Source organism: Nothobranchius furzeri, chromosome 10 (assembly GCF_043380555.1).
Source record: "Nothobranchius furzeri strain GRZ-AD chromosome 10, NfurGRZ-RIMD1, whole genome shotgun sequence".
NCBI classification, from domain to species: Eukaryota; Metazoa; Chordata; class Actinopteri; order Cyprinodontiformes; family Nothobranchiidae; genus Nothobranchius; species Nothobranchius furzeri.
In genome coordinates this window covers 53,410,468-53,475,976 of record NC_091750.1, presented here as the reverse complement: position 1 = coordinate 53,475,976, position 65,509 = coordinate 53,410,468, and the positions used below count along the sequence as shown (strand labels likewise).

Below are 65,509 nucleotides of genomic sequence, written 5' to 3'. Positions count from 1 at the left end.
ACAGACGATGCTGCTGATGGTGTTAAACCTCACCTTGGCGTTCCCTTTGCTCTGGGACACCAGGTTGGAGAAATAGGAAACCCTGGCTTCTCTGACTGCAGAGTTAAAGGATGACAGAAGATCCTTTAGGTGCAGCAGATGGACGTGGAGATGGGTTTTCTTCCACAAACGCTCAATTTTTCTGCATTGGCGCTTCAGGCTGCGAAGGCTGTCAGTAAACCAGGGAGTAGGGTTCACTGCAGGAACTGATCTGGTTCTGACAGGACAGATGTTGTCCAGAATGGAGAGGCAGTGCTCGTTGAACTGAGAAGTTAAGGAATCTGGGTCGTTATCAGAAGAACAGGGTGGATCAAAAGCAGCAGAAAAATTGTTAGCTGTGCTCTCATTAAGAAAATGAGAATTAACCATACGGCGAGCAGGAGGTGGGGATGCAGAAACTGACAAGTTAAAAGAAAATGCAATGGTGATCTGAAATATAAACGTCCTCAGGACAAACACTGTCAGCATTTAGACTCAGGGTAAAAACAAGGTCTAGAGTGTGCCCCCTGGTGTGTGTGTGGGGCCAGAAACATGCTGGGTAAAGCCGAAGGTGTCCATAAGGCTGGAGAAATTCATGGCAAAGTGGTCAGAGGGATCATCAACGTGGATGTTAAAGTCACCAACAATCACCAGTCTGGACAGCTTCACAGTGGAGGATAGAAAGTCACTAAACTCCTGAAGGAAAGAACTGTTTGGACCAGGTGGACGATAAACCACAGCACAGTAGAACGGGTCCTTACGCCCGACTTTAATCAGCTGCAGTTCAAAGGAAGCAAAGTGACCAGAGGTTGTAGAGCTACATGGAAGATGGTCTCTGAAAACAACAGCTAGGCCTCCCCCACGACCAGAACCCCGGGGCTGGCTAAGAGAAGAATAACCACTCGGGCAGAGTTCAATCAGACCAGAATAATCAGATGTTTGCTGCCAAACGTCAGTCAGAAACAGAAAATCCATGTTTTTAGAGAGAATTAAATCATTGAGCAGGAAGGTCTTATTGTTAACAGAGCGGGTGTTCAATAGAGCCATGCTGAGTGAGGTGGAGGAATCAGAAACTACAGAAACAGCTGGAGTCAGAGGACGTAAATTAGCAGGGTTAGATCCACGGTGTTTATAAAACACACTTATGGAGGGAACAGGAGGAGAAACCACTGAGGAATGAGGATAAACCGACCTTAAAAAACTTGGACAGATGAACCGCAACTCAACCGGTCTCAACACGGCCTGGCGGGAATACGGAAGTGGTGCTCAGGTCACCAAACAAAGGACAAGAAGCTAGAAGATCACGCCGATGTTTACTAGATAAACCACGCTTTAAGAGAAGTCTTATTCTCACCTGGATTCCTGCTCGTTTACCTCTTTTCCTCCGACGTTTTCCCGGGACCAGACAAACGTAGCCGGAGGCGGGCAGCTCGAGACTGTCGATTGGTTCTGGGCCGGTGCGCCACTCAGGTAAACAAACAGGACGGTATGTCCTCGGTGCATCTTGGGCGATCGTGAACGAACGGAAGGACAGAAGAGTCTGGCGATCATAGGAGATGGTAGCAGGGACATTACTGAAGAGGATCACAGACAGGAGCAAGGTGGAAAAGAGGAGGTTAGTGGAGAAAAGTTTGAAAAAGTGGCCGGTGACTGCGGCTAAGCCAAGCACAGGCGCCATCTTGTTGCCGACCGGAAGCAGAAGTGAGGGTCCGGTTCATTTGGGTCTGGACGTCCTGTGGTTTCTGCCGTGGTTGCGGGGGCTCTCCGGTTCGCCTAGGGCCTGGTCCGGTCCCTACTCTTCAGACTACGCTGTGTGGGAACACAGTGCTCATTTATCCTTTTTGAGATAGCGTCTCATGTGTTTTCTGACCAAGGTTCAATGAGGTTCAGTATTCAGCCAGCTCTCAAAATCCTCTGATGTTCATCATTGCTAAGTGGAGTATGGACCAGCCATCTGTACTTTTTACTTTTAAGTTGAGAACTGAATGAGTTTTATTAATTATTATCTAATTATTATCATGTGACTTGAAGTGTCCTCTTCCTGAGATGGAACAGCAGCAGATATGGTGATATGTTCTTGCAGACATCGTGTCTCCTTGGGTTAATCTGTGGATTTAGAAGTATTGTTAGACCCAGCTTGACCCAGCTGGGTAAATGTGACCTTTGCCACAAATTAGAGAACCTTCATCACGTTACAATATTAACTTCAAGGAATTACCAGTGACCAATTACAGTTGAAATTCTTCCCGTCATGGGGATATACAAATGATCTACAGGTGTTGACTTAATCAATTCTTCGAGACATATTCCGTGACAATCCACCAGGCTTGGGGAATGCTTCCTCACTCCTTCTGACTTCATCTGGGACATGACACCTGCCATTCCTCGACGGAGTCCTTCGGGCCTCTAGGATGTTACAATGCCAGATGGTTTCTGTCTGACCACTGTGTCCTTTTAAAAGGGGGCAGATGTAACATCACCAAATGGACTGATTTTGAGATCCCACAGTTCATGTGCACGGCCAGAGCAAATAACCCTGGCTACACACGTTCTGCTGTATTTTACCCTGACAGGAGATGGAATGTCTGCATGCAGGCTCTTTAATCAGATTACTTCATCAGCTAAACTGAAGCTTCATTAGATAATGAAAGATGACAGTAGCATTCTTTTCCAGGATCCTTCACAAGAGAACTGTATTAGAGAAACTTTTATTCCCAGAAGAAAAGAAGATTTCATAATTAAAAGTAATCATTTTATAATTCAAAATAATCATTGAAGAAAAGAAGATCTTATAACTAAGATTTTATAATTAATAATCACTAAATATTGCCATAGATCAGGGATTCCCAAAGTGTGGTGCGCGCACCCCTGGGAGTGCGCAAGCTGCCGCTAGGGGGTGTGCGAGGTGAAAAGTGTAATGGCTGCGGAGCTCAGAGAAGTCTGTCATGTGTCACCATTATTGTAGAAACTCATTTGTGGGTGGGCCAAAGAAAAAGTAAGTGGGCCCAATAAATGTAATTGAAAACAAGTATATTTTTGCGCGCGCGCGCGTGTCCTCCACATGTGCCCTAGCTTCATAATAACAATGCGCCGAGCTTCAGCACTCTGGCCTGCCCACGCCGATATGTTCCGTATTTGATCATTTTTAATGGTGTTGGAGGAATCTGAAGGTGGCGAGTCATTCTGGCAGATTGTAATTAACACCCTGTCTCATGCAGGTGTTCTGACATTGTAAACCTCACACACAGAACATTGTGGATGTAACAAAATAACAAGAAATGATTCCCATTCAGGCTATTAACAGCGCGCTGAAGATCTGAAGTTCAGAGTGCGTCTGTCAGAGGTCAGACGTGTTCCAGCGGAACCACGGCTCACGGGTGCACATGTGAGCACATCTGGGCTGGGCAGAAGTTTAACTAGCGCCAATAATGAGACGCGGTGACTTGAGCGGCTGTGCCGCGCGCCACACACACAGATTCAATAAGCACGCACGCTACTTTAACTCCGGCGCGCCGTCAGACTGAAGGCAGAAATGAACGCTGCCTCCACCGTGATAAAAACTTTTAAGAGGTTATTTTTCATTCAAGGTCAAATTAAGATATTAGCTTCTGGCATGAGTCGGGTCCGCTACAGCCAGTGACTCCTCATGAACCTGACCACAAGTCCTGTTACTGCAGCATTTGTTATTCCAGTCAGCGTGGCAGCGGATCGCAGATTCAGCCACACCATAAAACAGCAATAAGTCTGTCTGAGGTAAAAGTGAACATCATGGCTATATCTTGTCCCCTATTGACATTTGATTATGCACAAGTAGGTGATCAGCTCAGGTTTACGCAGAGCAGAAGGAAGGAGAGCGCTCTGGCCGCACAGGTTAAACGTTCCTACTTTAAGAAAACCGTTAAATTGCATTGTTTATGTGCTACCTGGGCACTCCAAATATTTATTTAAAATGAAATCAAAGGAAATTGTAATGGTATCGAATGTTTATTATTTACTATTTAAAAAAAGAAAGTGATGGGGAATTTTTTTAACCCTGTCTGTTTAGCTTGACATCTGATATATATATATATATATATATATATATATATATATATATATATATATATATATATATATATATAGAGAGAGAGAGAGAGAGAGAGAGAGAGAGAGAGAGAGAGAGACATGCCCCGATGGGGGGGGGGGGGGGGGGGGGGTGCGTCGACATGATCGGGACATAGAAGGGGGTGCGCGGCTAAATAAGTTTGGGAACCACTGCCATAGATAATTATAAATGATGAAACGTTTCATGCATCTGTTTCAATGATACTAAGTATGTTTACTGGATTAGGTCACCACACTTGCAGACAGAGTAAGACTAAGATAAAGACATGACACATAAGTAACCTTGTCCCACATTTCAGAGCTCAGAATCGGAGACTGTGTTCTGAGATGCTTGGCAACTTCTGAGATAACACCAGGCCTTAAAAAGAGCTTCACTCTCAGTCTCAGTAAGACAGACAGAGAGAGAGAGAGAAGCTCAGAGTATCGCGTCATACCCCTGTCAAAACCCGTGCACGCGCATTGGGTCCACAGCGCGCGTGTGAACGGGACTCGCGAGCGAAAATATACATGGCAGCGCGCGTGTGAACGGGACTCGCGAGCGGAAATATACATGGCGAGAGGTCATTTGTGCACTGAGAGGGAGCAAACTGTGTCTGTGAGCGCACAAGGATGTGCACAAGTGACAAACCTGCGTGCGCGCGTGGTCAACGAGCACACGGCAGAGGAAAACGTGCGCGCGCGGCAGCCTCTGTGCGCGCTCGGCAGCCTCTCTGCGCGCTCGGTTTCTGACTCCTGCTCGCTCGGCTGTAAGGGTTTTGGCACTCTGGAGGCGTGGCCTATGGCAGATCTTCTCTGTCCTCTGATTGGTTAGTGTACCCCGCACTTTACCCTCTACCTATCTATATAAAAAAGTCTGCTAGTCAAGTAGTCGCTGGCATAGCTCAGTTGGAAGAGCGGGTGACTCTCGCCCCGGAGGATCCAGGTTCGAGGCCGGGCAAGGAAAATGCAGTAGATGTCATGTTAATTTTTCTTAATTTCAGGTATTTTACAGTTGTGACCGTTCAACTGTCATTAAACGTCCGAATGTTTGCTGGGCAGTGTTTTAAAAAGTGCACATAAGCTAGATGGTTTTAACCATATAAAATTACATTTTTTGTGATACTGGAAAAATACATACTGAAATAAAACTACTGATTGAAAACTTTATGACTGTGGTTGTACAATATATGACTCACTAATACACTGCAAACTCCCTTAGAGTGGGGCTTCCAGAGAGAGAGAGAGAGAGAGAGAAGTTCTTGCCTCATTAATGAATTGTTTATTTTTTTCAGTATTTAATTGACAAATTATCCTTTCAAATAATTAATTGATGAGTTACATAATTGTCCATTTAGAATTGTTGAATGGACTGAGTCAAGTTTGGTGCACTTTATATATTTCAAAACATGTTTTTTTTTTTAATGATGCATATAAATAATTTAAATGTTAATTTAATGAAATATTTCTATTTTTTCATTACCTCACCCTTGTTTTGACAAAAACGGGACCTTGCTGGATAATATCATGGAGAAACTATTTGTTCACAGTACATGGCTCAGTGAGGATCTGTGTACCGAAGGAGGAGATACTCAGAAATCTGTCTGCAGATTGTTACAACCCAGACTGGAAGTGGCGGGCTGTAATAAGAAAGGAGACCAAACAGAGGAGTGGGGGTTCAACAACTGATTTATTTAACAAAAGTAAGGATTTACTAAAGCAAGTTAGTGAACAGAAAATGGCCATCTCAAGGTTTTACTCGGATGTCCCTCAGCAGGGTGCAGCACTGTTGAAGGTCATCTGAATGAAAGCTTGATATGCAGTTTCTTTATGAAAGTGTGTAAATATACAGTATGGTTGCCGTACATATGTTGAGGTTCTCAGACATCAGGCTTCTTTGCCCAGGCCTTCACTAGTGGGCTATTTTAAAAGTTGGTAAGGAGAAAAACCACAGCATATAGCTGATTGTTTACAAATGCAAGGAGGGGAATAACAATCAAAATGCTTGTGTTCTTGGACCAGATGAATGGAGCGCTCCACATGCACTCAGAGATGTTATGGCTTCTGTTTCTATAACTTTACATGCAGACATTTGAGGTTTGCCAGAAAGAAAAGCTGGCCTGTACACTTTGCAGGGCACAATGTCATCAATGCAGAAACCCCTGTCTACCAAGATGACCATCTCTAGTTGTAGCATTTTCAACACACCAGATTCCCAGGTTGGTCGCTGATAGTTCCAGCATACAGTGCTGAGACAAAGGTCACTGGCCTATGTGGCACAATCCAAATGAGCCTCTTCAGAGTGCAGTTGAACTTGAGGAAAATATATGACTCTGGAAGAGAGGGGAATATGGCCATTGACACCTCAGATCAGTGCAGTCAAGATTTACTGGTGTTTGGGTAGTCCTGAACGTGTTGTGATGCCCCCACCATCTCATTGGGTTTTCATTTGTGTTTAATTGTGTTTTTCTTCTGTTGTAGGCAGCTGGTTAAGCAGCCTTGGAGGCACCTGGGCTCAGGGTGTGGTGCTGCCTACAAAGCCTACTGTTTTTCTGCTTTCACTGGGTCTCTCCTGTGTGGTGGAGAGTCCTCACTGGCCATTTTCTGTTCACTAACTTGCTTTAGTAAATCCTTACTTTTGTTAAATAAATCAGTTGTTGAACCCCCACTCCTCTGTTTGGTCTCCTTTCTTATTACAGCCCACCACTTCCAGTCTGGGTTGTAACAATCTGCAGACAGATTTCTGAGTATCTCCTCCTTTGGTACACAGATCCTCACTGAGCCATGTACTGTGAACAAATAGTTTCTCCATGATATTATCCAGCAAGTTCCCGTTTTTGTCAAAACAAGGGTGAGGTAATGAAAAAATAGAAATATTTCATTAAATTAACATTTAAATTATTTATATGCATCATTAAAATAAAAAAAAAACATGTTTTGAAATATATAAAGTGCACCAAACTTGACTCAGTCCATTCAACAATTCTAAATGGACAATTATGTAACTCATCAATTAATTATTTGAAAGGATAATTTGTCAATTAAATACTGAAAAAAATAAACAATTCATTAATGAGGCAAGAACTTTTCTCTCTCTGTCTCTCTCTCTGTCTCTCTCTCTGTCTCTCTCTCTGTCTCTCTCTCTCTCTCTCTCTCTCTCTCTCTGGAAGCCCCACTCTAAGGGAGTTTGCAGTGTATTAGTGAGTCATATATTGTACAACCACAGTCATAAAGTTTTCAATCAGTAGTTTTATTTCAGTATGTATTTTTCCAGTATCACAAAAAATGTAATTTTATATGGTTAAAACCATCTAGCTTATGTGCACTTTTTAAAACACTGCCCAGCAAACATTCGGACGTTTAATGACAGTTGAACGGTCACAACTGTAAAATACCTGAAATTAAGAAAAATTAACATGACATCTACTGCATTTTCCTTGCCCGGCCTCGAACCTGGATCCTCCGGGGCGAGAGTCACCCGCTCTTCCAACTGAGCTATGCCAGCGACTACTTGACTAGCAGACTTTTTTTATATAGATAGGTAGAGGGTAAAGTGCGGGGTACACTAACCAATCAGAGGACAGAGAAGATCTGCCACAGGCCACGCCTCCAGAGTGCCAAAACCCTTACAGCCGAGCGAGCAGGAGTCAGAAACCGAGCGCGCAGAGAGGCTGCCGAGCGCGCACAGAGGCTGCCGCGCGCGCACGTTTTCCTCTGCCCTGTGCTCGTTGACCACGCGCGCACGCAGGTTTGTCACTTGTGCACATCCTTGTGCGCTCACAGACACAGTTTGCTCCCTCTCAGTGCACAAATGACCTCTCGCCATGTATATTTCCGCTCGCGAGTCCCGTTCACACGCGCGCTGTGGACCCAATGCGCGTGCACGGGTTGTGGCACGCTTTAAACGCCATATCAGAGCGGCCATCTGAGCAAGCCTCTTTCACCAGAAGGATTTTGACATGGTCAAAACCTTAAGCTTTTGCACCTGCGAAGCCAAACAACAAGACAGTCTTTTCCTGCAGAAAAGCTGGTTTGTTTAGACTCCTTAAGAGTCCAAGACGCGTGGTTTCCATCCATCTGGCGTGACTCGAGACACATCTCTAGGACTGAAAGGACAGTACCTCGGTACTCTACAGCCCTCCGGTACCAGCGGTCATCCGACCCCCTCTGACTTTCGGATCCATCAAGAGGGTGGCTCTGTGGTTAACGTAGACACGCAGATAGCGTCTGTATGCAGTTTGATAAATAACAGCTTGTAGCTTACTTGCAAACCAAATATCCTCCATCCAGGATTCAGCTTTCTCATGATACTGACTCTGAAATACTATATTCACACCTAGCTCCAGACACCCAACTCTTAGTTCGCATCCACTCACAGTAAATAATAGTTTAAACCATTTGTCAAGTCTTAAATTGTTTGTAAAATAAAGTATTATTTGCTTGCAAACCTGACTGGTTCTTGAATCCTAAAAGAAGTGATGACAGTCCCTGAATAAACAAAGAGTCTTATAATCTTCTGCCTAATCATCTTAAAGACCAAGCAGGTGATATTCTACAATTAATAGATTATCACAGCTATGGGTCACAAGTAATGACAATAAAAATAAATAGCTCTTAAGCAATTTATTTAATCCAATTTACCCTCTATTGATTCATTACAACATTAGCTCTTTTATTTTCGTATTTTTACTCATTTTAATCCAGTGTTTTCTCTGTAGGGGCCCTTTGCCCTGGCGGCGGTGGTTGCTTCCTGGGCGCTCTATAGGCAGTGTTTAAGTGGAGGTGGGGGTCTATGCTCCCGCTCCTCTGAGCGCCCTGACTTAGTGTGGAAGACCTGTTGCTGCCGGGGCAGACAGCTCCTCTGATGGCATTTCCTTGCCTTACCATACTTGGCTCATATGGACTCAGCCAAATATAAATTTTTACTGGTGTGTGTGTGTGTGTGTGTGTGTGTGTGTGTGTGTGTTTGCATATGTCTGTTAATGTTTTTAAACTGTTATGGGAATTTGAGGTATTTTTGTAAAGCACTTTGAGTAGCACTTTGCTTGAAAAGTGCTTTATAAATAAAATCTGATTGATTGTCAGCCTCCAATGTTTATTCTACTGTCACTCATGGCAGAAGTTCATTCCCAACCTGGAATTTGGAATTCCAAATCACCCTTTAGTTGAAGACTTATAGATGTTGAGCCTCCTATTGAAGGAAGATGCCCTGCCCACTCACCGATGTTCTTGTTTGTTTAGTTCCAGAATGAACACAGCTTCTCCACACGGTTTCAGAGCCTAGGCTGCATGAGCTTAACTATATGTAGTTCTTACCTCATAATCCTACACTCAAGCACTTCTTCCCCCCCCCAACAGTGAAGTCTGGGTCCAAGCAAGTTTCAGCAACCGGGGGTCAACCTGCCAAGAGTCCTGCCTCCAGCTGTGGCATATGGCATCTCCTGCAGATGGAGGTTCTAAAGAGAACTCACAAATAATCACAAATGCGTTATATTTGAGCTAATTGGCATTGGTAAAACGTAGCCATTCGCATAAAGTTTAAATTATTGTTAGCAGGAAAGTACATATAGGATACCTGGTGGGCTGTTTTAAAACAAACACATAATGCAAATGACAACTTTAAATTCAGTTTTATAACTTTAGAAATGTGTCAAAGGTGTCTGCTTTTTTGAACTTCAACATTTCTATTAATTTTTGTTCTCCATGTGCAATTGAAACAAATCTACATAGAAAAAGAACTGCTCTGTTCAATTTGACTTTAAATTAGTTAATTTATGTTCCATAATTGTTGTAAACAAACACCATGCCACTGTGATGTCTTATGTATGTAAGTGGAGTTTTTATGGCATAATGTCAACAAGCCAGTCTGTTTTAAAACACTCATTTTCTGTGGATGCATCATTGCTCAAATTGAATTGCAGTTATAAACACTTTTTTATTTTGTGGAGTCAAACCTTGCTGCTCACGAAGCTTATGAACAATATTTACTGTGATAAACATGGCAGACAGTAGTATAACAACCATAAACAGGTGCTTCATAGTCTGTTTTTAACAGAAAGCCAATAATTAAATGTTACTCTTGTCAGTAGTTAGTGAAATCGATTCACAATGTGACTCTGGATGCAGCATAATTAAGTTCATAAGATGGAGTTGCACTCAGATTAGCTGTTAGCCCATCAGTTCTGTAAAATGCATAAACTATTTCTCCAAACTGAGGTCATTCAGAAAGCTATTTTCAAAGGATGTGGTTGTAAGTGTCTGAAATTTTTACACAGAACAAACCAGAATCTTCCTTTAATATAAATGTGTGAGTGTGCGTGAATGTGCGTGTGTGTGTGTGTGTGTGTGTGTGTGTGTGTGTTTTCATCATCTTCTTCAGACTGCAATTATACCATCTAAACATCAAATAAGAGTCAATAGCAGTGTAAGCTGTTTGGCATTTGTAAAGAAGATTTGGCAAGTGCTTTACAAGCACAACACACACATTCATCTATGCTGCTCCACCCACAAGTGCATTTCACTTACAAATGTGGCACCATTTAAGGGGAAATAAGCAGATTTTCTGCCAAGAACAATGTTACAAAAATAAAACACTAATTTGTATATATTTATATATCTTTAAAACAACACTAGTTAGAGGGAGCTAAAGGAGGCTATAAAAACAACACTTATGCAGATATCTCTTCTGTGTAACTGAGTCATTGTGTTTACATTAAGCTAATGATTTTGTCATGGATTCACCTTGAAGGTCTACAAATGTCTCCATGCAACACCATTCAGTTCTGCTAGACTCTTCACCTCTGGAGCTGCACTGCTAGCAATGCAAACAGTACCACTGTCATTTAGATAACATTCATTTAGTTTTATCGGCGCATGATTGCCTGTTATGATTATGAGGTTCAGGCTAGAAGGGATAATTATGCCAAACCTTGGAGGGAAATAAAAGAGATTAGACTGAGAGAGGGAGAATAAAAATGCCCAGAACACCACAAAGAAGAGCAGCACAGCAGAGAAGCGAGTTCCTTCAGAGGAGTCGGTTAAATCTCACATACTGAGGCACAGGTTTAAAGGTTAGTAGAGTAACTTTTGGAAACTCATGAACAAGTCCTATTGTTTCAGTGGAACCTTCCTTTTGGGTCATGACTGCAGCTAAATGTTTAGGACAGGGATGTCAAACTCATTTTAGCTCAGGGGCCACATTGAGGGAAATCTAGTCCCAAGTGGGCCGGACCGGTAAAAAAAAAAACAAAAGAACTTCAGATTGTTTTCTTTGTTTTAATACAATCAATATGAAACAAGGCTGGAGTCTGAGGACAGTGTAGTACAAGTACAACACCTGAAGTGTACTTGAAAATTTGAGAAAAAATAAATAAATAAATAAAAATCAATACATAATAAAAAATTCCTTAGTGATTCAAAGAGCTTACAGATCACATGGCAAGATCAGTTCCATGCAGCACTTAAAGTATATTTGACTCATTTTACTTTACATCTTATAGCTTTCACCAGCACATCAATATCAGAAGTCACATCCTGAGTGGCGGCCAACTTAAGGATGGGATTCAAGTTCTTGTGTGAGCCTTGAGCGCAGCTTTGTTTTATTTATACTCGTTGCAGAGAAAACTTGCTCACAAAGATAAGTTTATTTTCACTCTACATTGTAAAGTATGAAAATAAAGGTTTCACAACCATCTCGCGGGCCAGATTTAACCCGCTTGCGGGCCGCATCCGGCCCGCGGGCCGCATATTTGACACCCCTGGTTTAGGATCAATAAATAGGTATCAAACACTGAGGCTGGTTTTACGGTTAGAAAGATACCATACCAAACCATTTATAAAGGCACTTTCCACATGGCATTACAACCAGCCAAAGCGCCGCACAGAATAAAACAACAAAAGCATAAAATAGTCAAGTCACAAAATCAATTAAAAATTAATACAACAAAAAAGGTTCCAAACAAAAACAATTAAAACAATAAAAAATGTTAAAAGTAGTCAGACCACAGATTTAAGATGGGTAAACCACAGTGGAAGGAGGTATGACGAATTGTTGATGCTAAGAATTGAAGGCCATGGAGAAGTAATGCGAGAAGTAATACAAAAAAATCTGTACATGATCCATTGGTTTGTTTGGAAATAAAAAAAAACATATATGTAAGATTCAATAAAAATCAGTATAAATGCTTTGGTAAATTTAGAAAATTTAGAAAAACAGGACTGCTTGTAATCAAGAGTTTTTTTCATGTCATTGATGATTTTCACAGTGGTTTTTAAGATGTGAATTTATTTTATAATAACCAGACTAAAATAGTGAGAGCATTGAACTGGTACTTACATATTTGTTGTCCTGATTATTGATCAGGGTTTCCTGGCTTAAATAGAATTTAAGAATAGGTCTACAGTTAGTTAAAATTCCTGGATTTTTTTTTCAGAAGAGGATTAACAAATTCTGACTTACATTTTTAGAAATTTCTTAGAAAAAAATCATTAATTAGAAAAGAGAATGAGAAAAAAGAGGAGCAGCATAGATTTCAGATTCCGGTTTTTAAATGTAGGCTTCACAATTATCTGGTCCATCAGGTTTTTTGTAGAATTTATTTATTAGTATAATTAAAATCTTCATCTTAACAAATGTCTGCTTGTCTTTTAAAATGTTAATGGTACTGTTGTTGTCAGTCCAATCACAGTGTAGGTGTTAGCAGATTCAATTCAATTCAATTCAAAGATACTTTATTAATCCCAGAGGAAAATTAGAGTTTCAGTACACACAATTCTAAGATTAGACATACATACATAAGCATAGACACATGACAAGAATTGGTGACTGTGGTCATTCGTAACCCGAGTCGTGCTACCTTAATAGAGATCAGAGGGTTTATATGAGGATTGAGTCAGGTGGAGGGGAAAAAGGCACTTCAGAGTTACCCTCCACAGGGAGGGCAGCTTTGCTATTCAAAAAACACCTCAGACAGAAATGCACAGACATCACACAACATAAGTGTCCACTAGGTGGGGAGGTAGGGTTGGGGACTCTCCTCACATCAGTGCATGCAGCCGCGATGAGCAGCGCTCGTCACCTCCGTTTGGACAGGGGAGGGAGGTATTTGGGTTAGAAAGCACAGTGACTCCTGGAAACGATTCAACGGCCTTCACTGGTCGCAGTCCCGCCCAGGCTGGGATAGGGAGATAGAGTTACCATGGTGACGGCAGCATTCCACATTTCTTCTTAGGGGGAGTAATCACTTCAGGCTAAAGGGCACCAGATAAGAACTTGTTTTGGGTTTAAGACGGAGATAATTTCATCTCTGTCTTAAAGTTCTGTTGATCTCCAACCCCTCTGAATCCAATAATGGTGTAAATTAATCTGTCCCAATCTGTGTTGATCTGTCAACTCTATCCTTGATGGCATCAACCTTCTGTGCCAGAGTCTGAATCTCAGCCAAAGTTCCAAGCTTATGACTCATCATGACAATTATATGAGTTTGTGCATTCACAGCGCGGTGTAATCCATCCCTAAGCTCCGGGATTGAGCCAATATTCCTCGACAGCTCATTAATTTTCCGGTAAGCCAGGTAACCACTCAGGCCAAACAGCTGGAATACCGACACCAACACCACGAATACCCAGACATCTTCCGAATCCTCTACAGACAGTTGAGAGAGGCAGCTCAGGTTCCACTCTTTCCAGGAGTCCATGATATGCCCAGCTGGCTCTGTCCCAGAGGGGCAACCGGGAGCCCCTTCTCCCGTTCTCATTGTTGAAAAAATGTTGTCAATCGCATTGAGAGACCAACTGACCAGGTACATTTTAATAATTTCCAGTTTCCAGAAAAAAATGCAGAAGCGCTGTACACCCAAAGACAGAGACAAAGAGCCTTGGGATAAGATTGGGAGGAGAGGAGGAAAAAAGCGTCTGAACTCTCCAAGAACCGGAAGAACAAGAAGATGGTGGTTTATGTGCCATTAGCTTTGGAGAGGAGGTGGTGTTCATACTAATCTGTGACTTTTGTGCAAATATTTCTAGTCCTTTCATCATTGAAAAGGCAAATGCTGTACTTATACATTCTTTAGCTGTTACAAACATCCTCAGTCAGCTTGAATAAAGTTTGTTCTGCCAAACTAAAAGTAAGGTTCAAAGGCTATGCATTAACATTGAAAGGTGGAATAGAATAGAATAGAATAGAATAGAATAGAATAGAATAGAAAATAGAATATAATTCAACTTTATTGTCATTGCACAAGACACAAGTGCAACACAACAAAATGCAGTTTGCATCTGTACCTAGCAAGGATAAAGATAAAAACAGGCCACAATTTTACTGTTTATGAGGGTACAGTTGACAGTTGGTTTTTGTCTCTGTCCGTTGTTTGTGTTCATTTTTGGATAGTTGTGAGTAATTGTGAGTGTGTGTAAACTCAGTCCACGAGTTTTAATGTAGCTGCTACAGCTGTAGGAAAGAAGCTGTTCTGGTACCTGGTGGTCCTGGTCCAGAGGCTCCTGTAGCGCCTCCTGGAGGGCAGGAGGGTGAAGAATCTATGTGCTGGGTGATTGAGGTCTTGATGATTTTCCCAGCCCTTTTCAGGCACTGTTTTCTGTAGATATCCTTTATGGCAGGAAGTGGTGCGTTGGGAGGCTTTCACCACCCTCTGCAGCTCTATTATGCAGTTGGTCAGGATGCTCTCAATGGTGCAATGATTGAATTTCACCAGGATATCTGAGGACAGATGGTTCTTCCTCAGATTCCTCTAAAAGAAAAGGTGCTGGTGTGCTTTTTGACCAGTTTGGAGCAATTGGTCATCCAGGCGAGACCCTTGTATAGGTGGACTCCCAAGTACTTGAAGTTGTTCACATGCTCCACAGCTGTCCCCTTGATGTAGATGGGTAGGCATGGGTCAGCCTTCCTCCTAAAGTCCACAGTGAGCTCTTTGGTCTGCTTGGTGTTGAGCAGCAGATTGTTGGTGTTGTATCACTCGGCCAGACGATCCACCTCCTCCCTGTAAGCGGCCTCGTAAGTGATAAGTAACAATATTACAGTGAAACAATCTAATGCCTCAAACATTTAGGAAGGAAGGTTCCATTGAAACTGATTTACTTCTCAGCCAGCTGGGTGGAGGTCTTTTAAAAAAGCTACTGAGAGATGCAGTCTTTGTTTACAATCTGTCCCGCATCTATACTTCCTGGTTCTAGAGCCAATACTTTTTGAGCCTGCAGGTTACCCAGCCTGTCTGCAAATGCAGATGTGACAGCATTTGTAATTTGATAATGGTCGGTAAAGACTAGTAGCGCTGTGCAAAGAATGTAAAAGGAGCCACCCAGAAGGTTTCTTGTAAATCTAAGATGCCATGGCATCGTTTTATTTTATTGTAGTTTTGGGTTAAAAAAGCAAGAAGCAAACTTTGAGCTAATAATGCTAACAGTGAATTAGATAAAACATATTCAGCTCTAATGTTTTATATGACCAACAACTCAATATTACAGTGTGAATGTTTGCATATACTCATCAACTTACTGTGTACAACTCGTCTTTACTTCATCTTCTAGAATCCTCTGGAGCTGATCCGTAACTGGCAACAGTTGCTCAGAGTGGACTCATTTGTGTTGATACATGGATTGCAGTACCCAACTTTGACTACAGGGTATCATTCTTACTTCATGCACCTTTATGTTTATGCAAAGAGTCAATATTTGCAATGTTGGTCCTTCATGTCAAGACCTCTGCTAATTACCCTCTCACTCTTGGTTTTGTGCTTTATTGAATGCATGCTCCGAAGCTTTCTTCACAAATTCAGTGGAAATCTTTTTTTTTGTTAAGTTAATTTTCACAAGACAGAGACACATTATTGTGTGTTATTCTCAGAGCCTTTGTTTTCATGTCTCACAAACCTACTAAACAGCTTCACCTCAGGACCAAAAACAAGACATGTTTGGTTTGTCAGCCTCTGTGAGTTCCCCCAAACATGCAGAAATATGTAAAACCAGGTGATGCATGCGGCAGGCCAACAACTGACATCAGGAAGTGAGTTGACTTGCCAGCAGTCAGTGCACTAGTCGTTCAGTCCACCAGGTCCACCTCACACAGGTGCTGCAGGCTGGGGTGACTGACTGGCCGATTCTGTGAATTAAAATATGAGGTATGGTAACAACATCGATAATAGATTAATAAATAAAATATGCTGGTTATTTAATAAATGAAGTTTTTTTCATATGATCAAAAATAATTATAAAGATCCTTTTTTGAAAAAGTAAAACAATAAAAAATATGTTGAAGCTCTTCAGAATTATGAAAACTGCATTCTGAAGCAACACAATTTTATCAGAGATTACAAAAGCAGCCTGTAAAGGGTTTGTTTTGTTGCTATGGCAACTGTTGCAGCGTAACCGTGGATGTTAAAGAGGTGTTTATGACTGTTGGTGATGCTGAGTTATTTTTTCACTCGTGTGTCTTTGTTCTAAATTAATGGATTAAAGGGACTGTGAAGTGGTTCAGTACTTAGTGCAGCCGCCTCAGTTCAGGCTCTGCTGCTTTCTAAATGCAGGTCCTATATGTATTTTCTTTTTGTTTGTTTTTTTGTGTTTGCATTGCGCAGTTTCACCCTGACGGAGCTAGAACAGAATTCAGTACCACAATACCTCCTCCTAACACCTAAATGAGTTATTATGTTTAAAAGTATCAACTCTTGTTCAGTTAGACTAGAGGAGCTTGTGTGTGTAACATACAATTGAATACACTCCCAGATTAAATATGCCCATTTTTGACACAAATGTTAGTTTTATTAAATGATGAACTTACTGGTATTACAGTAGTACATATAAATGTTGCACTCTAGTGACTCTGTGAAGCTCTACTGCATCCTTAACTGATTTATTCTTCTTCATGAAACATTGTCCCGCCAACCTCCAAATGACAAGCAGTCAAAACACATCTCCACTGAGGGAAAATGACCCAAATGAATGAGTTATCTCTCCAGTTTCCAGTCATTTCTGCCCTTGTCGGGGCATCCAGGTACAGGAGAGTTGTTTTAATTGGATGCTTTCAAACTCCATGTATAATACCTTGTAAATGCCTCAAATCAAACAGGTGCAGGAATTAAGCAAATGTACTATAGTGAGTCATTTGTAAGCTGAGCAGTTGTTAAAGCTTCTACTGTTCAAACGTTGCCATTTGTGGACAATCGTAAGCCTCCTGGTTTGAATGAAGTCAACATAAGCATGTGGTAATACATGTTCAGTAAACAAGTTAAATAACTACACGGCGAGTTGATTTTATAGTATATAGGGAGAAGAAGCAGAATATTTTTGGTTTTAGGCTGAATTATAACTAATCTCCATTATGAATGAGGATAGTTTCTGATCATAATCTGTCATTTTGAGTTTTTCATGCAGGCTGCACATGAAAATAGTCTCCTACACCTATCTCCTGCATTAGCTTCTGATAGAAAACACGCAGTGAAACTCTAGGATTTGAAAAGCCTGACAGATCTATGGACTCAACCTACTTGACTCAGCTTGAGGAAGGTTGTTGTGGGTTAAACACCCAGGAAACAGCAAAAAACATTCTGACTAGTAAAATCTTACCGTTAGCATTAGCAATGCTGCCACATAGAAAAAGTCCTTTAAACTTGCATTTTTGTGGACATAAAACATCCAAGTTGCAAGTAAGTGGTAGAGTTGCATTGCTGTAATCCAATCCAAAGCAGAATGTCAAACTATCAGGAAACATGATTCTGAATCCTGCCGTGTCATGCCATTCTCCGCAGCAGCAGACTTGTCCATGCTGATCCAATCAAGTCTGGGCTTTTTTTGCCCAGAGTACAACTTGCAAGGCATTCATTTCTACCAGAGACCTCTGCAAATGTATTAAACGAAGGAACTACATCGTTAACCCTCTGAGGCAGTCATTGCAGATTTGCAACGTTAAGACCTACCTACCTGGTTACTCCACATACGTATTTCATGAGCATTTTTTTAACTCAGAGGTACCCCTGAAGGACTTGGTTGTTCGTCATTTTATCAAAACTTAATTTGAGCCTGAGAAGGTTAAACTACCTTTTGGTTGCTTTTAAAACCCTTAATCTGTCCAGCTATCCAGTTCTTGATTCATCCCACCATCACCATACTTTCTGACTCTTCAAATATTATAGAACCTCTGATTTCCTCTGGACGATTTTCTCTGGTTCAGGAAAAAAAGATTTTAAGCTCAAATTAAAGCAGCAACACTTGCAGTTTGATTTGCTTTATAGTGATAAACACCAGACAGAATACCAAATAGAACAGATATAATGAGAAGGAAATCTCAGATAAGAACCCTAAAGGACAGAAACTGGACCCTCTGCACCTGTTTCAGTGATCTCTAGTGTATAAAAACTTGGATTTATGAGTTCTGAGTTGCTGACTCAAGATGGAGCCAAAGCCTTGTTTTAAATCTCTGAGCGTTTAACTTTACAGACATTTACTGCTGGAAAACACCTCCATCACTTCTTCTCACCTCACCGACCAAATGCTGACAGTAGGATTTATGATCACAACGCATCAGATGTTTATTAGAGAAGAGTTTAGGGGTCTTGTTACCCTGATGGCTCAAGATGAAGTCAAACTTTAAAAGTAATTAACTCTAAAATGAGTGTCTCAGCACTGTGGAATCCCTAAATGTTGACACCAAATTACACATCAGCCTCTGCATGGCTGTAAAACGCTCAACCAGACAATCCAACAACCCCCGCTTACTGGTCTCCCTGTAACCCAGTCAGCTTTATACACACTGTACTTACAAGTTTTTCTATAGGAAGCATTAATTAAATATGAAATGTTGCATTTTATTATAGGCTGAAATGACACTGCTCATGTAAAATCATGTACCACCTGTAACCTGTAGCTTCTCCACTAGAGGGCAGAATACACATATAGGACTAGATTCAATAGGTTTTTGAGATAAGTACTAATCCTGTTAAAGAGATAGAGCACTTAGAATATTAAATATGATTTTATTGGTGATGACAGGTTAAGGCAAACATTTGTCATGTAATTATTTAGATAATCAATGCTTTTATGTTTTCAAATACTTTGCTTTCACTTTAAGATTAATTACAGAAAATGTTGAAAATGTACCTTAGAGAAATAAAGTCTTACTATCATACGAGCTCCCTATATAAAGCTTAGCCCATTAGTTCTTTAGATAATGAAATAGCTAATTTGTGTTTTACTCTTTCTTTCTGTTTACTTCCTCTTCGGTCCTCCAAGCTGGTTTGTACGGCAGGTTTGCCTTGTCTACATAATAATAAATAATGTAAATTATGCACTGTAAACATCTTTTAAATGTATTTTTTGTATAAATAACTGATATTTTAATGCTTAGAGGTTTGTTTGTTTTTTTAATAGCAACAATCTGTTGTATAACTGGCTCCATTGTGGCTAGCTGCTTGCTCACTGGTCTGGTCAGAACTATTCTCCAAACTATGGCTAATAACTGTGCCCCTAAACACTACTAAAGGCCCACAAAACATGAACTTTTTGGTAAACAATAGTTTAATTTTAAATCGTGGTAAACAGAGAATTTCAGAGGAAAAGTGATTAAAACACTGGCTTTATTACAATAACTAATACTAAATAGTTATGTGTCTTGATATGTGAGGATTCTTTTTAAAGAAACTCCAATAAGACGACAAAAAAATAAAGATTAAAACGTGAAGGGAATTATAATGTAACTACAGTGGACAGCTATTTCACAGCTGTTTTATTGTGACGGTGATGATGGTGCACATAAACTTGTTCTTGTCCTAGAGGGCCACTGAAATCCAAGATGTTTAAGTCGGTTCTCTGCTCCGACACACCTGATTTCAATCAGCAGGTGATTAACAGGCTTCTGCATAGCTTGATGAGCTGCTGAAGAGGTAATTCAACTACTGTGCTTGAGCAAGGAAACACCTAAAATATCCTGGATGCCCTCTAGGACTAATGTTTGTCTAGGACTGGCCATGTAAGTAGCAAAGCTAATATAAACATAATATTATAAGTATAACGATTTAAAGGAGCCATTATGACTTTTAGAAACATTTTATAATAGTTCTATGGTTAATATTAAACATGTTTATTAAGTTCTTAGCATAAATCTCTCACCAGCAATTATTCTTGACCGTTTCTGTACGTTCCAGAAAGAGCTGTTTTAGTGCTCTGTCTAGAGCAGGTCTCGCCCACCCACCCCCTAACTCAGGCTGTTACAGGCTGAGAAGCTCTGATCTCCAGGAGGGTTTCAGGGTAGAGCTGCTGCTCCTCCAGCCTGGAAAGGTGAGGGAGGTTGTATACCAATTTCCCTGTTTGTGATGCCACAAACTGAGACTTTTCAAAATGCCATGTTTTAGGCAGAAAATGTATATATGTTTTTTTCACATTTGTAGTGTTTATAGAGACAGTAGAAATCCACATGCATGGCACAACAGGATGCGAAAGGGGAATTTTCATTATTTGTCCCCTGAATTGTTTCACATCAGCAAACACATTTCCATATCAGACAAAGATCATTTGAGCAAACACACCATTTAGTTTTCAAATGATTATTTTATTCATTAAGATGGAAAAGTCAAACCAACCTGATGTCATGTGAAACAGTGTTTACTCTCCTTGTTGATTGATGAATGGAATATGATGAGCTACATTATTTTAAAAAGAACAAGAATAAAAGAACCAAGAGCATCTAAAGCACTGCAGGAAAATTAAAGTCAGAGGTCATGATTCAACAAAAAGGATGAGATGGAACCAAAATTATATCATGACAGAAATCTAGCAACGTTGATGAACCAAAAGAACAAAAAGTTCCACTTCCTGCTTTCTTGTAGTTGTGCATCCTTTAAATCTAAACTAAAATCAGCAGTGCAGTTGAGAAAAGTAGAAAGCCAAACATGGTGGAGGTAGTGTGATGGTCTGGGGCTGCTTGATGCTTCAGGAGCTGGAACCATGAACTCTGCGCTTCGCCAGAAAATGCAAAGAAGATGTGACCTGTGACCCCAAACAGGCCTTTCATTTTGGAAAACACTCCATTGTGGCTGAATTCAGATGTTCTGCAAAGAACAGAAAACACATTTCCTCCACGGAGATGTTGGAGATTCAACAGGTATCAACAAACAAGGACGTAACAACCAGTTATTGGGTTTAAGACTCAGTAATTCACAATCAAAATCTCTAAGTTGAAATAAAAATAAAGGCTGATTCAAATTTATTGCCTAAAAATGAAAAAAAAAAACTAAATGAGGTAATAAATCAAAATGTTCAACTACATCCATTACTTTACATGTAATATTATTTAGACCCTAATGTTCAGCCAAGTGATAAAAAACAGAATTTCACTCCAGATGTGGCAGTTTTCACTGAACGGCTCCATTAACTTAAAATACAATTATTTATTGTAAGAATTAAGTAATGAAAAGTAGCGAATGCATTAGCTGCCCAATAATCGATAACAGGTGCTAGAATGGCAGGTAACTGAGAGCAACAGCCTATTAGACCGACGTTTAATGGAGTGATGGATGAATGAAGGCTCTGGGGGAAAAAAAGGAGTGATAGAGAGAAAGGCAGACATTTCCATCATGCCCTGCCCCCTCATCAGTCTGCGAGGACCAGAGGATTATGGAAATGTAAAAATGCATAAGAGAGAGAGAAAGACTGGCTGTCAGAGATGGGGAGAGAGAGAGAGGGAGGAGAGAGAGGGAGGGGGGCATGGTGCGATGCTATTGGTGGACGTTTAGAACATCAACCGTGGTGAAAACATTTCTCTCACAGTCTAAGAAATCCAAGCAGAGACAGACTCAGGAAACACTCCGCTAATCTCTGGAAGGGATTTAGGATCGAGGGGGTGCCAGATAGAGAGAGGAGAGGGGGGGCGATCGATAGCTGGTATCTAACTTGTGACTCCTGATGGTCGTAGGAGTCTCGCTGAACAACAGGAGAGCTTTTAATATAACTGCGTGTCAACATGTAGACAAGCTTTAGGGTTCTGGTTAAACAACCATCCCTCATCTTCTCTTTTTGCCGCCAGAATTGAATCTTTTAATCTGCATGTCAGAGAAATCCAAAGGTTTTTTTGTTGTTGATTTTGGAGAAATCTAAGGAATGCGTCTGAGAAACAGGTTCAGAGCAGACAACCCTGACATGGTGTCGACCCAAACTGACAGAGACCAGGACAGAGTGGACTGTTCAGACACGTCTCCGACCAGACACAGGTACTCTCTGCTCGATATTAAGGTCAGCTAAAGAAGAAGAAAAAAACGGTCTAATGAATTTCTCGGCAGTGTTGTTCTCTCGTCTTTAAAAACTAATTTGCTTTGTCAGAACGCAAGTGTCCTGTGAGCAAAGCAATACCTTTGACAACACTGTGAATAAAGCTAATTCACCAACTGTCCGTGTTTCTAAATGTGTTAAATGGAACATTTAGTCAACAGTGTTTTCGCCTCAGAGCAACAGATGAACTGTAAGCCATAAAACTACTCGAGTACTCAAAGCCATAACCGTCGTAGATCCTGTTTTTAACAATCTTATTGTCAGCGGGAAATCTGAGCTCCTGTTGTCAGCGTCTCCATTTACCTTGACAGACCAATGTACAGGTTCTGTCTGAAAATAAAGCACAGGGGGGAGGAGGGAGCCGTGGACAATTTTTGCCTGTGAGAGGCAGGAAAGAGGAGCATCAGGCCAACAGCAGGCGACGGTGGCAGCAAACAGATTTCTAAATGCTTCCTAAACCCCAGTGAGACCGACAGCAGCCGTCTTGCTGGCAGCTGCACAAAGGGAGACAGGCGGTGGGAGCAGCACAGCCACAACCTGTTATTGATTGTTTCTGTAAGTGAGAGTCCTACCTGCCTGGACGCCACAGACTCAGATCACATCTGAAGTGGAAGCAGACATCCAGCTCCACTTCAGAGGACAAAGAGGAAGAAGACACAGTTTCGAGGCGGGGAGTCGAGGGGAAACTTCCTCTCAGTTGGTCGTCAGGCTGGCCGACGCAGCCATGGCGTTCACCTTCGCGGCCTTTTGCTACATGCTCACCTTGGTGCTGTGTGCTGGCCTCATCTTCTTTGTGATATGGCAGGTGAGTGATGCCGTGCACACAGAAACCAGGGTCTGTGAACTCTCATGCCATCCCACACAGACAGGAAGACACACACTCTTTGTTTTGGACAGATGTTGCTCAGGCCCTTTAGTAAACCCATTCTACCAGTCCATCAATCACAGCTGACGTTGTTGTAAAACCAGTAGGATATTAGTCGCATCCTAATTTATTTTTATTTATTCCCACCTGGTTGCTTGGTCACTGGTGTAAATATCTGACCTCTTTACACTTCCAGCTGGGTCTGCCCCTCACATTTACGAGAAGCCACTGATTCCAGAGACGAGACAGTTCCTCAAACAATGCCCTTAGATAGGGGAAGGTAGCAGAGCACACTGATCATAAATCACCCATTTTGGGTGGAATTTGCACAAACATCACAGGAGGCCTGAGCACTTTGTTTGCAAGTTGCACTCTGCAAACACCAAAAGCTTTACTGCTCTCTGCTCACAGGCAGTGAAAACCTGAAATATGAAACGCATCATTAAGACTTGAAATGACTAACAGACTAATCGACCAAGTGGGTGAGACTAAATGTGAGTCACTCAGCATGTCTGTGTGTGAAAGAGACAGCGAGAAGCGTGCGTCTGGCTCGCCACCCGACCATGTGATTAAAACCCTCATCAAGCTGGGAATTCGTCGTCGTCCCCCCCCCCCCCCCCAGGTCCATCTCACCCCAAGGATGCTGCACTCGCTCTATATGCAGCTCGCAACCAATCATAGTGGTGTTTCAAGCTGAGGGTGACTATGGCGCCCACTGAGGGACTCACCATGTTGCCATGGAAACTGCATCTGTTTACAAGAGAGCTTAGTGTGAAAGAAGATGGGGGGAGCCATATGGACTCAAACAGGGAAATTACCGGGACTGCTTCTGTTAAAGACATGAAGGGGGGCCCTTTTCATGCAGTCAGTCATCACTGATGTTCCCAAAAATAACGCCACTTATTGATTTTCAACGAGCCATCAGTGTGACGGCTAGCTATTAAAAAAGTTGAACTGATTATTAGCGCACCAGGTTGCCACTATACTGAGGATCTGTGGTATTTTCATGAAGCTTTTAGTATGGGAGGCAGTGCACTGCAGTGAACTGTCAGAGTGCTTTTATTCCAGGATCTGAAAAAAGGATGTTGTTTCTACTTACTTAAATCATCAGATTCTGAGTCAATCATTCATTTTCTGCAACTTGCTGATGATGACGCAGCAATTTAACCAACAGTACCGCCACGCAGCCCTGCAGCTATGATTGACAGTTTAAATAGTCTACTTGATGACATTTTGAAAATGGGACTTTTTACCCTTTAAAGAGCAGGTGAGATGTCATTTTTACTTATTATTTTTTAAATTGATCAGAAAATTGTGTCCTACACCTAATTCCTGCATTAGATTCTGATTCAGACTCAGTTCAGAAAAGCTTGACAGATCTACATCACACTGTCACTGAGCATTAATGGACTCACCCAACTTGACTCACAACCAGTTGCAGAACCTGGATGTTGTTGGTTTAGCGTCCAAGAAACAGCAGAGAATGTCTCATCTAGTAGAAGTTAACTGTTAGGATTAGCAACACCACCACACAGCGGAACTCCTTCAGGCTTGTGTTTGTTGTGGAGATAAACATCCACGTTGCAAGTCAGTGGCAGAGTTGTGTTTCTGTGATCCAATCTGGAGTGAGATTTCCAAATATCAGGAAATAAGACTCCAAAAGCTGCCGCCTGAAGCTCAGCTGGAATGTGGCTCACTTCTAGTTCCTTGAAATGGCGCACCGGTGTTTTCTCCTCCATGAGATAATGATAATAACATTTATATGAATTTTATAATGCGTATTTCAAAAATGGCACCAAGCCTAAAGGTTTGGTATCCCAAAAGGTGAGAATCCGTTTATGAGCTCAATGTTGTTTCTCATCATTAAAGGAGCTGGAGATTCCCAAGAGTGCCACATGGATGCTCTCACTAATTGCATGTGCACATTCACCACCACATCACCACGTGTGTTCCCACAACATGAACACCAAAGCTGCAGCTGTGCAGGATGCACAAAGTGCTGCCATCGATAGTATTGACCCACATGCTGAGACAAAACCACTCTTATTACTGTCACAGTGGAGAGAGAGAGTGAGCTGTGAAGGAAAAATAACATATTTTTTTGTCTCACCCAAGTCTGCCTTTTTTTTCAGATCATCGCTTTTGATGAACTCCGCACAGACTTCAAAAACCCCATTGATCAGAGCAATCCCACCAGAGCGGTAAGAACCCTGCTGCTTCTGCTTTCAAGAAGGATCAAACCTTTCACGAGCACACAGAGGACTCCCTTCGCTTGACTTTCAGGATGAGCATTTTGTTTTCTACAAACAAAACTAGGCTCAGACCAAATGGAGGCTTTCACTGATTTTCAAATGAGGTCATTCAAATATTGACTTCAGCTACATTTGTAATATTTATATTTTTTCCAGCATGATATACGAGTTTACCTTTGCTATTGCTTCCTTTAACCTGAGTACCCAGGTGACATGCTCAGTTGTATCCAGACAGTGTTTTCTTGAGTGCTCATTTGCACGGAGATGGAAGGAATCAACAGATATGTTAACTTAATCAGTATAAGTGATCCATTCACACGAGAAACTGCTAATGTCAGTTTTAAAGGTCTCCATGTGTGTGAGAAAAAAACAAGATCTCAAGGTTTACTTTGAAATCTCAACCTGGCCTCTGAAACAAAAAAAAAAACATCTACAGAATAAATATTTCAGTTTAAATTTAAGCTAACAAAAAATAAAATAAAACATTTATTTAAATCATCTTGTCACAGTTGGTTTGTTAGCAGCAGGTGAGCAGCTGGACATTTGTGTAAACAAAGATGGCAGAATGAGGGCAAAACAAACAGGAAATTAATGACACATATAAGAAACGTAGGCCTCCTTTATTCATAATTATAACTCCACTTATGTTTTGGTGAAGAATTTGACAACACTGAAAAACACATTTTTACGTAAACTGCCTCTGTGCTTGGACATCTGGGTTTCCGTAGCAGCTCTTCTCTGCTTTTAGATTAGCACTTTCCATGGTCGTTTCTCAATACCCAAGAATGCTAGTACATTTCTAGCATACTTGTCAAGTACGTTTTTTGGCAAGTACAGCAAAATATCCGTTCTACCAATTACAGGAGGATGAGGACAGCATTTGGAACAGTGCTACTTTTTGCGACAGTTTAAAAAGTGGCTTGAAATAAAAATAAAAGTCTAGTTTGTCCCTAAATTAACAATATAACAATATAGCATTTTGAGGTATCGTGAAGAGCCAGAAAAAAAAATACCCAAACACACAGCAAAATATACAGGTTACACACAAACACCCAATACAACAGACAACTATATATATTTTATTTAGATTTAGTTATTTGTATTTTTGACATTATGAGCTTTTTCCTTTGCCATGTTCCATTTGGAGTACAACGGTTTGCGGTACAATGCATTATGAGAGCCCTTGCTGGCCCAAGTCCGCGGAAAGATGCACTGATGCATCCTCTATACAATGACTAGAACAAGGACACATCTGGGAACTTTGAACGTACTTTCCACATACGTATATTGAATTTGAACAGTACCTGGGCCAACTTTGATGATGGTTCACAAGTACTTAAGTACACAAAGTTAGACAAGTACAGTAAATCCTCTAATACAGGACCGGGCCTGTATTTGACTCAAGCTCATCAAGCTCCAGGCCTTTATTGGAAGGAGGGCCAGTATTAGAGACAGGCCTCTATTTCTATTTGAGCAAAATGAACTAATGGTTCGCTGGAGTTTTTGACAATTAAAATTGCGCCTACATTTTCAAAGTTAAACACATTTCTTTTAACAACGGTAGTTTCTGCTTCAGCCCTCTCCCCCCTCCCCCTGCGCAGCAGCCGCAAACTCACTGATGCGCCTGCAGCCTCTCGGAGTTCCTGCTGCTCTAAACATTAAAATAATTATTTCATTTTCTGTTCCTCACTTCTGATTACCTTCAATGGTGTCTGTTTGTTGCAACCAGCAGGTACAAAAACTAACTTGTTTTTATTTGACAATTTTTCTGTCCTGTCTGTTTATTATCTTCCTGCATCTCCTCTCAATCCTAAAGAGAAACTGCTGCCTGGGTTCATATATATTCACCTCATGAGTTACCTTTGAACTGCAGTTCTAAAAGATCTACCGACCGCAAAAACAGCGGAGCGCTTGCTGTTTGGCGGCCGTATCAGTGATCAGTGCATCGGAGGACAAGGTGATGCCCGCAGCGCCCCGCTCCACAGCATGCAGCGAAACGCATCAGGCGCAAATAAAAGACAGAAAACATTAAAGGAAATGAACTGACATGAACGATCGCGTGTTAAATTAGTTTTTGAGGTGGCGACACCTGATTGTTACTGTGGCCGTGCTCAGGAGGCAGATCTACCGACCGCGAAAACAGCTGAGCGCTCCCTGCTCGCCGGCCGCATCAGTGATCTGTGCGTCAGAGGACAAGTTGATGCGCCCGCTCCACAGCAACGATACACATCAGGCGCAAATAAAAGACAGAAAACATTAAAGGAAATGAACCGACATGAACGATCGCGTGTCAGTACCTACGGTCTGGCACTTGAGTTTTACCCCCAAAAAGAGAATGTGATCATACGATAATTCAATAGGGAGCGTGGTTTCACAGACGCGGAAGTGATAGCGTCGGTGAAACGCCGGCTGATCTAGGAAACCCCCAAGTGTTCGAGCGTCAACGAAGTGACACGGAAATGCCGGGCTTTTCAGAAGTAAGTAAGATAACTTACTATGAGCTGATAGTTCGTTGGATTGATCGGTAGGTTGGAAACTCTGATCATGAATCTGAAGAAACGATGACTGAGTGGTGAGCTGGAAAGGCGACTTCCATTTATAGCTGCGGTTTGTGACGTAGGTGCGACGTGGAGGGAATCCCCGCGAGGGGCATGCTGGGAGTCCCTACTTCGCGGATTTTCACCTATCGCGGCCAGGTCTGGAACGCATCTACCACGATAAACGAGGGATTACTGTAGTTCATACACCCCCTACTGCTGCTCCCCAGAGTGTTCTGAAGCATAATCAGCACGTTCTCTTTGAACTTGATAGTGTAATGACCTGGCTGGGGTTGTAAGCCAGGTGCATTCTGGGTATTATGTTATATGTGTTTCCTATCGTTCTGCTAGTTCCTATGTGCTGATTTGTGTGTTGTGTGAGTGTTATGTAAGCCACACGGAAGGTGATGTGTGTTCTGTGGAGCGGGTTGAATTAGCATGGTTAACTGACACCGTGACTCTGTGTGGTAGGAGCGTGATAGAGGATCGTGTCTGTAGCGTTACAAAATGTTGAAGGAAAAGACTAGTAAGGGTCTGCGTGAATCCCTACTGCCTCCTGCTGGTTGATTTGGTGACTATAACCCTGCCGCTGGAACGCTCGCACTTGCTTGTTACCACATTCCACCCGGCCACAATAAGAGGCCGGCCTTTATTTACCTCCGCTGACTCTGACCCCGGCCAAAATTGGAGGCCCGGCCAAAATTGGAGACCCGGCCTTAAATTGAATACCGGCCTGTGTTAGAGGGTTTACGGTATGCACATTGAGAAACAGTTCTGTTTTCTTCATATGAAGAAATTTTATAGAACATTAAGTTTAATTATGATTTGGTCATTCAATCAACCAGCCCTACTATGCGCAGCATACTTTCTTTATTAATATTTCATCAAATAGCCTCATCATGAGTCATTTAGCAAGCTAGCTAGCAGCTGTGAAATATCTCTTTCACAAGACAGTTAATGTTCTAGCAGTCATGTGAACCTTCATCTGAGCTGAAGGAGTGATGAGGAGTGGGAGAGGAAGCTGTGAAAACAGACCGTGGGTGTGTGGAGGCACGCCAGCTGCAGGAAGCAAACACAATAATGGCGCAACCTGTAAAATCTAGCATCAATGGGGTTTGAACATTACAAGCCCCTCGCTGGTGGGATTTGTGCTAAAGCATTGAATTTGAGCGTCTCAGAGACGTAAACACAATCTGCCAGGACGAGGTGATCCAGGTTTCTCCTAAATTCAATAAACTGGACAAACAGAACAGGAGCTACATGGAAAACAGGCGGTAAAAATAAACAGTTTGAATGTTCACTGAGAGAAACGCGTGTTCACTCAGAGGCTGCTATGGAAAAACAGAGCAAAGCGGTAAACATTACAGGGAGAACACTGAGAAATGTCATTACATTACACTTGGATCCGTTTTTTCAAACCAATAATCGGCCTCTGAGTGGGAAACTTTAATGGCTGAGTCAGAAATTATTCCTTTACTGAAAACAGCAGTTTCATTAAAAGTAACACCAATTTTGAGTTGATCATTAAAATACCATTTAAAGCTGCAGAAAAATTACAGGATTGACCGTTGGGTACATCAAAGACGTTAGTGTTTGATCAAGAATCCATGTATTCGATTTCCATTCCTTCTACGGAAGTCTGGCAAATTCTTATTATGTGAAGTGCCTTGAGACGACTCTTGTCGTGATTTGGCGCTATATAAATAAACTTGAATTGAATTGAATTTGCTGTTTCATTTGTGTTAGATGTTGTGAAATGTCTACAGCCTTTGATGAACGTCCTGAGTTGCGCTTCTTTATTGGAACTGCTCACATTAAAATGGATGACCTAACACAGATAAAGACACCTCAGGGAAGCTGCAGACCATAAAACCCAAGCTGCGCAGCAATTTACAGGCCCAATAACCAACCAGATCATGTACAGCGGTGGCGGGTCAAGCTCTGGGCTTTTTCAAATCAAAGCTTTGTGGTACAGGATTTTCTTTTCGGGGGGGGGGGGGGGGGGGGGTCTCTCTCAATTACCAGACAAACCGAAAAAATACTTTGTAAAAGTATGAAGTGTATGACATCTAATAAATACAGACTAATTTTACACATGCTGGGAAAAAATACATCAACACTCTCCAGCTACATAGAAAAGTATAATAAAAAAAACTATTAATGACTTATCCAGGTGTGCAGGATAATTACTAGTCGGCGGGGGTATAATGGTGAAATCCATTATAGTTATTCTGCAACATTAACATAGACAACTTCATACGTGTGCTGGTTAAAGGGATATCTTTTTGTTTTTTGAGAGGATATTTCTAACTTTGACTGAATGATTTTACAAACAGTATCTATAATCTATCTTTGTTCAGTTATGAGAAAATTTTCTAAATCTCAAATGAATGTTCTTTAGCAAACATATATTTTGCTAAATGCCCCATTTGGCTTTTATCCAACTAAATCTAAACATTGACATCTTTAAAAAGTAAACATGAGATTGTAACATAGTTAAAGCTTGAAGGAACCAAAGCGCCCTTTGGTGGCTGGCTGCAGTACAAGTCTTAAGCCCCGCCCCCTCCATGTAGAGAAATGGGACAGTTTCCAATGAAAAGGTAAAAATACACATATAATGTAAGTAGTTCTTCTCTTGCTGCTAATAATTTTACTTTTGCACAATTGGCAGATAATGTGTTATTTGATGCCTAAACAACATCCTGACTGTGTGCAAGTAATAATATTTATATATTTGGGACTTTCTTCTGGAAACTAGGGGCCATGCTTTTGATAGTATAGTTAATATTATATGTACAGTAAGTCAGTAATCTATGTTTAATTGCTCTCATCTGTGAATATGAGCATTACAGAAACAACTAAAGGAACCAAAATTCCCAAATGTTCAGATTTCAGCATGTATCCACGCTCTTATGATGCATCAATATCTTCACTAACAGTGAAACAGTGTACTTGAATATCTGCTGCAATTTTATATCTAACGATTCAATTCAATTCAATTCAATTTTATTTATATAGCGCCAAATCACGACAAGAGTCATCTCAAGGCACTTCACATAATAAACATTCCAATCCAGGTCAGTTCATTAAGCCAATCAGAAAAAATGTTTCCTATATAAGGAACCCAGCAAATTGCATCAAGTCACTGACACTAGTCAGTGACTTTACAGCAATCCTCATACTAAGCAAGCATATAGCGACAGTGGAGAGGAAAACTCCCTTTTAACAGGAAGAAACCTCCAGTATAAGCAGCCATCCACCACGACTCACTGGGGATCGAGAAGACAGAGCAGACACACACACACACACACACACACACACACACACACACACACACACACACACACACACACACACACACACACACACAAAGCAATGTGTCCATGTTTACACCATGATTGCTTAGTAAATATTCTATTTGGCGAGAGATAAACTTTATTGTATTTATCCCAGTGAATCTATTGTTAAACGGGTAAACTAGCAGTAGCACATCCAACGTCAAGGAATCAAAAAGTTATTACCAGGAGAGGGAGAAAGTTTAAGTGGTTAGCAGCAGTGTGCTAGATGATGGCCCCCTCCATGAGGCCACCACAGCTCAGCAGAACATCATTGTAGCTTCTTCTGGGGAGAAAAACACTTAGAGAAAAAATAAAGTTAACAGCTGAAATTGCAGAAAATAATACAGTTAAAGAGCAGATTGTAGAAGAAAGTAGTACAGTGTGAAAAGTGGTCAGTGTATCCTCCAGCAGTCTAAGCCTATAGCAGCATAACTACAGAGATAACTCTGGACAACCTAGCCTTTTTAGATGGAGGCATGTTGGAGGCAGGGCAAGGGACAGCGGTCTTTTCCAACTGTACACTCCACCTCCCTCTACTCCCCCACTTGTCCAGATCTAAGCTAACATCATATTTTAACCATAAGTCCTATCAAATAAAAATGTTTTGAGCCTATTCTTAAAAGTAGACAAGGTGTCTGCCTCACGGACTAAAGCTGGGAGCTGGTTCCACAGGAGAGGAGCCTGATAACTAAAGATCTGCCTCCCATCCTAATTTTAGATATTCTGGGAACCACCAGTAAACCTGCAGTCTGGGAGCGAAGTGCTCGGTTAGGAACGTATGGACCAATCAGATCACTGATGTATGATGGAGCTTGATTATTAAGAGCTTTATATGTGAGAAGAAGGATATTAAAATCTATTCTGAATTTAACAGGTAGCCAATGTAGGGAAGCTAAGACAGGAGAGATGTGATCTCTCTTTTTAATTCTCATCAGAACTCTAGCTGCATTATTTTGGACAAGCTGAAGACTTTTAACTACATTCTGTGGACTTCCTGAGAGTAATGAATTACAGTAATCCAGTCTTGATGTAATAAATGCATGAACTAGTTTTTCAGCATCACTCCTAGAAAGGATGCTTCTAATCTTAGCAATATTCCGAAGGTGGAAAAAGGAAATCCTGCAAACCTGTTTAACCTGGAATTTGAATGACATGTCCTGGTCAAAAATAACACCAAGGTTCCTTACTTTGTTCTCGGAGACTAATTTAATGCCATTCAGGTCAGGTGATTGACTAAGCAATTTCCTTTTCTGGATTTCTGGTCCAAAGATGAGAACTTCCATCTTGTCTTGATTTAAAAGCAAGAAGTTTAGAGTCATCCAATTTTTTATGTCCTCAAGACAAGCCTGTAATCTACCCAACCGATTAGGTTCATCAGGGTTAATGGATAAATATAACTGAGTATCATCAGCATAACAGTGAAAGTTTATCCCATGATGTCTAATGATTTTACCAATTGGGAACATATATATAGTAAAAAGAATTGGTCCAAGTACTGAACCCTGTGGTACTCCACAAGTAACCCTGAAGAAAATTTGTCATGTATATTTACAAAATGAAATCTGTCAGACAGGTAGGATTTAAACCAGCTTAGCACTGTTCCTTTGATCCCTACAACATGTTCAAGCCTTTCTACAAGAACATTGTGATCAACTGTGTCAAAAGCAGCACTGAGATCTAACAAGACTAGAACAGACACAAGATTCTTATCTGAGGCCATGATAATATCATTTGTAACTCTCACTAACGCAGTTTCAGTGCTGTGATACTCTCTAAAACCAGACTGAAAATCCTCAAACAGAGCATTAGTGTTTAAATGCTCACACACTTGGATGGCCACTATTTTCTCCAGGACTTTGGATAAAAATGGAAGGTTAGTATTGGTCTATAATTCATTGGGTCATCTGGATCCAGAGAAGGCTTCTTAAGTTAAGGTTTGATTACAGCAACCTTAAAATCCTGTGGTACATATCCATTTACTAAGGATAGATTGATTATATCTAGAATGGGGGCAGTAACCAAGGAAATGCTTCTTTAAATAATTTGGTTGGGATTGGATCTAAAATGCAAGTTGAAGGTTTAGATGAAGCCAATATTTTTGATAACTCTGAAAGCTCAACTGGATCAAAACGGTTCAAACACAGATGAGGTTCTACAGTCACCTCTGATGCTGCCTCACTTACTGAGGAAGAAGAAATTGCATTAGGAAGGATGCTAAAGATTTTGTTTCTAATAGAATTAATTTTACTTGTGAAAAATCCCATAAAGTCATTACTGCTGAGGGCTAAGGGAATAGGTGGCTCAGAGCTATGATTCTGTGTAAGTTTGGCAACTGCACTGAAAAGAAATTTAGGATTATTCTTATTCTCCTCAATTAATGCTGAGAAATAAGTAGTTCTAGTTTGTCGAAGCTTATTTTTTATAAAGCACAAGACTATTTTTCCAAGTGACTCATTACTTAATGAAGTACATATCCTGAGGTTTTGCACTTAAAACTGAAATTGTTTTAAAAGCAGAGCATGCCCCAATGGCTAGAAATCAACTTCAAGAGGAAAGGACTTCATATTTGACAGGGTGACACATCTGTATGTTACATCCCCCAATCCCACTTCCTGTCTGATAGATATATCTGTTCAATAATGAGCCGATGGTGCTTTAGTTTTCCTGCTCTATTAGCCTGCTGACAGAAACAGATCAGTCTAAGTTAATGAACTCAAACAAAACACATTTCTTTCCCATGCAGGCTTACAACAGCAGCATAACAAGCTTCTGCCTGCAGGTTGACCAATGCGTAGCTGAATATGGATGGCTTTCATTTCTGAGTTCATAATTAGCCCTGCTGTCATCGCTCAGTAGGCTCCTAGTTAGCTTTAGCAGATAGAACATCTGCATCAAATGTGTCAGTCTTTAAAATGGAGCTGCTGGGCTGTGGCGTTATGCTAATAGATGATTAAATACATTTATATTCTATTTAAAGAAATTAGTTTTTTATTGTATAAAACTACTTATTTATTTTAGTTCTCACATTTTATGAAAGTCGTTCATTCCTTCAAAGCAGGGTTCCCTTAAACACAGAGCATGCACTGTTTATTCCCTCGATGTAGCGTTTATTGTTAGACACGGCAAATAAAACACGGATTATTGACCAGACTTTCTTTATATCCGCTCCACAGAGGGAGAGGATTCTCAACATTGAGCGGATCTGCAACCTGCTTCGCAGAGTGAGTAATATTTGTTCTTCACCTTCTGGTGGCAGATGACTAAAGCAGGGGGGCTTCAGACAACCATGACCGTTTGTCAATTTAGCTATTGTGAGGTCTGTGACGCACACTGATTCACATGGACATTATTCACCTCAGCCCATCATTTCAGCACTGCAGACATGCAGTGATAGAGATGCCACCAAGATTTGGAACCTCCATCCACCCATTCATCCATTTTCTGAACCCGCTTGTCCATGTAGGGTCGCAGGGGGGGCTGGTGCCTATCTCCAGCGGTCAATGGGCAATCAGGCAGGGTACACCCTGGACAGAGAGCCAGACCATTGCAGGGCAACACAGAGACATACAAGACAAACAGTCATGCACACACACACACACACACACACACACACACACACACACACACACACACACACACACACACACACACACACACACACACACTCACACCTAAGGACAATTTAGACAGACCAATCAACCTAACAGTCATGTTTTTGGACTGTGGGAGGAAGCCGGAGTACCCGGAGAGAACCCACGCATGCACAGGGAGAACATGCAAACTCCATGCAGAAAGATCCCAGGCCGGGAAGCAAACCCAGGACCTTAGGCAACAGCTCTAACCACTGCGCCACTGGAACCTATTTATTATTATTTATTTTAGATAAATGAACCTAAGATATCCCTGAAAGCTCACATTGCAACCAATGCTGTTGTTGAACTTACTTTTTCTGGAAGAGGATCCAAAGCAATACATACCTAAAAAGGCCAAAGATCCTAAAATAATGAAATGATTTAGAAAATAATTCAAACAAAAGACTGTGATGTTTGAGTGTTATTGATCTGCATGATATATCATGTTTCAATATTTTTCTCCATAAACATGCTCAACAATTCTTGACATTTATTAATTAATTTAAGAAGTATAAATTGCGATTAGTCTGCAGGATGGAAACATGACACACCCAGCAATGGACCAGCTGTCTTTTCCAAGCAGGGAGCAGGGGCAGTTCTAGACAATATTAGAGGGGGGCCAGGCTGATCTGTATAGCCAAACTGTGCGTTCTTCAGCTGCCTGCAAAGGACTGCTTCATATAGCACTGTACTGTCCAAGATTTCAGTGAGTCAAACTGCACAATGTTTCACTCTAGCAGGACACGCTAATGTCATGAGCGTACTTGTCGAAAAACATACGTAACTAAGAGCCGACATCCATGACAACAACGAGGAAATGAGAAAACAGCGCTACCGTTAACACCTTTCATTGGACTCCAAACCAAACTCAACATCTGTGTGGTCCATATGTTCTCACACGTAACCTCCATTGTTGCTAATGCTACTCTCGCTTTGTCCTCTTGTCACTAGTTTTTCACGTCACTCGCATGGTGTATTTTCACTGGTCGATTGCAGATCAGGTGTAGATTTTGTGATATGCTTGAAGACTATTGGAGGCTGAATTCGGTAAATGCCCCATTTGGCTTTTATCCAACTAAATCTAAACATTGACATCTTTAAAAAGTAAACATGAGATTGTAACGTAGTTAAAGCTTGAAGGAACCAAAGCACCCTCTGGTGGCTGGCTGCAGTACAAGTCTTAAGCCCCGCCCCCTCCATGTAGAGAAATGGGACAGACACGATTCTGTTCACAACAAAAGATTAGTCTAGGATGGCTGAAAAACGTGCAGCGTGGCCTGGGTTTTAGAGAGGCACATTTGTAAGAAAACATTGAACACTACCATTGAGTTTCTTAAAAAACAAAATACTAATGGGAGTTCAGTCAGCTGCTTTATATACAGTACACAACTTTTCGGCAAGTTTCCAAATTTAACAAATTTGCAAAAAATATTTTGATATATTAATGGTTTATCAACATAAAAATATTTGCCTCAGTGTCCCTTTTCAACTTCAGATAAATGCATTCCCATGATTTTGTATTAGACTAAATTATCACAAAAAAATGCACAATTCTAAGGCTCCGCCCTCAGCCACGGGGGGGACCAAACTTGCTGTCAGAGTGAGCCAGCGCCACCCTTAACCTCCCTAGAACCATCCCTGGCAGGGAGGATTATGCTTGCTACATTAACTAGCATCCGTTTTTTGAGGGTTATCACAGAGAAGATGTTAAATTGGACTTATGTTTTATTTGCCCACTTATAACCATTGGTTACAGTAACAAAATTTATTTGAAAAGCAAGTGGCGACTAAAAATGATTGAAAAAAATTTCCAGGACAACTGTAAGCTAAAGGTTTGCCAACTTTTAACAAAAGTAACCTTTAAAATTGCTAACAATTGATTGCAAAACTAAACTTGGCAGCCAGATGTCACTAAATCACTGATATCACAACATTAAAAGATGATGATTTTCATATCTTGTTTTTTATTTATTTTTCATTTAAATTGATAACAAATATAGTTTATAATTTTTTAATTAATTACTTAATTATATAAACAAACATGACCACAAGAGGGAGAAAAACAGCATTTGTTTGAATAATTTAATCTGCGAGCTCGACTGGGCTTCACGTCTGGAGGAAAGTTACCAAAGTTTTAAGGAATTCCTAAAAGTGCACAAGAACCAGTCTACATATGTTTAAAGCCTTTGTGTTGCACTCACAATGGCACAAGTAATGCTAATACCCTCTGCATCAAGGTGGTTGCATGGATGTGTGATTTTTGTTTCCCAGACTGTACTCCTGGCATCTTATATAACAAAGCTTGCTTTCCACCAAAAAAAGTCTAATTTATGTTTTTAATGAAATGCATTAAACAATCTGTGTGTGTGTTCTGATCAGTTGGTGGTCCCGGAGTACTCTATCCACGGGCTGTTCTGCCTGATGTTCATGTGCGCTGGAGAGTGGGTCACTCTTGGCCTGAACATCCCTCTGCTCTTCTACCATCTGTGGAGGTACCGTCTCATAACAGATGCATGACTAGCACATCCTGGGCGGACTGGGTGAGCGAGCCAACTGTCTTGCTTTTTTTTAGGTTTTTCCATCGGCCAGCCGATGGATCAGAGGTGATGTATGATCCTGTCAGCGTGATGAACGCAGACATCCTTAACTACTGCCAGAAGGAGTCTTGGTGTAAGATGGGCTTTTATTTGCTCTCCTTCTTCTATTACCTGTACAGGTAAGGAGTGTACCATCGTAGCAATGGGCCCTCCATCTCATCTTTCTGGTGATGTTATTTTTCATTATTTCTCTCTGTAGTATGGTCTACGCCTTGGTAAGTTTCTGAAGATAAAGCAGAAAGAACCCAACGGAGACAACCGTCTCTCCTCGTTTCCTGCCTTTGCTTTTTTTAGGTGGTCTGGTTTTTTAACTAAAGAAGACCTATCTGAGTGAGTGTGAAAGTTTTAGTGTTGCCTAGGTTTTAATTTAGCACTTCATCCCAGATACAGCTATCAGATGGTTGCAAAAAGCCATCAAAGAAACAAAGAGGAAATGGATGGAAGTGTTGGTAATGCCTTTGACCCATTATATGATTTATCAATATTCCTAAAGGGCTGGATTCCCACGCTGCTCTTACTGATCCAGTCACAAAACTCACTGTGAATCTCCACACTCAGAGGCTGGAAAGGAAAAGAAAATGTCTGTATTCTTTGTATTTTGAAAAGAAAAAAAAAACACATAAAAGCAAGACTGTTTTGGTATTACTCGATGTATTTCAGGCACAAGCTTTGTGAAATCATTGCTTTGATTGTGTTTCAGGTACTTTTGACTGTAAAACAGTTCTAAGTTGTACAAGAGCCCTTGAGATGATATGGTTTATTAGATGCAGAAGGACTGGCGAGGAGACAAAAAATGTCATAAGCAACATTCAATTTAGCCCGGTCTCACAGAAAAACACAAAACAGACAAAAATCTAGACTGTTGTGGGTTAGGAAGTCTGTTTGCTCAACCTCTTTTGTGTGTTCTCTCGAGTTGGTGAAATTATCCCATTACAGAGTTGGTTATAACTGAAGCCAACTCAAACCTTGCGCATTTTAGGAATTACCCAAATTTGTAACAAAGTTCATAGTTTTTGAGGGTGAAGATCCGAAACACAAGAGGTTTGGATTGGAGTTAAAGGTGGAATATGGAACACGAACAGCGTAGCGACATCTAGTGTGTGTATGCAACAATACAACAAGGTTTCAGCTGTCGGGACACCAGGTTCATGTGAAGTGACGAGAATTGGTAAGGATTAATTTCTACTAATGCATTTATTTGACAACAGTGTTTAATGTTATAACATCTGGGCTCAGAAGCAGCTGCTTGACTTGCCGAGTCTGTCATGCTCCACAGGGCCAACCACGCTGTGCCAAGCGGACTGTTTACTGTATTTGGCAACCCACAATGGTGCCCTCTGTAGACTGGGAATTATAAACATCAACCCAGTGTCATGCCCATAAATATTTAATTTTTTTAATCAAAATATAGCTTTCAAAGGAATTTCTGTACCTTCATTCTGCACACCTCTATTTTTTAATATAGCATTTTATTAAACTGTTCCATATTCAACCTTTAAATCTTTACAACCAACCTCCCCCAACCCCAGAATACCAACATGAATTTCTTCATTTATGATGGTTTTTGTTAAAATGAAAGGAAAGAAAACAGCAAAAGGAAAATCTGTTCATTTCAAATCCAGAGCCTGTTTTGTTGTGAGGCTGGTTTTATCATGTTTAAATTTAAGGACCAACGTGCTTTCATCTTGTCTGCAGCTGTAGACATATTCTGTGCTTCATCGCGCTTTTCAAGCAAGCTCCATGCTCAAATAATAATAATAATGATGCCAAACATGTATAGTCGAGGAGCATTGTGCCACATTTATGAAGCAGCGGCAGGCCTTTGAATTCATTTCCTGTGACACATTCTCAGCTTTGGCACAATGTTTTATTTTTCCCTGTTGTGTTTTTACTGTGCAAAGAGCGCCTTTCTCCTATTCCAGTGATGTTTACTCTTTCTCACCTGCATCTATACTAAACTCATTTTAGCACAGGAACTTTATTCTGAGGTAGAATAGTGATTTTATGTACAAAAAGCTATTAACAACCACCAATTAGCAATGTAATATGATTCGTGAGACATATCAGTGGTGTGTTATACAGTGTTTCTAATTCAAGTGGGCGAGGCTTGTGTGTCAGATGAGAAATGAATGACTTAGAGATGATGTTTTAATTTTTTGGGAAGTGGAGAAATTATCAAAACAGCGACAATCACACTGTTTCAGAGGGGACAGATGACGACACTGCACGTCAGATGAACCAAATGTGTGGATTCAGGAAATTAACTTTAGCAGCCTTTTAAGGACTTGTGTGTGTGTGTCGTCATGACAGCCTATGGAAGGTGTTTAAATTTAAAGCTTTACAGCAAACACGTTTATAATTATGATGATTCACATCTGGACAGTGTTAAAAGTGAACTTCCACTTGTTACAATTATCAGTAATTGTAATAATCATTCATTGAAAGCAATAAGTAGGTTGATACTAGAAAATACCAGGATTAAAGAGTCCAAAAGCAAAAAAAAAAAAAAAAATGTTAATAACAGCAGCAATACACTCGATTAAGGTCGGCACTGTTTTGTATTTGTTAAAAATCGTGTTGTCAAGCAAAATAGTTCTTTTCAAACAATGAAATACAGAAAATGAGCCTGTTCCTTTTGTGATTTTCTTACATTCCCAGTGCTGTCAGGGGTTCACAAAAACCAAGAGTCACAGTAATAAAATCCTTGTTGATTTTTAAAAACAGCAACAATGTTTAAAAACAGCTGAACATTGTAGCCTTCAATTTAGAAGCCTGGAGGACTAAATATCACTTCTTCTGATTGCTATTTCTTTGTTTAGAGAAGGCACACAGCTGGCAAACGGCTCTGATGCTACAAATTTGTGAGTCAGACTGTGGCCTAGTCCACACGTAGCCGGGGTTTTTGAAAAACGAATATCCGCCCCTCCAAAAACTTGCATCCACACCACCTCGTTTAAAAAAAAACTTTGTCCACACGTACCCGGATAAATTCGTTGTTAAGGACATGCCAGACCTGTAGACGGCAGTACTTGGAGAAGCCAGGTGCCGGGCAATAGTCGTTCTTAACCTCGTCCTTCGTCTGTGGTCTTCCGCAAGGAGCAGTAATTCCGCTTGCAAAAACAAACAAGCAAAAAGCGCTTGGACAATTGATAAAGCGAACGCAGTTCTGAGGGCATCCATGCTGTCGGCTAGTGTAAACACAGGTCGCACATGTGATGTCAGCATTTTTTGTCACGGAAAGTGACGTTGCGGACCTTAAAACTCCGGTTTTGTCTGTCCACACGCAGACACCCAAAACGGAGAAAACGCAGATCTTCACTTTGACCGGAGTTTTTAAAAAGATCCGTTTTCATGTGAAAAAACTCCATTTTCGTGTGGATGACAGGCCAAAACGTAGAAAAGTATCTATGTTTTGGCAGATCCCCGGCTACGTGTGGATAGGGCCTGTGTAACACAGAAAATAGGAGACGGTAGTCGTTTTTGTAGGTGTATGGGAACCAGAGGCTTCAAAGCAGAAATGTGGAGTTTTACTCAGAGGGCACCACCTAGAGGCAGAAAACACATATTGCACATTAACCCCTTCTCCATGCTTACGGGATTACGGCTGGAGGCAACGCAACTGAGCTAAAACACATAGTTTAATAAATGTTTTAATCAAGTTATGCCGTTTATTAATATATATACACATTTTTCTGTTTGCCATTCGAATTGAATGTGGATATCTTTCCAGTTGAAAGACAGGTCCAAGATAAACCCTTTACCAGTCTTTGAGGTACTTTTTGGGCAAGTTTAGCCTGTGGGCTTTTTTTTATTTTGTCTGTCTTCTAGTGGAAACAGGCATTGTTCAGAAGGCTGCTGCCAGGTTCCTGAGAAGCACTAGCTGCAGTGATCATATTACTCCGGTGCTGGAACAGCTTCACTTTTTCCTGTGTACCCCTTTAGTGTCCTGGTCTTTGTGTTTACGATTAACGGTCCTGACCTTAGTGGTTAATGGCCTGGCACCACCTTACCTGTTCGAGCTGCTTGCTCCTTATGTTTTCGTGCGTGCGCTGAGGTCGACTGATCTTCTGCTACCCTTGGATAAGCTATAATCTGCAGGGGGACCGGCATTTGTGTGTGCCGCCCCTTCACTCTGGAACTCTCTTCCTCCATCAGTCAGACAAGCTCCGTCTCTCCCCCATTTTAAATCTGGTTTAAAGACTCACTTTTATGGTTTGGCTTTTGGCCAGTGACTTTTGTGCCTTAGGTTTGGTTTTACTTTGGTTTTACTGATTGATTGTTCTTATCTGTTGTTGCAGCCTGTCTTGTTGTATTCTGGTATGTATGTTTGTGCTATATGTCATGTTCTGGGGGAGGTGCCTAACCCAAGACATGCAGAATCAAACCCGAACACAGATGGAATGGGAAAAATAACATTTTATTTAGAACAACGATAACTAAAGGCACACTGGGAAGTCCAGTGAACTGGGAACGGGAATGCAGCGTCTGGAGGGGAAAGCAGAGATAGGAGAGTCCTGGGAAGTAAGTCTAACTGGAATTGGGGAGTGAGGGGAGGTAGTGAGCCAAGGTAGATCCAAGAGGGGAGTGTTCAGAGCTGGAGAGGGAGCGCGGGGGTCGAGGGAGAGTGGGTCGGTCAGGACAGATGGATGATGAACGTTGCAGAGCGAGAGGGTCCAGAGTCTTATGGAGTTGGGTGCGTAATCCTGATGTATCGAGAACCTGAGGAGGGTGAGCCAAAAATACAAAATCACACGAGACCAACAAATACACTAATCTGAAAAAACCTGGACTAGAACGAGGGCTGGAAACTACCAAGCAGTAGCAATCATCCGGCGTCGAGCTGTCTTCACCATCCCTCTTAAGTAGTCGACCCGCTGATTAGCAGATCAGGTGCAGCTGCCGCTCCCTCTCCTGAAAACACACTCAGAGATATGTTGATGAAGAGAGAGTACTCACCTCGGCTCATGACACTATAGAAATAAACCGGTATGGTATTGTGGATTCGGCTGTGAAGGCATTGTAGCTGCTCCATAATCCGCTGTGTCTTTGTAAACAGTTCGATAAAGCTGCTGATTCAAACTGCATAAGGCTTTACCGGACGGAGCGCGGACTTAGCTAAAACAATTGACGTGTTGCCTACATAATATCCCAAAACAGGGTTAGACTCACTTTTACGAATTTCTAAAAAAAAAAGATCATACATACCTCCTGAAAGAGGGAGAACTCCAGATTCCTGTTTTTACAAAATAATTTTAAACAATGAAGAAATCTTATAAAATTCTGTTTAATAATAACAATAAAAACACAAATGTACATGTTTTTGTATCAAAAACTAATTTATTATAATACAAATTCAGTTCACCCAGCTCATAGTTAGGATGTTCACACACACACATACAAACACCTCTTACGTCACTTGTGATGTGTTTAATCGACAGAGCATCTCAAATAGGTTGTGTGACATGAATTTTAACACTAAGGAGACTTTCATAGGCTGCCAGCGTTTTTGGGAGACATGCGGTCGGCGGCGACACACGCTGAGCCGAAATGATGCTCGCCTATAATCACAGGACAGTGAGCCCTCAAAGCTCTGTCAACAGTGTGAATGTGTTGAGACTGGACAATCACTATCAAAGCACAGGAACAACGAGGAACGGGGGAGAAATCAAACTGGGATGAATGTTTTTATGTAGTTACTCTAAATAAAGCATTTTAGGAAACTGGATTTAATTCTGTCTTGTATCTGTCTTTTATACATTTGTCATCAACGTACGCTAAAGTATTTTTGGTGGATCACTTTATATTTATTAGATTACACTGTGATGTGCATCTATTCACTTGCTGTATTCTAATAAAACTCATGCCAAAATCTGCTTTTTTTCCAAGCGTCTTAATTTGCTTTTAAAGGTTTGCGCCTCATTTGTGAGGAAATCTGCAGAAATGCATCCATCCAGATGCTGAGGGAACTGATGAGGAGACCGGGTGGTGTACTAGACGAGGACGGGGGCCGATCTACCACTAGGAGTGTTGTCTGAGCTAACAGCTGCATTCAGAAGTGGTTGCAGAGACATTTACACAAGCGCTTGAAAGGCACAAAAATAAGCATGAAAATGTCCTGCTGAGCCAGTAAGTGCTTCTACTTTAGAGGCAGGGAATGAGGCTGCTTATTGATGCCTTTACCTTCATGGATATAAAATTACTCATATAGAAGTGAAGAGACCATCTCTGGAGAAATGATAATGAGACCTGATAGCTTTTTTCTGTAATGCTGAAGCATTCGTCTTAACGTTAGGTGCAGGTTGATTAAAAAAAACATAACAGCTGGATGATCTTTTTAGGGACAACCCAGGGAGTCATTTATTGGTCTGGAGGGTTCACCCGCTTATCAAGAGTCCAAATACTGATTCAGGCAGAAAAAAACAACAAGGTCTCAAGCTGGCACTTTTTTCCCCTCCTCTGCTTGAAGAGGACATATCCCCTGCTGTCACCATGGAAACCAAATTGCACTAGAAATTCCTGTTGACTCACTTTGAGGGTCTCACTCAAAGCAGAAAAATCCAAGAGGAGGTAGTGCTCGGGGCCTGCAAAGCAGCTTCTCTGCACTTGTCTCGCAAGAAAATTCTATTTACTACATTAAGACATGTGCATCGTCATGACAATCTGAACTCCGGGTGCATGATACCTGCTCACACGGTAACAGACAGTGACACATGCATGCCCACACAGCATGCATCTGTCTCTGCCCACGGTTCACACCATTTCCCCTCCATCAGATCAGGCTTTTCCTTCTAACAGCCACAGTAATTGTCTCAGCTCCTTTCCCCTCTCTCCCACGTCTGTGCTCACTCAGAAAGATGTAACCATGGAAACTGGCTACAACTGATGGGCTGGAAACGTCATGATTGGCATGCACAATTTGCTGGTGCACAAGCACACTAAAGTGAATGCACAATCACACTAACACACACGCACTGCCCATTGTCCTCATTTGTTTTCATGCAGTGCACTCTGGGATGTGTTGTAATTGTGGGGGTGTGGATGCAAGAGAACCACGGTGACATCGTGCATGTAAGGGTCATAGATTTTAGTTTTAGAGGAACATTTAGTGCAACGCCACAAGAAATCATACAAACTTTTCTTTCTCCATGGTGATTTTTACTAAAACATTGAAATAAAGATACAGTTTTGTAAGTTTTGCAGTTTAACTCATAGTAAAAAAAAAACAAAAAAAAAAAAAAAACGAATCAGCTCTACATTTTGTTGTTCACTTCTAAAATCCTCCCAAAGAGGAAGGAGCAGATGTGCTGTTCTAACAAAGTCTTTGTGTCCAAGAATGTGTCAAACCTGTTCACACTTATGCCTTTATTTGGACAGTGCCCAGACAGAGACATGAGCGTGACTCACTCCGACTGTCAGCTGCTGTCTCTTTTATATTAATATCCATTTTTCATTTACAAATAATGCCTTCATATATTAAAAAATGATTTAGTCTGTGCTTTTTAGGGTAAGACTAGGTTTTGGTTTGTAATTTCAGATAAATAGTCTAGTGGCATGCTGATGATAAAATGATAAATTGTATGAAAGTGTGGAATAAAATTTTCCACTTGGTTCTTTCCTAAACACATAATGCATAGGTCCTTCATGTAATATTTGAATTTTGAGCCATAAGAAAAAAGAAATAAGGAAGAATAAAAAGAAAAACCAAAACTAAATGCACGCGGGCTTTTGTGCAAAAGTAAGCTAAGAAAAGTAGACATCCTGTAGACAGTTGTACCATTACATAAGCCCATTTCTAATTATCACTTGTCATATGAAAAACAAGAGAAAATAGCTTGTGTAGGCGAGGCCATGGGGCTAACTGTGCTGTAAAAAGGTTTAAGAGGTGAAAAACGAAAGTGCATCTGCTGAAGCTCCCTTGATTTTATGCACGCGTCTAACACCAAGTGAGAAATAAATAATTTACAGCAATAAATGCGAGGTGAGTTATAATGGAAAAGAGGTGAATATTTTTAGATAATGCTGCTTTGCATGCTCACAGAAAGGAGTTTTCAATTTCCCGGAGAAAAAATGGCCACAAAGAAGCTGATGCTTCAGAGTACCAGTGAGCCATCACTGGAGGGTGTCTACAACATGTTTACCTGGTGATGCGGTCCTAATTGTATCAAAGCACTGTAGATGTTTTGATGCTTCTAATTTATCCTCCAGGTTTCTGTTTAATCAAGATGATGATAAAAGGATGGAACGATTAGCTGCAAGGTTCACAGCTAATCTACGCCTGGTCCAGTCCATCAGCTACAGTCAAAGACAAGGGTATCGTAGAAGTACACAGCCAGTAAGCCAACAGCAGCCTTCCCTTTTGTGAGTCAAGATGGGTGAGTCCATGAATGTTAAATGGATACTTTGCAACTTTTTTATATTTCTAAATAATTGCCTTGAGCATATGTGCTCAAATGAAAGTTTACAGAGTTAAGGAAATGTTACTCAGACCCCCTCCACCCTCTGTGGCCAGAATATGCATTTGCAACTTCAGAGTGCCGGTCTGGTCTGTTTGGGCTCAAAAAAAAAATTGAGCTGACAGACTTGGTGCTGCAGTTTGGTTCCAGTATATTTCCTGCATGTTTTGATTCATTTTATTTAGGGATGAATCAATCCTGTAGACACTAACGAAGGCTGGGGAGACGTTTCAGCTGTTGAACGCACAGCGAGGAGAGAAGTTTCACTTTTGGTTCTACTAAATGGACACTAGGGGGTGCTAAAAGCAAGCCCAAACTGCCCAGTCTCCCTTTAAGTGACAGTGTGATGTAGATCTGTCAGGCTTTTCAAATCCTAGCGTTTCACCGTCTATTTTCCATCAGGTGTAGGAGACAATGAGGATGACTAGAGCTACTAGCTGAAACATGTAAGGTAAACAAATAATTTTTAGTAAACTGTGTAAGAAATTTTAAAAAATGGAGGAGACTATTTTCACGTTCAGTCTGCATGAAAAACTCAGAGTGACCGATTATAATCACAAATAAGATTTTACAAATGTTTTTTTCAGTGTTCCACTTCTTTAAAAAATTAAGACACAAAATATATACATTAAGTATTTATTCAAATATGCATTAAACTCAGCATCACGTCACCACAAAGACCATGTAATACAAAGACTGGAACATTTTTATGTCATTGAAAAGGCACTGATAATCACAGACTGAACCTTCAGAAAGGCTTAAAAACAGAACAAAACAATTAACTCTTTCATGCACAAAATCTTAAAATTCAGTTATTTTATTTCTCCTATAAGTGTCTAAAGGTTTGGAATGAAAGTAAATTTAAAAAAAAAATTTTTTTTATGTGCGTATAAAGTGAAGGATCCACTCAGGAGGACTTGTATGTGCACACGTACTGTACACGAACGGGCTAATTAGACCTAAAGTTATAAATCAGGATCCTTCAGGTTTTCAGAAAAAGTAGCCCCCTTCAAATTTTGTCTGTGTAAAAAAAAAAAAAAAAAACATCTTAAAAATGAAAAGGAGAGGCAGTTGAGTGTCAGTTTAGCTCCCAGCGACTTCCTGTGTCCTTTTCAGTAAATATAAGGGAAAATCCTGTAGGGGACCCGGCGGCAGTAAGTGTCCCACGCCTGTCCATATTTGGCCCTGCACTGCCTCTCGTCACGGGCCTCCCGGTGAATCAGCAGGACGGTGAAGTAAACAATGTAGAAGTATGGCAAAATGTGTGAGAATCCTAAAGAGGAAGAAGCAGATTGTAATGAGGATAAGTGACCCAGGACTCCACATTGTTATAAAAGAGAAACCCACACCTCCGTTTACAACTGACATGAGCGTGCATGAGGCGAACTGCACCCAACAAGCTGTAATCAAGTGTTCAGCCTCCTCTGCACAAAGCTCAACATTTCCTTCCCGCTGTACAAAAGCTGAGCGGTGAATAGATGTTTGATTACTCCCGTAATGCTCGGTGTTGATTCATCTCAACGGTCATCCCCCTTTGGAGGCTGTACTTACAGCTTTTGTCTGTGTGCCATTGTTTGATCTCAGCCTTTGTCGGTGCAGCTCTCGTCTATCTGTAACATGCTGTCAGGATGTTCTTTTTCTAAGTGCACAAATCCTCAGTTTATGATTTCTGCAGCCGGATTTGAGGCAGGAACTGCCTTATGCGTCTTGGTTGCAAAAGGCAGCTCCACCAGTGAGTCATTTTAAGGCAGAATAACAATGAGAGGTACAAGTGTCAGCTGTAACAATGGTCTGACAGTCACTATTTCAGGGAACAGGAAAAATACATCGTGATTTAAACCAGTCAGAATCAATATCTAATAAATATGGACTATTGTTGGGCAACTGTATTGAGTCATAAAGATAATTCATAAACATTTGAAAATGCTGTACAACATTTTAAAATGCCTTAAAACAAAGGAAAGTTTGGTTAGGTGGGAATAAATCAGATGTTTGTACAGATCTCAGAATTCGCAGCACCCTGGATCATTTCACTAAATATGTTATAACATTCAGATTCATTTGAGAATTTAAATACGAAAAATATATTTTCAAAAACAATATAATTTCTTACAGGCATCCTTGCCTTCTTTTCTTGCATAAAAGTGAAGCTAAAATATAATTTTTAACAATTGCTGCACAGGGATGAGGAGCTGAAAGTCACAATTCAAAAAGTAACAACTAAATGTATTAGAATATTTACATTGTAATGTAAAGTAACAAGGTATCTGAAAAAACTCAGTCAACACTTGAAAAAAAATTGTGAGAAAAATATCCTGTTTGCATGGTGGGGGCGGAGCACAACACTTGTACTGGATCCAGCCACTAGGGGGCACTTCAAGTCCTTTGGACTTTGGCTTCTGCATTGCAAAATTTGTTTTCAAAGTTGTTGGTGATTAAATGACACGATTTTTGCAATCCATCACTTCTAACTGGAAACAGTAGGACAGAGGCCAAACCTAGTAACTTCTGACTTCTAATCGGCAGACAAACGGGTAGAAAACGTGCCTGAACCTGATCATGCGTGTGTTTGACCCATTAGGATGAAGCCGGAGTACCTGGAGACAACCCATACATGCATGGGGAGGATGAACTAACTCCATGAAGAAACCCCACAGCTGAGATTTGAACCAGTAGCTTTCTTGCTGCGAGGCAACAGTGCTACCATGCAGCTTTGCATTTCTCACCACGTTTTAGCTAATTGTTTTGATTTTCCACTCAGTGCTCCAGCTCCCAGCTGGAGGATGAACTTAGCTGAAGAATGAGATTGCATTCACTGCTGACTTCTATTGCTAGTTTCTGTATGGCGACCAGGGGAATAAGACATTTTTGATGATTAGTTTTCAGTTTGATGATAAATGAGCCAAATGCACCTGCATCAGAGGTGAAGGACAGGATTATTTAGATGTTTTTGATGGAGAAAATGCAGTTACCACTATATTTAGAATGGGAGGACGATTGCTGTGTGCAGGCAGCTGAGGTTGACTGAGAGATGAGGAACAGATGGGTGAGGCACCGGGGAGCTGAGAGGAGGCAGTGACACAGGAACTGGAGAAAGAGCGTCTAATCTAAAGAAAGGCAGCGCACCTATAATTACTGGAGCCTATCTTTAACATCTTCAATGTTAAAAAATATATAGTTTTACACATGTTTCACTATTAATTCTCATCCTGCAGCTCAGGGACGTTTCTCTTTGCAGCTGAGATGTCTAGAAATCGACTTCTAGTGTCTCAAACATTCATGACAACTTAAATTCAGCCTGATGTTAGTGTGGTAAAAGTCTGTAGCCACTTTAAATAGGTTATGACAAACTGAAATGTGATTCAACAGTAGATTTCTACTTAAAAGAGAGGGAGGTTTGATGGTCCCTAACATGACTGAGACGCAAAAGCTGTCTGGTTTAAGTAGCTGCATTGGTCTCCATGCTGGATTTAATCAATACATGAAACCAAAAGGTTTTTGCACAACATGCAACAATAGGTCCGCCAGGTAGTGAAAATCTTTATAACACAAAAGTTCAGGCATCAATATCAGCCACCTCTGGAGGGGTATGACAAACAAAAGCTCCGATCACAAAGAAGATAACGGTACCATGTGTGTGTGTGTGTGTGTTAATTATCTCATTTGAAAAATGCCTTAATTATCACTTAATAGAGTGGACAACAGTGCTGATGTCTGGTACAAAGAACCAAAAGGTCACTAATCTGGTCTATTTTCTCCCTCTAAAAGAATAAAGCATCAAAAAAAAAAAAAAAAAACGCAAAAAGAACAGAGAAACGACAGATCGAGATCAACTGGAAAACTTTCTGATGCAGGTCTTGACCCAGGAGAGAACCACCACGCACGGCCTCAAATAGGAAACCGCTCACCAGAGCGATGGGAGCCAGAAGCACTGTGACCAGAATAAAGTGGAGCAACATCACTGCTAAGAAGAAGAAGAAGAAGAAAATATCATTTCTATAGCACCTCTCAAGATAAAAATCACGAGGCGCTTCACAAAAACAAAAACAAAAAATATAAAAAATTGTAAAAATATAAAAAAGCATTTAGAAAATGTTTAAAAATATATTTAAAATGAGCAAGAATAAGCAATTGCGATTTAAAAGAAAAAATGTTAAGAAAGAGAGAGAGTGAATAGGAAAGAGGGAAATCAGTGGATCCTGAGGAAGGTGGAATAGGTGGGGAGAGAAGAAGAAAGAGAGAGTGGTGAAGAAGGTCATACAAAAAAAGAGGCACGAATATAACAACCTGACCAAAAACAAATAACCCCAAACAGATAAATAAATAAGCCAAGTCTAGTTTTCATCTTTCTCATGCTGGATGTTTTCTACGTGCCTGTGAAAAATCTACTTAGAAAAAAAAAACTGAAAACAAAATTCTGTCAAATTAACTTTCATTTAAGGTCTTTTTTGTTTAATATTTACAACAAAAATATTTATAGCTCATTGAGTTTTAGCCATTTTTGGGTTATACTGGTTACCTGTGGCCATACTGATGCAGGCAAAAACATCATGTGATAATAACAGACAGATAATAATGAGTTATTTTTAAAGGAATTAAATAACCCTCAGATGTTTACTAGTCTCATCAACTTTATTACATTTTATGAATACAAAATATTTTATTTGACAATCTAATCTATTAAATGGTTATAACACAGATGTTGTTTTTTAAACTTTGTTTGACTGGATCTACTCTTGTTCTCTGTCCGTTTCAGAATCCAATTTAAACTTTACTGATTATTTCCGGCACCGACTTCTTTGTCAGATATTTTTTTGGCACCATCACCTTCCAACTGGAGCTGTGAGGTCTACAAGTCAGGTGCTACTGGACTGGAAACCGAGGTGACAGAGGTTGTTCTGATCTGTGGATTTTTCTACAGATAACTCAGACTATTAGTTATTTTAAATTGCTGCTTAATTTTCACTGGTGTTTATTTGAACTAACTAACTAACTTGGCTTTTAATGAGCGAGCTTCATTTTTTTGCTCATTTGTTTTATGTGATCTCGTTTTGTTAAAGTTTGTACTAATTAATCACTTTTATTAAATGTTTTTAACAACATTTTGGTCAATAGGTATTAGAACGAATCTGGCAATGATATTTATCACAATACATGGGAGATGATACAATAAAAAGGACAAAATTTAATAGGACAACTCAGGTCAGAAGCTTCCAAGACACATCCAGTGTTACCGTGAGATCTCGGTATTCCGACAGAATGAAGGCAGTAAAAACGAATACCACCTAGCAGTCAGAAGTTGAATTACACCACGGTAGACAGTTTGCATCTGAATTCTCAAAAAAAAAAAAAAATTTATACACAGATTTTAAATAGCCATTCAGAATCATAACATGAAAAATTGTGATATATGAGTGTAACAATATTTTGTTGCATCCCTATCGGTCAATTAAAAATGTTTAATGTTCTATAGAAATGAGCTTTGACTTCACTTCCTGGATTCAAAAATTTGGGAGAGTTTGTAGAGCTGTTGTTTTGGGAGTCTTCAGCCACAAAGCAGTTAAAACTTTTTTTTAAAGAATCAAATGAACTTAAAATGAAAAGTAATAACCATAAAAATAATAGCCATTTCAGTTAATTGAGACAGTTAAAATTAAAATATACATATGAAATTACTATAATTATTAAACGTAAATATGGCTGAATATGATTTATTTCCTAACCTGGCAATTATTTCTCATGATTTCATTCACTTTAAAATAAAGCACCTCTCAGCATTCTTTCTCAATTTTTCTAAACCACGGGTCTGGTGAGCTGGTCTCTGACTACAAATGATAACATTTTTTCGATTTTGCAAACGAAGAAGGGAGCTCCCTACTGCCCAAAAGTACCCAGGTGGGTACATTATGGATTCCTGGAATCATTGGAAGATTATGTGCCTCTCACTGCTTTCCACGGGAGGCTCTGAAGATGTTTATATATTTGGATTCATAACTACCAGTTTCCTGCTGTTTGAAGCTGGCGGCTACCAGGTGTGTCAGAAACATTTGGAGCTGACAGGGGCTACTGGCAGGTCTCCTGACCTCAGAGAAGGTGCATGCTGTGCTTTGAACTCCAACCCTAACCCTCCCCTTCTCTCCCAGATGTGAACCATCTTTCTCTTATCTTCTCCCAGCAGCAAAAAAGCACCATGAACTAGCTGCTCTCATAGCCTGCCTGAACCTGTTTTGTCTATGTGTTTGTGTGTATCTTGGGTCGTGCTGTGAAGTTAAATTTCGTTGTGGTTCAATGACAATAAAGTTGATACTGATTTTGATAATACAGCCTCCCTGTGTTTGGATTTGCCCTGTGAGGCCAGGGTGCAACATCAGCAGAAAGCCTTTAGGCCATCTTACCGCACGGCAGAGACCACGCCAGAGCCATGAGAAGGTCGCCGAGGTAATTAGGATGACGAACAAAACCCCACCAGCCAGACACAAGCAGCCGTTTCCCCATCGCCGTGGCAATAGTCTCCAAACCTGTTGATTTTTATTTTGTATCGTTTGTGAAATTTTACAAATAAAAAACTCTGAAAAGACAGATTCAACAATAAAAAATAGAAGACCTGCTACACTCGGGTGAGTCGGGTCTCTTCTGAACTGGTTCTTCTGTGAGTTTGACTTTCTAAAGATATAATATCCGATTCCTGATGGCAAACAGAAACACGTTCATTATGAACTAATATTACTTTAGTGTTCTTCATCCTGAGGAGGAAGATATTCACCATTCAGCGCTACTATTGCTGCTGCTTTAAGGAGAGTCAGAGCCTGTGGGTGCCCAACCAGGAAGGCTGCCTGCAGACTGTATGTGAAGGGGACCCAGGCTAGGTCACCAAAGACCAGCATGAAACCAAAACCATCATGAACAATGTCCATGGTTGACAGAACTGCCTCCTAGTAAACAACACACAGGAAAATTGAAAAATTAGATTTTTTCATAATAAAACTGTAATCTAAATCCTTTTGATGAGGCTACCGCCCCGGTCACCTCGTTCCACAGAGCATCGGCCACATAGAGCAGCTGGAAACTGTTGACCAAGATCATGGCGAGAGAGGGAGATCCTCGAAGCTCCACCTCCTTCATCAGCATCCCGAGGTTAATGACCACCTGGGGGGATGTGAATATTAATGAATATCAGAGTAATTAACCCTCCCTTCCTGAGACACCGAAGTGATCAAGTGGTGCAGATTCACTAAAAACAAACATTTTTGTTCTTATTTCATTCCCAGCTTCAACTCATTATGTTTGGGATTTCTCAGCATTTATAAAATGCTGAATGTTAAAAGTAAGGAATTATAACAAATCCCACACACTGTCTGGAGCCAGTTGGTGGAAGGTTTTTCTGTGCTCTCCTACGCATCCTGCTTTAAGACATTCAAAATGTGCAGAAGCTTTAGCTGTTTTACTGTAGAAGCAGAGAGGCAAAGGAAACTGTTTCTCTTCCGTCTGATTTCATTCTTACTCGTCAGATAAAATCAAGTCTTGTAAAGTTAATGGGAACCTTGTAAGTACAAACCCCTGATTCTTACAGATAAATCTACGTTCTGTCTGCTGATGCAGATACAAATAATGATGCTGCACCAGTGCCCTAAAATAAATCTGTCTCTGTGCCGGGTCATTAGGGAAAGCAAAGCTTCTGATTTGGGCTGTGTCAAACTCAGACTGAAATTAGCCCACAGGAGAGCAACAGCGCCACCCGATGGTCAAACTAAAACACCCAGTTACCTAAATAATGACCATTTGGTGTAATTATGGCATTTTCCCCCCCTGAAATTTTCAACTGAAAGCTGAGAAAATGAACGTCTCTGTATTTCTGATGAGTGACACAATGGTATGTTTTAGTGGTTTAACTCACCCAGCCAATCAGACCTGGTCTGAGTTCACACATATATTTTAAATCAAAGTTTCCAATTCGTGGGTTTAGCTCCCGCCCGATGAAGAAGTCATACAAGGGATTTCCTTCAAAAACATGAAGCAAGAAAATATTAAACAAACCATCTGGGGGTTTAGTGTTAAGGAAAACACTTCACAGAATAAAGAACAATTAAATAAATCGTATATATATGCAGCTCATTACAACAGCTCCCATCACATTCATTCTATTTTGCTTATTTTACTTCGTGCAGCCCATCGGGCAACTCTGACTTCATAAACGGTTCTTTTAGTTAGCCCTTGTAAAAATATTCATTGCAGAATAATCTTATGCTGCCTGCATCTTTCTGGATGTGCTCTGCCTGAGGATACAGCAGAGCTGGAACAGCAAGGTCAGCGTTCGCTGTGAGCGTCTGAAGAACTTGGCTGTTAGATAATCACCCACAGGAATACCCAAATCCAGTAAACGCCCAAAGCAGGCATTGAAATGCATGACGGGTAGCCTGTAGCTGCGTGTTCATGTTGATTATTTCTTTATTAATACACATTGCCTTCTCACCTGTGTTTCCCCCCAGGGCCAAAGCATGGTAGGGAGCCCAAAAAGAGCGTACGTAGAGGTAGATGGAGAGCAGGAACGACGCAGCTATGGCAGACGCTGCCAGAGGCAACAGCAGTTCAAACAGATATCCGATAGGAACCCCGAGCCCCAGCAACAACACCAGCAACACAGAGCTGGCACACAGACTGTGAAAACCTCGGGGAGGGAAGCAAATAAAACTAAATGCCAGAGCCCACGGGAGAGAGAGAAGCAAACATGAGGCTAAAACATGTAAATAAAGTAAACTTCTGCACAAACAGACAAACGTGAACTATGAATTTGCACTTTAAATACAAGCTGTGAACTATTGCAGCTACAGTACTATAAAACATTTCACACTTAAGTTATGACTACAAATAAAATCTGTTTCGTCGACACATGCAGATTAAAGTATGAAAACAAGCCAAACTCAAACAAAACAATACCATTTATGGGATACTGGAGGCGTGTTCCATCCCTCAGCGTTAGTCCTTCAGATACCTGCAGACAAACATTCATCAGGCTGACTAGTTACCGAGTAGTAGAGTTATATTACAGCATCACAGAGGCAGTCAAAGTAGAGTTGATTAAGTAAAATTTATAACAGCTAAAGTACAAAATATATAATGACATAAATGTTATTACTTTACCCACTTTGCTGCCTCACCTCAATACGTTGCTTTGGATAAAAGCATCTATCATGTATATCAGCATAAAATAAGCAAAATAAATGAAAATAAAATGACTAATTTTGCTCTTGCTGTGGACATTAAAGGGTTAAGCTTGTTCTAAGCTGCATCTCAGCATCTCACTGCACTAGTCAGTCAATCAACAAAGCTGAAAGTTCCTTACATTAAAGAGAAATTAGGTGCCATATGCAGACATGACTCATCGCATTTTCCTGTTCCAGCTCAGACGATATTTCATTTTAAAACATTTATATTTTCAGATCTCTTCAAATGGATTTCTGTGAAAAGAGTTATGAATAAGTAATTTCCAGTTGCTGGAATAAAAACATGAATTCTAATTAGATTGACGTGCTAATGACTATAGGTGGAACCAAAACATCTAGATTAAAGTGTCCTCACAGCTCATGCTAACATTATTTTATTTGTGCCTGATCTTTATCCTTTGAGGTAAGTCTGTGACACTTTAACACTTCAACGGAAAGTAGCTAGGTGATGACACACACTAATTTGCATATCGATGACCTCATGATGTCTTATACCTTGGAGTGCTGCTAAAAATAGGCACTTGGAAATAATTTCTGATTGCTTTACAGCTGGATAGGTCACCATAAAGATAAATCTTATTCTAAAGGAATTTTGCTGGTAAGAGACCTTGCTGTGTGAGAGAGTGAGATCAACCAAGAAAAGTTTATGATTGGTCAGTCGATGTAGCATGACCAAATCTGCCTCTTTAGATAAAGTTGCTTTACAACAACATAAAAAACAATAAACAACATAACAATGGGAGAAAATTAATAGCTTTTAATGTTTTTGTCAGGGATGTCTATTAGTGAAATTCGGGCGATATGATACGTATCACGATACAGGGGAGACGATACGATATATCACGATATATTGCCATACATTCAGCCAGACGATATTAGCGATTATTAAGACAGAATTTATTGTAGCAAAATTGCATAAACAGTCCAAACTGATATGTAACAGGATGAACATGAGGTATCTGAACCATAATTGAGAGATTTACATTTCAATGGTGGAAAAACAAAACCCGCTGCACACTGCTGCCAACTAGCAGCCGGCTTTTGAATTTCACCAAAAATAAATAAATAAATAAATACACAAATGTTTGCATGAAAATTCTTCCAAAAATTCCATACACAGCTTTTGAATATCGATATAATATCGCAGGAAAATATACCACTATATATTGTCATAACAATATTTTCTTTCATCCCTAATTTTTATGGTGTGGTTTATATTGTGAATAATGTGTTAAACCCTGATTTGAAGAAAATCCTGAATCGAACCGAAATTGCAATTTCTCCTAGAAAAATCGCAATAAATTTTTTTTCTAAAATCGGTCAGCCCTAGCCCGAAATCCATTTTGCAAATGGCCTCTCTGTTATTAGCTGTTACATTATCTGTCCAGTTAAAACTAATCGATTTCTCTAGGCTTTTTAAAGCCATCTACTGGTAATAATTGTTCACAGAAACCATTTCCATTTATGATGACAGGGGGTGCTGTTCAGCAAAGGGTGGCCGGTATATATTAAATGTATTAAAACTAAAAACACAGCAAAAAATAAAGGGACCCAAAAATATGATCACTCTCATTCAAGAGACACAATAAATAAATATTTTATCAGATATAATTCGACCGGAAAAGGGTGGCTTGCCACCTCCGGGTCGGGGGAGAGGTCCTACCTCAAGTGGAGGAGTTTAAGTATCTCGGGGTCTTGTTCACGAGTGGGGGTAGGAGGGATCGGGAGATCGACAGGCGGATTGGTTCGGCGTCTGCAGTGATGCGGACGCTGAGCCGATCTGTCGTGGGGAAGAGGGAGCTGAGCCAGAAAGCCAGGCTCTCGATTTACCGGTCGATCTACGTCCCAATCCTCACCTATGGTCATGAGCTTTGGGTAATGACCGAAAGAACGAGATCGCGGCTACAAGCGGCCGAAATGAGTTTCCTCCGTAGGGTGGCCGGGCTCAGCTTTAGAGATAGGGTGAGGAGCTCGGACATTCGGGAGGGACTCGGAGTAGAACCGCTGCTCCTCCGGATCGAAAGGAGCCAGTTGAGGTGGTTTGGGCATCTGGTCAGGATGCCTCCTGGACGCCTCCCCGGGGAGGTGTTTCGGGCATGTCCTGCCGGCAGAAGGCCCCCGGGTCGACCCAGGACACGTTGGAGAGGTTACATCTCCAATCTGGTCCGGGAACGCCTTGGGGTCCTGCCGGAGGAGCTGGTGGACAAGGCCGGGGAGAGGACGGCCTGGAGCTCCCTAATTGGGATGCTGCCCCCGCGACCCGGATGAGCGGAGGAAGACGAAGACGACGAAGACGAAGACGATATAATTCTTCCACAATCTCACAGAATGTCTGCATAACACACTGAGCATACATGCAATCATGCACTATTTATTTAGGACGCAACAGGAGGGGAAAAAATCCTAAATAAGTTAACAAAATGTTTTGATACCTTTCCAAATGGCATAAAATAGAGGAGGGTGTGCAGACCGATCCATCCCAACAGAATCACAGGGGCCAGAGGGTCCCACAGCTGATCAGTGGAGGGGAGCTGAGGGGGCCACTGGAGCACACTGGCTTCAGGAGACCGACTCACACAGATCAGGAAGAGTACCGTCAATGGAAGAAAAAATGGAATGCATACAGCGCCTGAGAGATGAATCCAGATAAAACAAGATGGCAGGATAACCAAAAAACCAAACAAACTACTGCAGCTCTATATCATTTACCCTTGACACCATTGTAACTTCTTTCATTTTACATAAATTAATACTTGAATATAACCAGCAACATGTAGAGAAGATTTCCTGCTCAAATGTATGTTTTTGTCAACAGAAACTTGAAAATAAAAATTGACAGCAATGTAAAAATGTGTAAAATCACATTAACTGTGGATTTTAGGAGTGAGTAATGCACTTTGGTTTTGTCTGATCACTCCTGCCAGTGTAAACTCTATTTCTACAAACTAAAACTTATATGCATGTTTCTTTATTGTTGTTGTATTTTTTTAATTGAATGAAATAAATATAAGGGAAAAAAAGGCCTTTCAGTTAGATTGAAAATTATTATATACCCACAGTTTAAAATAGTCAATAAACTATTTTAAATACAGGCCATGGTGTTGATTTTTTTTATTTTTATTTTTTACCTAGGGTTCCTCCGAACTCCCTTTCTGTATCTTGAGACAGTTTTTGTTTCAGTGCTTTGCTGTTTGGTCCCATTTTTGAGCACCTGTCAAAAAAAAATAAAGAAAAAAATAATAAAAAGATCTATGATCATCAGTAAAATTAAACAATCTGAGACGTGATAAACAGTATTTAAGTAGTGAAACAATGAAGTAAAATTAGCATAAAGTGGCAGTTCAGTAAAAGTAATTTTCTATGACATCAATGGTGAACATTAAAGGGATACTCCACCTCAAAGTTAAATTTGTCTATCACCACATTCCCCAGAGTTAGATTAGTGAGAAGAAAAAAAAAGCATTTTGTAACCAGCGCAGTAATTCTCCTGGTCTGCTTTTGCCTAGTATAAACAATGGAAGTGAATGGGAACTAGTAGCATTTTGGTTGCAAATGACTCAATAATGATACCAATTATTCTCGTTGAGCTCAATAAACATATTGACTGCAAATGAAAAGTAAGAAGTAACACGAAGGATTTGCGGGAGCTGATTTAGACTTGGGGCTATATTACGACAAAGCACAGCTGTAACCCGCCTCTGCATTAGCCTGGCCTAGACTCCTCCTCTGTTTAATTCTGCACAGAGAAAGGGTCTGGGAACTCTCCTATTCAAATAACCCCACCCCCTGAGAATTCTAACCGAGCCAGTCAGCGCTGAGTAGCGTACGTCACACACCACAACGCCGAGTTTGTCATAAACATGGCGACTGAACCGGAGTTAGCTGCGGCTCTTTCCTCTGTTCTAAATGCCTTGAATGTCTTTAAAACAACAAGTAGAAGCGCCAAAAGCATTTCTTCTAATAAAAAAAAAAGATGTTTGCGCCATTGCCAGACGCTATTTTCATCTACAGCTAAAAAACTACAGCGTTGCGTGGTGCAGTCGGCATTTCCGTTTTCTGATTGGTTATTTTTGAGCTGGCTAGTCCCGCCCCTCAAGTGCCTCTGCCTGTGAGTTACCAGACCCTTTCCCTGTGCAGGATTAAACAGAGGACAGTCTGGCAGGCCAGACTACCTCTGCATGGCACATGGACATAACTCACCTGTCAAGAATAACTTATACTTCATAAATTTATACCGTGAGACAACTTTTATCCACTGTTACTGTGAATAATAAACTAAGTTAATAAAAAGTAATTTTTACTTTTTCTGAAAGAAAGAACCAGAACCTCTAAGCACCAATTCCTACAGGAAATAAAAAAAAATCTGTTAGGATACTTTATTTTTATCTCAGAATCACAATTTTCAAAATAATTAGATATGTTTTCTTAATTTTTTATCTTGTTAATTATCTGTGAGCCACAATTATCTGTGAGCCAAAATTTGTAAAACAGGTCTGAGCAAAAAGTCGACAGCTGGTACTGGTTCATAAAATCAGAACTGGTTCATTTCTAATCATGTTAATGATTTATTGCATAATGGAGCTTTAAGTAATGTTCATGCACATTTAAACCATAAATCTATAACTTCTACTGTGCAGAATTAAACAGAGGAGGAGTCTGGCAGCATGATTTACATTTGTAAAAATTTTATTTAATTTTTGTCTCGATCAAGTCAAAACTCCTCATCAAAGTTTAAAAGTCCACACACACACACACACGGAGTGCTTTACATATTTACCTTTCTAACATGTTCAAGAACCATAGAGAGATGAGTTCTTATAGTTTGTAAATAAAAACGCTTACCGGTGTAGTTCGCTACGGAGAAGTGGACATTAGAGCCTGTCCTCTGTGTCCACATCGTAGCTTACGCACGAACCCGCCCACAGTACGTTTTTTCCCTCTCAACAAATCAGAATCGTGAAAGGTCATCAGAAGAGGGTGGGGCAAACCGGCCCCAGCCAATTAGACGCGCTGGTCAGGTGGTAACAGATTGACAGAAATCCTTGACTGCCACCTAACTTTAAACTCCACCTCATGTTGTTGAAACCTTAATTTGACACAAATGACACAAAATTGGAAAAAAAAAAAAAAAAGAAAAGAAAAAAAAAAGTGTGAAACCCAGGATTAAACTTGTTTATTCAAGACACATCTAAACCATTTCTCACCAGTAAACGTTTCTACATTCAGACACAAACACAAACAAATCATTTATAATCAAAGTGCTGGATTTAGTGTTATTAGAAATAAAATAAAGGTCGGCTAATTATTCAGAGGAAAAGGTTAATTGATCTTTAGTCTTTAATATTTTCTCATCAATACTAAGGTTTGCAATGATTAATATTTTTGATCATTATCAATGAAATTATCAATTAGTTCTTCAATATTTTATAGTTTAAATATGAAAATGTCAATTTTAACTCTAAGCAAGCTTAAATTAATGCAATTTTTTTTTGACTAGTAGAAAACCTTTTGCTGTTAGGGCAGAAAAATGTTTTAAAGCTGGATGAACTGTCCCTTAACCTCTTTCACAGATGACTTCAATCACACTTTGTTCCATCGGAGAAGGGTCCAAGCAGCGGTGAGCGGAGCTTCCCACGATTTCATCCAGCAGGAAGTGTACAAGATTCTCGTCAGACACAAAGCGCCACAAATACATCTGCAGGTAGTGACAGTCCACCTGGATCTGCTGCAGACCGTAGCGGCCAAAAGTGCGCAGCCGGACACATTCCAGAAAGGTTTTCAAACTGATTTTGATGATTCCTGTCATCACAGAGACCTGGAGCAGAGGGAACGTGTGTGGGTGAGAAAAAGAAAATACAAAAGCTGCAAATACAAAAACTCAGAGTAAAGTCTAACAGAACATGCCCAGTGCTTGTACTCTGAAGTGTGTTTCATTGTGGACAGCTTCATGAGCAGCCTCTGTTCAGAGAAATAGAGCTTCCACCCTCAAGACTCAGTGAGTTTACATGAGCATCAGAAAACCAAACTTCCACCCTAAATAGACTGACGTCAGCAGATACCGGTAACTTAAGGAAGTGACGAGACCGCAGAAGCGGTCTTCTGATAAAATAAGGTAAACTAGGACAAAGACTCATAGTTTATTACTTTAGATCGACCTGGATCGACGTAGATGTGCATGTAAACACACTGACTGATGAGCTAACAGCTAGTCTAACTGCAGCCAAGACCAAAACGTTAGCCTTAAAATAACAAAAATCTGCTAAATTTGATTTATTATGTTTGATGTGACATCATTTTAAATATTTACAGTCAGTTCTGCATTACATGGTTGTTGACATCTATGGGTCAAGTCTGGCAAGAATTTTTCAATATTTCTGCCAAACCAGCCACGCAATGTGAAACTGACAGCTGTGTAAAGGGTTTAAAAGTAACGGTGGCGGCATGAATGGATGCAGTTAAGTTGCACGCGAGGGAAGCAAGAAGCAACATTAGCATGTGGAAAAGTTCTCAAAATCCCCACTTACAGATTTAAAAGTTTACTTGATGAGCCATCTACCGGTGAAGCAGAACAGGGTCAGGCGCTCACTTATCAACGTTCCCCACAGATGGAGAGTTCTCTGATTGTGTAATTAGCATCAAAAGCTGCACACTACACACAAAGCTTTAGAGGAGTACTCACCTTGTTGAACTCCACTGAGCTGAATATGTCGATCCTCTCAGAAAACAGCTTGTGTATGTTGCTCAGCAGGTTGGTATCCATTGGAGCACTGCAGGTAAACAAAAGTCTGAATTATCTAATCAAACAAAGTTGGAATAGGTTTGAAAAAAAGAAGATATTAATTTTTCCTTCACATGCTGGTGTTTGTAGTCTGGGTGAGATGCCACGTTACCTTGGAGTGTAGCTGGCGGCGTAGCGGGCTTGCTGCCTGGAGCTACTATAGACAGAAAAGGTCCTTTTGCTGGAGTCGCTGCTGTGAGCCTTCCTCACACCTTCTTCATACAACAGACCCACCTAATGTAGAGGACGTTGAGAAAACAGGCTGTTACAATTACGAAAGCAAGAAAACTGTGAAAAGTCGCCTCGGCAGAGTCACCTGAACATCAATTGACGTGGTGTCCTCTACTACCCTCTTCATGACAGCACGGACGTTCCGTGGCTCGATGGTGTTAACCCAGTCGCGCGTTTCAACACTCTTCCTTAACATCTGGGAGATGATCAGACCCTGAACCTGGACCAAACAAGACATATTATTACTAGGCACTCATAAGGCTCTAGACTCTAAACTGTTTTACTTGTTAATCATAAAAAGGAAAAGAAACAAACCCACCTTGACATAATGATTGAGTAGTTTCTGTGCCGCCTCTCTGGCTTCTGCGCACAAAGCTGTGACCGGTGTTATGGGACTGTGGTGCTGGAGGATAAAAACGAAACGTGAGCAGAACCATTCAGGACAGTAAAAAAGCACAGTGCTTTGGTTAATGGTGGTGTAAAACCTGCACAAGGAACTGTTCGTCTGTGAGTGTGAGGATGTAGGAGATGGTGGACGTTTCAAAGTCCAAACAGAGCCGGGACAGCAGCAACAGAAGGGCTGGAGGAGTGGAACCTCCTTTGTCTCCCGCGCTTTCACAAAAGTTGCGAGAGGACTGGCACACAAACTTGATGAAGCTCACCACCAGACTCTCGCGCACACCTTGGCTGCAGAATTCCCCCTGGGAGGAGGAGGAGAGAAAGAAAGAAAAATAGCAGCCACATCCACAAAAGTGCAGAATCAAGGCACAGAATTATCGAACCGGCTGGTTTAAAGGGGAACACTCACCTTGAAGTACGGCTTATTGGAGAACGTGATGTCCTTAGCTGTGAAGAGGTGAACCGACGCCAGCACCGACTTAATCTGGTTGAGAATAGAAGCTGACAAAGAAGAGAGCAGCTCTGGTAGGCTAGCTGGTGCATCTCTACCCGTGACAGGTCCACCTAGATGTGCTGCACCTCCAGCCACAGAGAGCCGAGGCGTCGCCAAGGCCTGTCTCACATCCGTCAGGCTGTCCATGTAGAAGTTCTGCAGGGCACACAGGTACTGCTTCACACGCTCTGTAGCTGCTCTTATGACAATTTCTGTCCCCCTGTTGGGCACCGCCGAGCCTGGCAGCAGTTTGGACACAGCCTGTAGCCTGCGGTGGAAGCGGTCGAGTGCACGGACCAGGAGGGAGTTATCACTAACCCCTTTCTCTTCCTGTATCCTCCTCTCAACGAGTGAGAAATACCGGGTGGTCAAATCATCCACAAAGGTGTGCAGCTTACCATTTGCCATCTGAAGGATGTTCTTTGAAGCTAGTTCCCCTGTCTGAGCATGGTTGATGAACAGTTCTTGATAGGATGTAATCACTAAACATAAGCTGCTCACAAATTCATTGCATCCTCTGTCTATGAACTCCAAGATGTCTGTGTTCAAGGTGGGAGACGACAGAGAGCTCATCTTAGGGGAGTTATCAGTCGGAGATCCAGAGGACATGTTACCTGAGGATCTGCGTGTAGATGCTTCTTTCTTTGAAGCTGGGTAGGGTTTTATCTCTGCTTCTAGGCTCTGGAGATCTAACTCGAGTCGAGACCGGGCATGGCTCAGGAATTTATCACAGAGCTCCTCTGCAGGCTCGTCCAATTGAAGGAGCAGCTCCACACACTCAGACAAATCTTTGGCACTCGTACCGCCATCCCTTTGTGCACAGGAGAAAAGAAAGCCAGAGATCTCATAGGCAGCTCTTTATAATTAAATCAGTTTTTTGCAAATGGGTTAGGAAATTGGCACCTGAATTTCTGTCGAAGCTCCTGAGCGAGCTTCTCCATGATGGCGTGACAGTCATCCTGAATTCCCTTGAAGGAGGGCAGATGGCTGTACTGCTGCAGCACGCAGCGTGCACGCCGGTGGAAGCTCACTGCCTGAGCATACGCCTGCAGCTCCAGACACTTGTTCAACCTCGCAGGCAGCTCAAACAGAAACTGAAGCTTCCTTAGCAGCATGTGGACCCCTAACATGGAACATGACGAGAGGAACAAGCATGAACAAAGTCTCTGAAGAACAATCCAAAAGACAATTTGCAGTCTAACCTGAGAGTTTGGTGATCTGTGCATGCTGATCTTGGAGCGTCCCGCTGATCCGAGCACTAAAGTCAGTGATTGCCGCCATGTTTGTAGACAGGCAGTCCATTTCGTCTTCCATCTTTTTGAAATCATTCTTCATCTTTCTTATGGTGTCTAGCAAAAATAAAATAAAAACATGATTGCACACATCCAGGTTATGACTGAAGCAGATGTGTGTGTGTGTGTGATGCTCCACTTACCTGTAGCAGATATGAATTTATTGTAGTTTTCATAGACCAGGGTCTGCATGTCGCTGTCCAAAGAGCGGATCTGCTTCACCATGCAGGTCTCTTGGTCCATCAACTCAGCAAGAGAGCACTCCTTTCTGAGCTGTAATAGGACACAGATCAGTCAAAGATCATTTATAACTCACATTCAGGATACAAAATAAAATAAAATCCCCAATGATCATATGGAATTCTTTAACTACAGCCACACAGACTATGTCTAAAACATGACAACACTTAAAGCCAACAGCTGATATCTCACAGCACCTTGTTAAGGTACAGCTCCGGGTCAAAATGCGGCCCGTTGATGTCGCAGGGATTCAGAGACTCCGGTTGCTCTGGGGCCTTTCCTTCTTCATTCAGCCCGTAGTAAAGCTTCAGCATGCCGTGCACCTTTCGCCTCCTCCCCGACTCCTCCGACATCGCCACTGAGCCGTCCGCGTCGACATCCATACTGAACTCCGGCCAGCTGACAAACGGAACAAGGACACAGGCGACAGCTTATATCTTCAATTATATCTTATGTCAGTTTAACTCCACTATCTGCACTAAATAACGAGTATTTGTGGCGTGAATATGCGAAAAATAAGACTATTTTTCTCTCAAATAAAAGCAGATGATTGTTAGCCTTATTTCCGCGTTTGTAGCCAATCCAAGGTAACGTTCTCCGAAAGTCAGCGTAATCGGTCGTGCAGTACTAATACGCATGCGCGACAGCAGTTCACTTCCGCTATGGTCTTTTTTCCCCGTTTGTACAGCTATTGTTCATCAAAACATTAAATATCAACATAAGTATTAAACAAAAAACACGAAATCTTTACTGAATTACACATAATAAAAAGATGAACAATTGTTACTAATATCGCTGATATTTGTGTTGTTTTTC

At 40.9% G+C, this 65,509-nt stretch overlaps 3 protein-coding genes across 4 annotated transcripts; 1 reads left to right on the top strand and 2 right to left on the bottom strand.

Annotated features, from left to right (window-relative positions):
• The first annotated feature begins 22,937 nt into the window (after nucleotides 1-22,937).
• On the top strand, nucleotides 22,938-38,045 carry cnih2 (cornichon family AMPA receptor auxiliary protein 2). Its single transcript, XM_015961211.3, has 6 exons — nucleotides 22,938-23,170; nucleotides 25,363-25,431; nucleotides 34,531-34,578; nucleotides 37,369-37,481; nucleotides 37,562-37,705; nucleotides 37,786-38,045. Exons 1-6 carry the CDS (start codon nucleotides 23,090-23,092, stop codon nucleotides 37,811-37,813), a joined length of 483 nt encoding a protein of 160 aa, XP_015816697.1. The 5' UTR covers nucleotides 22,938-23,089; the 3' UTR covers nucleotides 37,814-38,045.
• An 8,616-nt stretch (nucleotides 38,046-46,661) lies between these two features.
• On the bottom strand, nucleotides 46,662-60,190 carry tm7sf2 (transmembrane 7 superfamily member 2). 2 transcript variants are annotated; one of them, XM_070555765.1, is made up of 12 exons: nucleotides 60,103-60,117; nucleotides 59,562-59,602; nucleotides 58,389-58,471; nucleotides 57,693-57,889; nucleotides 54,974-55,028; nucleotides 54,510-54,704; nucleotides 53,934-54,037; nucleotides 53,066-53,185; nucleotides 52,803-52,971; nucleotides 52,644-52,724; nucleotides 52,435-52,557; nucleotides 46,662-47,312 (listed from the first exon to the last, which is right to left on the bottom strand). In XM_070555765.1, the coding sequence occupies exons 3-12, from the start codon at nucleotides 58,459-58,461 to the stop codon at nucleotides 47,152-47,154; spliced, it is 1,278 nt and encodes a 425-aa protein (XP_070411866.1). In that variant the 5' UTR covers nucleotides 58,462-58,471; nucleotides 59,562-59,602; nucleotides 60,103-60,117; the 3' UTR covers nucleotides 46,662-47,151. The 2 variants fall into 2 exon arrangements, with proteins under 2 accessions (XP_070411866.1, XP_015816695.3); XM_015961209.3 differs by lacking the exon at nucleotides 59,562-59,602 and having other exon boundaries at nucleotides 60,103-60,190.
• Nucleotides 60,191-60,418: 228 nt separating this feature from the next.
• On the bottom strand, nucleotides 60,419-65,251 carry vps51 (VPS51 subunit of GARP complex). The gene is made up of 11 exons (XM_015961206.3): nucleotides 64,891-65,251; nucleotides 64,597-64,726; nucleotides 64,364-64,510; nucleotides 64,065-64,284; nucleotides 63,078-63,972; nucleotides 62,755-62,970; nucleotides 62,589-62,672; nucleotides 62,355-62,489; nucleotides 62,151-62,272; nucleotides 61,940-62,027; nucleotides 60,419-61,075 (listed from the first exon to the last, which is right to left on the bottom strand). The coding sequence occupies exons 1-11, from the start codon at nucleotides 65,074-65,076 to the stop codon at nucleotides 60,815-60,817; spliced, it is 2,484 nt and encodes an 827-aa protein (XP_015816692.3). The 5' UTR covers nucleotides 65,077-65,251; the 3' UTR covers nucleotides 60,419-60,814.
• Between the last annotated feature and the right edge of the window lie 258 nt (nucleotides 65,252-65,509).

Excerpts from the sequence above, each read along its gene's own strand:
- cnih2 (XM_015961211.3), top strand. The coding sequence starts at position 23,090 with ATGGCGTTCACCTTCGCGGCCTTTTGCTACATGCTCACCTTGGTGCTG. Across the intron at positions 34,579-37,368 it reads TCTGCAACCTGCTTCGCAGA|TTGGTGGTCCCGGAGTACTC; the intron begins GTGAGTAATATT and ends TGTTCTGATCAG. Across the intron at positions 37,482-37,561 it reads CTCTTCTACCATCTGTGGAG|GTTTTTCCATCGGCCAGCCG; the intron begins GTACCGTCTCAT and ends GCTTTTTTTTAG.
- tm7sf2 (XM_015961209.3), bottom strand. The coding sequence starts at position 58,461 with ATGGGACCAAACAGCAAAGCACTGAAACAAAAACTGTCTCAAGATACA. Across the intron at positions 54,705-54,973 it reads CCTCCAGTATCCCATAAATG|GTTTTCACAGTCTGTGTGCC; the intron begins GTATTGTTTTGT and ends TCCCTCCCCGAG. Across the intron at positions 53,186-53,933 it reads GACCAGGTCTGATTGGCTGG|GTGGTCATTAACCTCGGGAT; the intron begins GTGAGTTAAACC and ends ACATCCCCCCAG.
- vps51 (XM_015961206.3), bottom strand. The coding sequence starts at position 65,076 with ATGGATGTCGACGCGGACGGCTCAGTGGCGATGTCGGAGGAGTCGGGG. Across the intron at positions 62,971-63,077 it reads CCAATAAGCCGTACTTCAAG|GGGGAATTCTGCAGCCAAGG; the intron begins GTGAGTGTTCCC and ends TCCTCCTCCCAG. Across the intron at positions 62,273-62,354 it reads CCACGTCAATTGATGTTCAG|GTGGGTCTGTTGTATGAAGA; the intron begins GTGACTCTGCCG and ends CCTCTACATTAG.